General features: G+C 38.1%; 2 protein-coding genes and 1 pseudogene across 2 annotated transcripts; 2 read left to right on the top strand and 1 right to left on the bottom strand.

The window, feature by feature from the left end:
• The first annotated feature begins 34,653 nt into the window (after positions 1–34,653).
• Positions 34,654–36,124, top strand: LOC141489598 (5'-nucleotidase domain-containing protein 3 pseudogene; annotated as a pseudogene).
• A 4,525-nt stretch (positions 36,125–40,649) lies between these two features.
• Positions 40,650–45,934, top strand: LOC141523434 (H-2 class II histocompatibility antigen, A-R alpha chain-like). Its single transcript, XM_074236613.1, has 5 exons — positions 40,650–40,790; positions 41,825–42,073; positions 42,484–42,765; positions 43,205–43,355; positions 43,529–45,934. The coding sequence occupies exons 1-5, from the start codon at positions 40,706–40,708 to the stop codon at positions 43,530–43,532; spliced, it is 771 nt and encodes a 256-aa protein (XP_074092714.1). The 5' UTR covers positions 40,650–40,705; the 3' UTR covers positions 43,533–45,934.
• Positions 45,935–62,301: 16,367 nt separating this feature from the next.
• Positions 62,302–67,584, bottom strand: LOC141523432 (DLA class II histocompatibility antigen, DR-1 beta chain-like). The gene is made up of 6 exons (XM_074236612.1): positions 67,400–67,584; positions 65,028–65,297; positions 64,398–64,673; positions 63,711–63,821; positions 63,072–63,095; positions 62,302–62,627 (listed from the first exon to the last, which is right to left on the bottom strand). The coding sequence occupies exons 1-6, from the start codon at positions 67,491–67,493 to the stop codon at positions 62,614–62,616; spliced, it is 789 nt and encodes a 262-aa protein (XP_074092713.1). The 5' UTR covers positions 67,494–67,584; the 3' UTR covers positions 62,302–62,613.
• Positions 67,585–72,089: the final 4,505 nt, after the last annotated feature.

The raw sequence follows: 72,089 nt of genomic DNA, 5'->3' as shown, positions 1-72,089 counted from the left end.
TTAGCAGAAAAACAAAAACACTGGACACCCTAAGAGCAACATGGGGGTGATGATCAACCTTGATGGACTGCTCATTGCATCAGTGCAAAAATCAGGGACAATTTTGGGCTATCTGCAATGGAAACTACCATCTGTATCCAAAGAAAGAATTATGGAGTTTGAACAAAGATCAAAGACTATTACCTTCAATTTAGAAAAAAAAATGTTATTTTATATATAATTTTGCTCTTACACTTAATTTTTCTTCCTTAAGGATATGATTCTTCTCTCATCACATTCAACTAAGATCAATGTATACCATAGAAACAATGTAAAGACTAACAGACTACCTTCTGTGGAGGGTGGGAAGCAAGAATAAGGGGAAAATTATAAAACTCAAAATAAATAAAATCTTTCTTTAAAAAAAGCTGAAATCAAAAAGAAAAAAGAAAATCTAAATTGAATCATTTGTGCATCTCTCATTTATATCAAAATGCCTGAGAACAATTTAAATTGATCAGATAAGTAATACCAAGAGAAATTATTTGCCTTAATAATGAATTTCAGTATCATTTGGGAAATAACTATGCTTTGGAGAAATAAGTTTTATGGTTTGTGATCTGTTTAACCTTGGAACCAGGACAAATAATCCTTATAACTTGTTTACACATGAATTCTTCTCTGAATTCTAATAACTTATGCATTTTTGGTTGTTTTGAATTTTTCTCTCATATGCAACATAATAGGTGAATAAAAGAGTGAATTAAAAATAAAAAATAAAAAGATAAAAAGCACAGAACAAGAATAAAGACTTGACCATTCTTTGAATTCTATTTTGTAGCCAACGATAAATTTCAAATAAGTAGATATAAGTATATGGTTTAGTCATGCACATAGCTCCTGACATCATCATAAGAATAAATTATTTATTAGGTATATTAAATAAACTATTAGACTCATTGTCAATTCCTGGGCTAGCTGATAAGGAGAAAAAAAGATTAATGTGAAAATAATCTTTGTTTTCTATAGATAGATAGTATAATCCTAGGTTATCAGTTGAGGAAAATAAGTCTAGAAGGAGCAATAATTTGCAAACAGCTAGTCTGCAGCAGAGTTCAAATTTGAACCAAGATCCTCTCACTCCAAATTTGTTGCTTTTTCCACTATACAGATACCTCTAATCTAAATACAGACATATATGCTCTAGTTGGGGAAGTTTGGGGAGGAAGTTCTGTTCTCTTGCTTCACTAGCCACAGCTTTCCTAGGACTCAAAATTTTTTTTGGAGGAATTAACAGAAGGGAGAAGTACTTAAGGAGTCCTTCAAGTAACATTTTCACTTGGTAACTGATGAGGCTACACATCTCTGGTTACTGATTGGTCAATATGGTTCTGCACCATTAGCAACTGGAAAGTCCCTAATAAGAGAAACTGTAAAACCACAGCAAAGATTCTGTCTGTAGTTAGCACTTCCCTTCATTATTTTATATTTACCTTAAATAGATTTTATAATGGCTTGTTTGTGTGCATGTTGAACCCACTCCCACTCCTGTATCTTTGTGCCATGTCAGAATATAGTGGGGCATATATTTCCACCTAATAAGTACATGTTATTAAAAACAAAATATCAGTCATGTTTGAAGGTTATTTATTAGTAACCTGACTTTCTCTTTTGCTCCATTTTTTTTCTGGATGTTTCTTGTCTACTCCTTTATAATGAGGACACATACTTTTGAGAATGAGAAACCTACAGATATGTCTTCATAATGTTCCTTGAACTTCAGCCTCAGTTCCTGTAATCCTTCTCCAACTCATCTTCTCAAGTTCTTTGACATGATGGGGATGGAGAGTGAAAAGAAAAGTGATTCATAATTTGAGTATAAAGGAACATGGATTTTAGAATCTTTGAAAGTTTAACATGGTATCAACCTCTGAGTTTGTGTTGTTTATGTGGGATTACAAGGTTAGATAGAAGAAATGAAGTCATTTTTTTAATTAAAAGAGAAAATAAATTTTAGGAGAAAAAGTGAAAAAAAGAGGATAAATAGCAGAAATCAAAATATAGAATTCTTACATAAGTAGTGGGCTACATAACAAGCAGGAGAAAAGAAAAATATTAGAAGAAAGTCAAAAGATTGAAAAATAGAAGAAAATGGTAAGTATCAACTATCAAAACTAACTGACAGGGAATATAGATAGAGAAGAGATAATTTAAGAATAAAAACTATTCCTTGAAATTCATAAATAATTTAAAAATGAATCAAAGAAAACTGTTTATATTAGAATCATGGAACAAAATAAAAATATGAAGAATTCAATAATTACCTCCTGAATTAACCTCAAACTGAAAATAAGGGGTGGGATATAGTGGGGGAGGGGCTGGAATCATAATAGTAGAAAGGGATTTGAAGCATTTCTAATGAAAAGACAAGAACTGGGGTGGGGGGGGGGACTTTGAAAAGCAAATACTAGAGTCAAAAGAAACCCAGGAAGTTAAAAAACATCTGAGTAATAGGGAAAAAGCTAAATGATGAAGTGTACTTATAAATAAGATTAAAGTCTTTCTGGGGCAGAGAGTTATACAATGAATAGAGTTCTGGGTCTGGGGTCAGGAAGATATCAGTTCAAATCTGGCTTCAGATTTTTACTAGCTGGGCAAGTCACTTAACTGTTTACCTCAGTTGCCCCATTTATAAAGTGGGCTGGAAAAGGAAATGGCAAACTTCTCTGGTATCTCTGCTAGGAAAACCCCAAATAGGGTCATGAAAAGTCAATCACAACTGAACAACAACAATTTCCCAAGAACTTCCTAGGACACTTCAGGTCATAACAGAGAACCTTCCAAAACTAATCCAGGAGACTGATAATTATCCTTCATTATGAATTATGTGGAAGAAATTATATCATCAGACAAATCCCCACAAAAAAATTGCCAAAAATTATTAAATCCATGGAGGGGGGTTACAAAAAAATGAAAACCTATCTCTATTCCTGATTTAAAGTAGAAAATAGCAAGAGAAAATTCAAATGGCTCACTAAGAAGATGCTATATGATAATGATATTTGAATTTTAGTACCTTAGTTTAAAATAGAGGAATGACAGATTCTTTCCTAATGATAGAGTGCAACCAAAACTAACAATAATCAGGGTGGCTAGGTGGCGCAGTGAATAGAGCATCGGCCCTGGAGTCAGGAGGAACTTTTAATGAACCAGGGGAATTTGAAATGTTCCTGTTGAAACAACCAGAGCCTAACAGAAAGTTTGACCTTCAAATACAGGACTCAGGTGAAGCCTAGAGAGTGGAGAAGAGTAAAATATGAGGGACTTGATGAACTGCATGTATTCCTGCATAAAAAAATGATACTGATAATACTCCTATGAAATCTCTTATTCAATAGAGTAGGTAGAAGAAGCTTATATAGATGAAACACAGGAGAGAGCTGAATTGGAAGATATAATACAGTGTAAAAATGGAGTCAATGGCTAAAAGGGAAATGTACTAAGAGAAAGGAGAGGTGGAATAGGCTAAGTTATCATATAAAAGATTTTTTTAAATTTTATTGCAATGAGCTATTGCAATGATATGGAAGAGGAAAAGTTGAGGAAGAATGAGGGAACTTTCACTCTCATCAGAAATGGCTCAGAGAGGAAACAGCATGTACACTCAATAAGGTATAGACACCTAGAGTAAAGAGGAAAGAAGGGGGAAAGGGGGAAGGGAAGGATATGGGTGATAGAGGAGATGGTAGATCTTAGGAGAGAATAGTCAGATATAACACATTTTCTTTTTTACTTCTTGCAAGGGGCTGGGATTGGGTGGCCTATCCAGGACCATGGAGCCAGGTGGTTGTTGGGTCTCAGGGGTGGTATGTGGGCTTGGAGTCTCTTGGCCCCAGGACCAACAAGCAGTCCACTGCACCACTCAGCTATCCTACAGCACATTTTAGAAGAGGGACAGAGTGAAAGGAGAGAGAAGATATAATATAATAGTGGGGAAGTATGGTGGAGGGAATTACAATCATCAACAACAATAGTGGAAAAATATGGAAGTAACTTTTGTGATGGACTTATAAAGAATGTGATCCACCTGAGACAGAGCTGATACTATCAGAACACAGACTGAAACACATTTTTTTCTCTTTCTTTTACTTTATTTCTTATGAGGCTCTATACTTTTTGGAGGGAGGGGGTATTATGTTTACTCTTTAGCAAGAACATTTTAGTAATATATAAAAAAAATCACTTGTACAAAAATAATAAAATAATAAAAAAACTTTCAGGCTATATGACAATGGGCAAGTCTCTTGATAACTCTGAGCCTCAGGTTTAATACCTTTAAAATTGGGATAATAATAGAGGATATCCCAAAGTGCTTTAAGCTGATTATAGTAAATAGTACTCTATATGTGGTGCTTATCTCAATGTATTATAGTCTCAGCCAATCTAACCAGGCACTTTGCTAAGCCCTGGATATTAAAAAGGAGCAAAATATATTCCCTGTCTTTAAGGAGATCATAATCTAATTGAAGAGACAAAAAGAAAAGAAGCTATCAATAGGAATTTTGCCTATATATATATATATATATATATATATATATATATATATATGTTTATACACACACACGTGTGTGCGTTTGTGTGAATGTGTATATACTTATTTATTTGAATTATTCTTCAATGTCTATTAAAACAGGGTTGAGTGAGGAGAGTTTGAGTGGGATGACCTTTTAATCAAGTCAATTTAGCAATTAGAGATTAGCAATTAGAGAAAACTCCCTTAATTGTAAATAGAATGAAGGCTTGTTTTCAAGTCTTTTAGGATAAACCATTCCTTTTAATGGAATGCCAGTTCCCTCATAACATCCTGAGTTCTCCCCCTGCCTCTTCCTGCCCTGCCTCCACTTTATTCTGGGCTGGGGGCCATACCCTTCTTTGACTGAATGAGTTGGAGGTGACATTTCAGATCATGCCTTCTGTTGGTCAAGGATATTTGAAACTGACAGGCCTCCTTTGGGGGAGTCTGGGTCTCCAGCTAGACCCTTCACACATACACAGACACACAAATACACAAGCCTGTGTAATTTTCATCTTAGAGAAATATCAATAAATGTGAATGTTAACCTAGATCTCATTTTGGGGGATATTTACAAGAACTATTCACAAATTGGTTATCTTCAGGTTAAGTAGAAAAGAATTAAGGGGGGTAGCACTAGAATTAAGAGAGGTTGAGAAAGACTTCCTATAAGAGATGGAATTTTAGTTGTGACTTAAATGAAGTCAGGAGAGCTAGTAGATGAAGATGAGGAAGGAGAGCATTCCAGGCATGGAGGACATCAGAGAAAATGCTCAGAACCAAGAGGCCGATATGTGGTGGAGAATAAGATGCAAAAGGATTGAAATGATAGAAGGGGCTAGGTTAGAAAGGTCTTTGAATATCAAAAAGAACTTTTTGTTCCTAGAGGCAACTGGGAGTCGGTGAAGTTTTATGAGTGAGGAGAGGGAGACATGGTTAGACTTGCATTTTAGAAAAATCAGCTTGGTGTCTAAATGGAGGATAGAGTAGAGTAGGGGTAAATGTGAGGAAGGGAGATCCATCAGCAGATTAGTTTTTGAGTGTAAGTTTTTATTTTTCAAAAATTATTAATTTATTTTTTTTTTAGGTTTTTGCAAGGCAAATGGGGTTAAGTGGCTTGCCCAAGGCCACACAGCTAGGTAATTATTAAGTGTCTGAGACTGGATTTGAACCCAGGTACTCCTGACTCCAGGGCTGGTGCTTTATCCACTGTGCCACCTAGCTACCCTGTTATTTATTTTTAACATTAATTTTTTAAAAAATTTAATTCAATTTTTTCAATTGCATGCAAAGACACTTTACAATATTCATCTATTTGCAAGTTTATGAGCTCCACAATTTTTCTTCCACACTCCTCAGTGGCCCCCCACCACATAGCAGTGAATGACCTAGTAAAAGTCAACATTCATTTCTTTTTTTTGTAAGGCAATGGGGTTAAGTGCCTTGCCCAGAGTCACTCAACTAGGTAATTATTAAGTATCTGAGACCATATTTGAACTCAGGTCCTCCTGATTCCAAGACCCATACTCTATCCACTGCACCACCTAACTGTCTGGCAACATAAATTTTTTTTTTAATTTCAAGTTCCAAATTCTCTCCCTCCCACTGCCCCTACCCCATCCATTGAGAAGTAAAGCAATGTGATATCACTAATATATGTGAAAAATGCAAAACATATATAATATTAGTCACCTTATAAAAAAGGAAAATAAGAAAAATAAAGAAAATGAAAGTGAAAAATTATACTTCAATCTGTGGTCAGATTTCAACAGAATTCAAACCTGGGATTTAGTTCTGGAAGAATACTATTTATTCAAAAGTAAAAGATTAGTTGGAGCAACTTGGTAGTGCAGTAGGCCTGGAGTAAAGAGAACTCATCTTTCTGAGTTCAAATGTGACCTCAGTTCTCATTCTGGAGGTAGGAAGCATTTTTCATCATGAGTCCTTCAGAATTATAAGTGAGTCTTTGTACTACTGATCAGAGGAGTCTTCTTTCACTAGTGATCGTCACTGCTAATTGTTCTTATGTAGAGTGTTCTGCTATTTCCTTTTATTTTACAGTTCATTTAGGTCTTTCCAGGTTTTCTGCAATCATTCTCTTCATTATTTCTTATACTACAATACTATACCATCATAATCATATCCAAGAACTTGTTCAACTGTTCCTTCAATTTTCATTTCTGTGTCACCACAAAAAGAGTTGCCATAAATATTTATTGCATATGCATCCTTTTTCTTTGACCTCTTTGAGATATAGACTCGATGGTCTTTTCCAAGTCCATTTCCACTTCAGGATTTTCTCATCTTCTACCACATTCCAAGGGTTTGGAATTCCATTTTTAAAAACTCAAATCTGAAGTGGAAGATGAACTGAACTTGAACAGGTCCTCAAAAAGATGAACAGAAGAACAAGTCCTCAAAAAGAAAAAGTTATAAGAGTCTGGCTGAATCCTTTTGAAGCCAAGCTTTCTATATGAGCAGAAGAGAAAAATTTCCAAAGGAAGAAAATGACCTAGATTTCTTTGTCTGGCAAGTCCTTCTCATGTCTGACTGCATTCTTACTGAGATAATAACCCATTCCTCAGAACACTCTCTTGGTTTGTCCTAGTATCTGTTCTCTGAACTAAGGGTGAAGGACAATAACTAGGAGCAAAGAAAGGATCATTGATTGAATATTCTGGGAGAAAAGGTTTTATGGATCCTCCATGCTCTTCTTAAAAGACTCTATCAACCATTAGAGAAGAGGTAGGAAGCAGGGTCATTTGTCTACAGCAGGCAGAGCTGATGGGAATGTTTTCCTGGTCAGTTTAGTCATAAAACAGTTAAAAGGAACTCTGATTCATAAAACTCGACTATCTCAAGGAGTTGGCCTGGTATAGAAAAAGTGCTGTTAAAACCCACATGGGAACTCCACCTTCATTACTTAATGATCTGATTTTTCTCACCTGTAATAAAGAGATAATCATGCCTCTGTCATCAACATTAAAGAGCTGTTCTGAAGAGAGACTAAGATGATTTAGCTAAAGCATCCTATAAGCATATTATGCAAATGAATTCTATTATTTTTGTGACTGGAGTAAGCATCAACAACTAATGAGTCAGTCAAGAAAAATTTATAAAAAATATCAGATACTGTGCCAGGAGATTCAATGAAAAGCAAAAGACAGTCCTTTCCCTCAAGGAACTCTCAGTTTAGTGGGAGAGATAACATGCAAACAACTATGTCTACATAAATTATAAGCAGAATAATTTGGAAATAATTAAGAGAGGGTAGGTCCAAGAATCAAGTGGATTCCTGGAATGAGAATCTCTGAGTACAAGACTCTTAGCTTTCGCTATTTCTGTGAAACTTATGCTGATGCTAAGGAGTCTATGTTGGCTAAAGTATACCACATGACTTGTGGAAAGGGAAAAACAGAGGAAACCTCCTGCCTAGACCTTTTCATCAACCACAATCTTCTTTAATGAAATAGCCCTATCAATGCTCTTGAATGAGGTAAGTAGAGAAGTGAGGAAATCAAATTAAGTAAAGAGCATCTAGTACAAGTCACCATCAATGCCACAGAAGTACAAACTTCACTAAACTTTGAAGATGAATATGACTATATCTATACATTTTTTTTTTTCAGTGAGGCAATCCAGGTTAAAGTAGCTTGTTTGGGGTCACAGGGCTAGTAAGTATCAATTGTCTGAAGTCAAATTTGAACTCAGGTCCTCCTGATTCTAAAGCTGGTGTTCTTATCTATTGCTCCACCTATCTATCCCTTCCTGTGTAATTCTATTCCTTATCTCATTCCACTCCTTGAAAGTCCTCTGAATACTGTGTCCCAGACAGCAATGTACCTAGCCTTGTCAGGGATAAAGGTACAGAGCAGCTATTTTTCAGTTGCAAGAAGGAGCTTCTGAGTTTCCAAATGGGAAAAAAATATTAGATTACAGAATACGTTTTGGGGAAATTGTGGATAAATTATCTAATCATACTTTGTAGATTTTACTCTGCAGCCAATGAGAAATTCAGGAATGATTAACATCATCTGTCTCCAGCAGATGGAACCTCTGAGCCTTTCCAAGCATCATTTCTGGCCTTGGGGGTTGGAAAAGACAAGGGAGGAACAAAGCGCTTGGGCCAGATGACTTGGGTAGAGAGATGAAGAGGGAAAACAGGGGAGTCTAAAAAGCACTGGGCTGGTCTGTGAGGGATCTGGAGGTGAGAAAAATCAGGAGCTCCATACATGTGTTTAGAGATAACCTATACAGGGAGCTAGGGAGAGGGGAAACTGGGTCTAGGATATCTAGATTCCACTGGAAGAACCCTGGCTAGGGTCCAAGGAAAGGATGTGGTAGTAACCCTTCCACCTTCCTTTTGACCAGTTGCCAGGGTTTGTGGTTGAGAGATGAGAACTGAAAGGAGTCGTTCCTGTTCAGACCTGCTCCAGTCACTAAAGTGATGGGGCTCAGCGTCAACACCAGAATCAGCGTCAGCATAAGCATCAAACATTTACTTAGTGAGAGGTTTCAGTTTTTCAGTCAAGGCCATTTGTCATCTTGAGGACTGTGGTGGAAGAAGAGAAAATCCTGAAGTGGACTTGGAAACAGGAAAATTAATCAGGGTGATGAGATCATTTCTCAGTGATGTATCTAGTGCATAACATGCCTCAGTAATAGCTTGCTCAGGGGAATGGTACTAGTGGAAACTTTAGATTCACCCCGAGTAGAGTCAAGAAAAGAGTATATTGGTAAATTTTAACAACCAGCTCACTGGAAAAAATTTTTTTTAATTACATGACATACTTGTGATTTTAATGTGCATTATTAGCATGTTCTTCATTACTTTCTTAAGTCTACACAATCAAGAAAGCTATGATTTGTAATATTTGTCACTTTCCAAGTTGTAAACACTCACACTGAAAATTTAACAATGGACTTGAGAACAAGTCTGAAGTGAAATTAGCACACCCTAGGTTGCAGTCATCTTGCTCTAATTTTCCCTCATTTTCATTTTACTCCATCTGTTTGTAAGAAAAGCCCTTTTTTAATACCAAAACCTAAATCCTTATTTCTCTACACATTTAGATCCCCATGCTTTTCAAGACTCCAATTCTATATTCACCCTGTCTGCATCCATCCATCCTATGTCCTGTACCCATTATCTGCAATAATTGGGTTTTTTTAGAAGGGAGGGGGGCACTTCTTCGGCTGGTGAACTTTTCTTATCCCTTCCATTTAGTCAACAACCAAAAATTAAGTCCTTACTATGTGCAAGGTTCTATGGAAGCAAAAGTAGGATAAACAAATAAACAAAAAAAAATAGATCTTATCCTTAAGAATTAATATTCTGGGGTGGCTATGTAGTGTACGGAATAGAGCACCACCAGCCCTGGAGTCAGGAGTACCTGAATTCAAGTCCAACCTCAGTCACTTAATAATTACCTAGCTGTGTAGCCTTGGGCAAGCCACTTAACCCCATTTGCCTTGCAAAAACCTAAAAAAAAAAAGAATTAATATTCTGTTGGAGAAATCACACATATATATATATGTATGTATGTATGTATGTATTACACAAACAGTGAGTACAAGATAATTTAAGGATGGAGAGACCACCAAGCAGAGGACACAAAAAAGGATTTCCTTGAAATTTGGCACCTGAGCTGAACCTTGAAGGAAGCTATAATGATTCTAAGGGGGAGAAATGTATTTCAAACATGGGAATGGCATATGCAATGGCTTAGAGATAGCAGATAAAAATGCCAACTCTGAGAAATAGCAAGGTCAGTTTTCTAGAAAATAAAATTGGTAAAGAGGAGAGTATTCGAAATAAGTCTGGGAAATATCCTCCAGCCAGACTGTGAAGGGTTTTCTATAACAAAATTTGTATTTTTGTCTTACAAGCAATAAGAAGTCTAGATTCTTCCATTAATTAGCTTTATGACTTTGGATGTCAGTTTCCTTCTCTGAGCCTGTTTCTTCTAAGTAAAATGGTCATAATAACACTAATTCTTACCAACTTCATAGAAAATAGTATTTAGAGAATGAAATCATGTGAGAAAAGCATTTTGCAAACTGCAAAGCACTATAAAGGGGTAAAGTATCATTCCACTCATTCTAACTGCCTCTCTTTAAGGATCTAACTTCTTTATAAACTTTATAAACCAAAGCCAAGGTTTCAACTGGTTAGAAGTTGAGTATATCAGAAACTGAGGAGGAAGGAATGTTAACACTTAATAATGCAGTTTTCTAAGTCGGGGAGAAAATAATGCAATTTTCTTAGTTGGGGAGAAGAAACAGCTAAAGGTTCTTTCAATCATTCTTTCACCTAGTTATTAATTAGGTATGGAGTTTCTCACTGAGATAAGTCAATGAAGACCCACCATCAATAAGAGATGGAAAAACTGACTATCAATAGGAGTGATATTGGGAAGTTTAGAACTTATGACAAATAAATGAAAGGGTGATAATTCAAGATAATCCTAAGAATTTCTTCCTAGTCTTTCCTTCTTCATGTTGTGGTTTTCCTATCTGTTTCCTACACTAGTGACTTAGTCCTCTGTTAGATAGGATTGTTCCTCTTTGGAATCTCCCACATCAAGTCACCCTAAACTCCAGTTCTGGTTCTGTCTTCACTGAACCCCCAATGAAGGGGTATTACCAACTTCATAGAAAATAGTATTTCAGGGGCAGCTAGGTGGCGTAGTGGATAGATAAAGCACTGGCCCTGGAATCAGGAGTACCTGGGTTCAAATCCGGTCTCAGACACTTAATAATTACCTAGCTGTGTGGCCTTGGGCAAGCCACTTAACCCCATTTGCCTTGCAAAAAAACCGAAAAAAAGAAAAAAAAAGAAAATAGTATTTAGAGAATGAAATCATGTGAGAAAAGCATTTTGTGAATTGTAAAGCACTATAAAGGGGTAAAGTATCATTCTACTCATTCTAACTGCCTCTCTTTAAGGATCTAACTTCTAACCCCTTTGGAGTAAAGCTCACCTCCTCCCTCCTCTGGGAAGATCCTTGTCCTTCTCATTCTTCTATTCTCTAGAAAGGGAATATTAATGTGATTTTAGTCTTCATCTAGGTTATCATTAAAATTGATAATGAAGCTGAATAAAGTTTTTTATAAAATGAGAGATGTAAACAATATAGAGATATCTACAAATATGTATATGTATATGTATCTATGTTTATATATGCAAGTATATATTATATGTAAATGTCTCTCTATATGGATATTTATGAGTGTTTATGTGTATATAAGTATGTGTTAGTAAATATATATATAAGTATACACACATGAATACATATATATATATTTATATACATATAAATATATGTATATAAATTTATAAAACTACCTTGGGGGAAGGTAGGAGAGTCTAAATAAATAAATAAATAAAATAGGCAGTGCACAGCAGTGAACAGAAGAAAATCTATAAGAAAGCTTGACAATTTTGAACACAATGTGTAATATTTATTATATAGACTTTCTTGTATTCAAAATTTATTGCTTTATATTATGAATCCTCTCATGTTTTGCTACAAACATTATGTTGATCTTTTAAAATTAAAAAATATATTGAACATTACAGGACCAAGGTCAGATTCCTAGGTTACAATATTAGATCCCTCCAAGTTGTCAAATGTCTGGTTCTTTCTTTGCTACCAGACTGCTTCATCCCGCTTACTGTCTTCTATTTGTTCTCTCTGGTTTCAATTTTACTACAACTTCTTCAAGTTAAGCTTTTTTTAAAAACTATCTCTAAGATCAATTATAATTGGAACACTCCATCCAATTCAACATTTATTCAGTACCTGCTGTGTAGGTACCTGAGAGGACTACCTTCTGGACTTTAGTAGATGACTGGCACATACACAATAAACCATAAGACAAAAATGATGCATTATAATGTATTTAAGTTGTACCAATAAAGTGCTGTATTAGTTTTAAATGGGAAAAAATCAGGGAAAATTTCCTGGAAGAAGTGACATTTAAACTGGGTTTTGAAGAATGAACAGAAGGGGCAGCTAGGTGGTGCAGTGGATAGAGCACTGGCCCTGCAGTCAGGAGTACCTGGGTTCAAATCCGGCCTCAGGCACTTAATAATTAACTAGCTGTGTGGCCTTGGGCAAGCCACTTAACCCCATTTGCCTTGCAAACATCTGAAAAAAAAAGAAGAATGAACAGAGCTGAAGATCAACTATGATTGACTTAGTTCTTCTAAGCAATGTAATGATCCAAGAAAATTCCAAGACTCTTGATGGGAAATATTATCCACATCAAGAGAATAGACTCTGAATGAAGATTGAAGCATATTATTTTCATGGTTTTCTCTTTTTGTTCTGTTTCTTCTTTCACATCAGCATTAATGTGGAAATATGTTTTCTACCATTGCAAAAATATAATCAATATTAGATTGCTTACTATCTTGGGGAGGGGAGAAGGAAAGATTTAGGGTGAAAAATTTGGAATGGAAATGAATTCAACATGTATATGGGCAAAGGGAATATGAGATAAATTGTGGAGAATCAAACTCATTTCATTTATGTGGGAGACAGAATGTATGTATGTATGTATATAATGACCATATAGTTCATAAAATCTTTCTTTCTCCTGTTCTTTTTTCATTCCATATTCCTTCCTTGACTTATTCCTAGTTTGTCCATCTCCTTCAGAGAATCTTGTCTTCATATAACTCAATTTCTCACCTTCAGAAATTTGCTTTTTGTCTTGTGATCCTGAAAAATTAATCAACCTCTCTAGGCCTCAGTTTTTGAATGTTTGATATGTAGATATTAACGCTTCTACTAATTCTTGTAAAGTTATTTTAAATGTGAATCTTCCCAATCAACTAAGTATTTGAGGCTTAATTCATTTGATTAACTAATACCACAGTTCTTCCTCATTTCAGCATCTCAACTCTTCATATACTTCATAACAATAGTAGTATTTTTTGTTGTTCACTTATTTCCAATTCTTCATGATGCTTCTTGGACTTTTCTTGGCACAGATACTGGAATGGTTTCCTTCTCTAACTCATTTTACAGATGAGGCAACTGAGGCAAACAGTTAATCAACTTGCCCAGGGTTACCAGCTGTCTGAGGTCAAACTTAAACTCAGATTTTTCTGACTGCATGTCTAGTGCTCCATCTTCCATGCCACATAGCTGACTCCAATAGGTATCATGCTTTATAAATATTACTTCATTTTATACTCATAGCAACCTTGAGAAGTAGTTGCTATTATTATTCTGACTTTGAACAGATGAGAAAACTGAGGAAGACAAAGGATAAGGGACTTGCCAAGGGTCACACTGCTACTAAGGGTCCGAAGCGAAATCTGAACACTGGTTTACCTGAGGATAGTGACCAGAGCTGTGTCCACTGTGTCACCTGGCTACCTCATCATCTAGTAATCCATTCTAGACTCCTTTCCTATCACCCTATCCTGACCTCCTCATTCCAGACTCTCCTTTTGCTTTGTCCTGGACATTTTCTTTCTCCTAGCTCTGTCCAGGGTGCTCTCGGGTACTTTTCTGGTTTTGTTCAGACACCAGACTCAAGAGTCCAACCGATTTTTAACAATCACAACCCCTTCACCTCTATGTCACTACTTCTCAATCAAGTTTTCTCTCTTGTCTGCAAATTTTCCTTCAGATAATGCCGCACTCTTCTTGGAAAGCTGCATCTTCTGTCTTAGACAGAACCTTTTCAAATAATGGTTTCCTTGGCAACTGGTGATGTCACAATTTTCTAGAAGCCAATTGGACAGAATGTGTCTTGGTGTTAAAGACTGGAAAGTCCCTACTGAGATCTAATTAGGGAAGTTCCAAGTGACTAGGGGAAGTGAAGAAAGTAAAACATGTTTTCTGGAATCCCACACCCAGCTGTGTACTGCAGTAAGCTCCAGCTATTTGTGAAAATTTCAGTCTGAACATTTACACCTCAGAAATCTGAAAATGTCATGAAATCGGGGTTTGATTTATTGTTTTCTGATTGTTTAGGCTTAAGAGAAAAAGAACAAAGTATTAATAATGCAGATTAAATTTAAGGTTAGGTGGTGTGAACGTTAGTTGTTTCACATTTATCAGTCTCCCAAACCTCCTCCTCCAGCTTCATCCCTTCCGTATTGTTTGAATTCATCTCCAACTGCAGTCCTGATTTCTGAGCTCTGTCCCATCTGTCCTTAGCTCTTTTTCCACTCTATTCCATCCTGGTGGCTCAGATGGCTTAGAGCCTAGTTTAGGGCATCAGGAAGTTGGGATGGGTATTTGAGATCAACACTGTGAGAAGAAAAGTGAGAAAGGAGGAGGGATGCAGGACTTCAGTTACCCTAGGTCTAATGGAGCTCTTCTGTGTAGGACCTAGGACCATATGGGGTAGAAATAGCTGTTTTGGGGAGACTGGTACAGGAGAAAAAGTACCAAATTTGAGGTCAGAAGACTTCATCTCCACCTCCACCTCTCCATCTCCATCTCTACCACTCACAAGCTATGGAACCTTGAACAAACCATTTCAGTTTACTTGTCTATAAAAATAGAGAGGATAGCCCTACTCAGCATGTCTTGGAGTCTTTCTCCCATGCCATACTGAAGGAGCTATCTTGACATTACTTCTATATGAAAGCAATCTGCCTGATAACTTCATACTGACTAAGAAAACAATACTTGAGGTCTCTATTATAATCACAAGACTAGATAGGTAGGAGGAACTACTACTGATAATCAACCAAGATTCTTGCCCTGGAACCTGTATGTGCGACTCACTTGGTGGTTTCCTCACCTCAGAATATCTTGCCCAGTGAGGGGCTATCACCAACTCCATCCTGCTTAAATGAATCATCTGAGAAAAAGCTATGATGCCTAGGCTTTCTAAACAGTATTTAGATATTAGAGCTCTTGCCTACAAGTTTTCTTCAGAATGAGTGAAGATAGGTGAAAGGAGGGGGCTTACAAGACTGATGGGGATTCAGTTATCAGTGAAGAAATCACAAGGTTCTCTGACTCAGAGAAAATGTAAGAAAATATTATAATTATGTCATAATTATAATATAAATATTAAGTTCATAAATTTTAATTCACAAGCTACTGCAAAAAAAAATCCAAATTAACTAAGTGGCAAAGTAAGGGGCAGCTAGGTAGTGCAGTGGATAGAGCACTGGCCCTGGAGTCAGGAAGACCTGAGTTCAAATTTGACCTCAGGCACTCAATAATTACCTAGCGATGTGACCTTGGGCAAGTCACTTAACCCCATTGCCTTAAATAAAATTTAAAAAAAAATCTAACCAAAGAAGTGACAAAGTAAAGAAAAGCAAGTTTCAATAGAGGCGGTGAAGTTAAGGAAAGAAGGAACAACAACAACAGCAATAGTTAAGAGTAGCAGAAAGGAGGTGGAGACATGAAGAAGAGAGCAGCTGAGGTTAGTAATTTGGGGAGGAAAAAAGGGATTCTTGGGGAAGATGTCCTGTGGAGTTAGGGGAGAGTTGGGAAGGGGTTAGGACAGTTCCAGAAGTGGCTTAATGCAGGACAAAAGATTGTGATCCTGCATTTTGTACAAATTTGGCTGGGAGTTAGGGTCTTTGTTAACACAAGTTAGTGATGCTTTTCCTGGTGAGATAACTTGGAGATGCTAGTTTAGATTTAACATTTTTAAAGACTGACTTTTAACAGAGTGCCTATTTGTTAGATACATGTCTTGCTAATAGGAGGTCCACCATAAGTACAATACCATTACAGAGAGGAGAGTATTATAACAATGCAGAATACAGAAAAAAAAAGAAAAAATACTATGTCTCTAGCTACCCAGAGTTCCCCTGCTTCACCAGGACCTCATTCACCAGAACTGATAAGGAACCTAGTCCTTTATCACAATTCAGATATGTCTGGGTGTGTGTCATCCTCTGCCATCTAGGAATAAAAACAAAGAAATTTATATAAGTATAGGTTTATTCATATAACTATGGAAATTGATCACCAGAGATATAGTAATGGTTTTTCCTATGAGTTCAGGCCTTTCATCTCTGGGTTTGGGGACTGATATTACTACCCTTGATCATCTCCAGATAGTGAGGGATGAGAATCCCAGGCAAATGGTACTTTTCAAGTTCTAAGTTTTACCTTTGTGGAGCCAGAAGACCAGCTGGTCAGTATTCAAGTTTGAATTACTGAATACTAATAGTCACTTTTAGGAAAGACTAGCAAGGTAGAGATGTTTATTAAGGATTCACAGAATGAAGTAAAAAATTTAAGGATAGGTCTATTCAACATAGCATTTTCCCAGCTCCAGAGATTATGTTGTGGGAGAAATGATATCAAATATGCATGATGACAGGAAGGATAGTTCCCCAACCAGTTCACACCTTCACTCCTAAGGGAAGCTTTTATTCACAAATGAAGGAACAAAAGAAAAATACTAGTTGTCCTATCAAGACATATTTAGGGTTTATGCAAGGTACTTTAGTGGGAGGCAGGAGGACTAGGAAAAAGTTAAGACATGAGAATACTGAATGATTTTGTCTCTGGAATCAGCCTGCAAGAGCTTAGAATATTATTTCACTTGATTCTCACAACTCTGTGAGGTAGGTGCTATTGTTATCCCAAGATAATATAGATGAGGAAACTGAGACAATGAGTCTGACACAAGAGGATTTATAGACTCAGACCTTCCAAGTTGCATTGATACTAAATTTCTATAGCCCTTCAAAATAATCCTTATGTGATTCAGTCATTATTGGCTCAAATGAAAATCTATCCCTGGAGTCATTTCTTATCTCTTCAGCCCTCTCCATCTCCTGTCCCTGTCCTCTTCTGCTCTACTCTTCTATATGATCCTGTGGAGCTCCATCATATTATTATATACTTCATTTATTTCTAGATCAATTCCTTTCACAATTATCCTATCATTGAAACCTGGGTGCTTCCAGAAGATAGGATCTGTCTCCTGCTCTCTAGTACTAGAAAGTGCCTTCTAGAGGTACAATGCATCAGGTCAGAAGAGGAATGGATAAGTATGGTCTTGGTTTTTCTCACCCATTTCCAGTCCCTTTATCTGCTGCCATAACTTTTTTCACTTTTGAGGATTATGCCATCACTCTTACCTAAGCCAAGTTTCTTTTGCATTTAACTACTAACCTCCAAATCACATCTTTCTGTAACAGCTTTAGTATTTGACTCATTCTTCCTTTCTGCCCAACTCCTGTAATATTTAACAACTTCAATATCCCTATTAATGAACTCTTGACAAAAAACACTTTGACCTCCCAGGTCAAAGATTCTTCAACTCTAGTGTTCTATGTCTTCATTTCAGTTTAGCCACCCATAGAGATTTTATTGTCCTACTGAATCATGTCATTTTCATGATGTATTCTGATGAATGAATGAAAAATCAATTATTAGCACTTACTATGCATAAAGCACTAGAAATGCTAATACACTGGATAGAGTGCTGGACCTGGAGAAAGGAAAAATCTGAGTTCAAATCCTGCTTCAGATACTTCCTAGACATGTGACCCTGAGCAAGTCACTTTACCGCTATTTGCCTCAGTTTCCTCATCTGAATTATCTAGTGATAATAATAGTAGCTCCCTCCCAGAGTTGTTGTGAGGATCAAGTGAGAAGGCACTTAGCACAGTGCTTGTCACATAATAAGCACACTTTTTATTATTGCTAGTACTATTGTTAATTATAAATCATTATCATATATTTTATGTGATATAAAACATATATTAAATTTTAGAGGATATATTATTTAACTATTATTATTATTATTATTATTATTAGTAATAATAATAATAATCCTTGTTCTCTCCTTGAGAGCATTCCAATGGAAAAAGGCAATGAACATGGGAGGTTTTAACTACAAGATAGATGGAAAGGTCCCATGGTTCTTAGGGTAATACATCTTCTTATTGTCATCTCCATTAATAAAATCATGTACGTTTCTGATATTGAGTCACTTGACAATTCTGAGAACTTTGATGGTAACAATATCTTTTTCTTGGTAGTTGCTTGGTGGTTATGGAGAGCACAGTAAGCTGCAGCATTTGCAGATGCACTTCCCAATGGAAATCTCCTTAGATCTTATTCTTTTCAAAGATGACAGCAATAGATGGATTGGGTCAATGATACAGGGTTAGATGGGACGCTCAGCTTTTTCCAATGTTCCGGCAGTGTGCTAGAGCCAGTTCCAACTTGCTATGGAAAATTGTTTATTAAATTTTCAATGTGTTCATTTACACTTAAAAAATCAGCAAATGCCACAAATTGGGGCTTAAGAGATTGTTTTGGTGATTGGACTCAACAAAGCAATAGAGAAAATGACATTTCAGTGGATTAAACTTAAAAGTATTTCTTATATACATTTTTTCCCCAGAGAGTTTGTTGTGGAACATTTATTAGCACACCTTTGATTCTTGAGCTTACCTGCCCATAAGATAAAAAGATATAATATAATAATATATAATAATAATAATATATTCTTATTCTTTTATCTTTCCCTCTGCCTCACTTCTCTAGACCCATTATTCCTTTCCTTCAGTCCCTCCATACCTGTTCTCTAGTCTATGCTGCTCTGGCTTCCATTGCTTCCCTTCTGTCTCTGAATTTCTTACCCCCTTGTTCTGTTGCTGCTCACACCTTGCCAGGTGTGAACCACCTTCTGCCTTCTTCATTTTCATACCCATGGTCCTGAATAGCAATGAAGAATGTCACAAGTTGAACTGATTGAGAAAATTTCACCTCAGGTTGTAATTGTGGCTGGGCCTACATTGACACATAGAAATACTTTCATTTTCCCAATAAACTATCATTTTCCCCATAAAGGCTTTCTAAATATTCTCTTCTCTTCCCCTAATGTCACATCATTTCTTCTTTCTCAAGAGGAGGACATAACTTTCTATTTATTATTATTATTTTTATTATTATTGTTATTATTATTATTATTATTTACAGTATACTATCTCCCTTGGGTTATCTCTATGGGGACAGATGCTTCATGTGGTCCCCACTGATCTGACCTTCCTTTGGGGTGAAATTTTCAGGCCCATAAACCAGAAAGCAGATTAATGAAAATACTGAGCTAAGGGGAAATTCTCTCCTCCCCTCTCCCTTTTATAACTTGATTTTAAAGCTTTCTGCTTTAATTACTGCTCATAATTAAAGTAGCCCAAGTTCTTATACCAGATTCTAGTCAGCCTCCCTGCCTGAAAGGTGATGGACATCATCAGAAAATGAAATATTATTGAACAAATCTATGCCAAGCTCACATTCCAAAAAGTGATTTTCACAGACCAAAGTGCCCTGGTCTGTGTCTTCTGGTTGATAGAAAACAAAACTGCCCATGTAGAGGCTACTTGTACTAAAAGACCAGAAGATCACAATCCGTCACTCCAGAACACTGGGGCAACGGCAAGACTGAAACATAGAAGACCAGACCTTGATCTAGATTTTTTTTCTCTTGACTTTCAGGATCTGAGGGAGTGAAAAGAGTAGCAGGACTGAAGAAGAAAGTGAAAGATGCAACAGTAAATCATTCCTATAAATTCCTGTAAATTCGAGATAAGAAATGATTCTAAAAGAGCTGAAAAGATGTACCTCACTCCCTTCTATGGAAAGGTGAAGGACTGTGAGTATAGCATTGTCAGAAAAAGTTGATGAGTTAGATGATTTTGCTGAACTGCTTTTTCCCACATTTTGGATAGAGAAAGGGAAGGTATATAACCAGAATTGAAGGTAGTATAAAAATAAAATTGAGGAGATGAATAAAATGGTAGACAACTCACAAAGAATTCTGGAATACAGTCATATTAGATGAACTTAAAGTTCTGGATATCACTCATTTCTAGTGTAGTACCTATTCCTTCTGAAGGAAAAAAAACCCAAAACAACAATAATCTTTCCACCCGGGAATGAAGGAAGTAAGAAAGGAAAAAAGGAAGAAAGAAAGAAAATGCAATTAACTAAGAATCAAACAATTGTACTAAGGAGAGAGGATACAAATAGGAAAAGAGGCAAAGAGTCATGTTTCTAGATTTCAAGCTTTTACTGGGGAAGAAAACACATGAAAGTTCACCTACTGGGCAAATTGTAAGGTTTAAAAATCCTGAGGGTATAGTGGGTGTATGGATGGCAAGGTGAATAGGTAAAAAGACAGTGCTAAGCGATTGGAAGGGCACAGAAATAGGGTGAGTTGCAAGGTCTAGAGGATTTTAGAAAATAGTATCAGATTATATCTCAAGGTTTAGTGATCTTCCAATAGTGAGTTAGGACTTTTTTGAATGATTTAAATAAATAGCATTGATAATCTCATCTGAAAACTGTTCATGGCTTTTGATCATTTATCAGTTGGGGAATGGTTCTTTTTTTTTATAAATTTGACTTTCTGTTTGAGAAATGAAGTATTTATAAGAGAAACTTGTTTCAATATTTTTTCCCACAGGTACAATTGCTAATCTCCTTCTTTCTATTCCTCCCACCCCAATTATTCTATTCTCTCTCTCCTTTCACCCATTCCTTCCTCAAAACTGTTTTGCATCTGATTACACCTTCCCACAATCTCCCCTCCCTACATCCTTTTCCCCATCCCTTTCCTCTCCTACTTTCCTCAAGGGGAATATAGATTTCTGTGCCCAATTGAGTCTGTATGTTACCCTCTTTGAGTCAGTTTCAATGAGAGTAAAGCTCACTCACTCTCCCTTATTTCCCCTCTCTTCCACTGCTCTGCAAAATTTTTTGCTTACTTCTTTTATTTGAAATAATTTATCCCATTCTACTTCCCCTTTCCCTTGTCCCAGTACATTCTTCTTTCACTCATTAACTCTATCTTTTTAATATATTAAATTCAAATTCAAAATTCAACTTCAACTCTCCTCTGTTCCTTGCCTATATATACTTCTTCTAAATGCCCTAATAAATGAGAATGTTCACTTGAGTTGCCATAGCATCTTCCCATGCAGGAATATAAGCAGTTAAACATCATCATTAAGTCCCTTATGATTTGCTTTTCCCATTTAACTTTTTGTGCTTTACTTGAGTCTTGTATATGAAAATCACATTTTCTGTTCAACTCTGATTCTTTCATTAGGAGAGTTTGAAAGTCCATTATTTCATTAAATATCTACCTTTTCCCTCTAAAAGAATGTATTCAATTGTTCTGAATACTTGATTCTTGGTTGTAATCCAAGCTCTTTTGCCTTCTGGAACATCATATTCCAAGCCTTACAATCTCTTTTTTTTTTTTTTAGTTTTTGTAAGGCAATGGGGTTAAGTGGCTTACCCAAGGCTACACAGCTAGGTAATTATTAAGTGTCTGAAGTCAGATTTGAACCCAGTTACTCCTGACTCCAGGGTCGGTGCTCTATCTACTGTGCCACCTAGCTGCCCCCCCCACAATCTCTTAATGCAGTGCTAATGTAATGTAATGCTAAATCTTGTGTTATTCTGACTGTGACTCTATGATAATTGCATTGTTTCTTTCTAGCTGCTCACGATATTTTCTCCTTCACTTGAGAACTCTATTATTTAGCTATAATATTCCTGGATTCTTTTGATTTCTATTTTACCCTCTGCTTCTACAATATCAGGGTAGTTTTCTTTGATAATTTCTTGGAAAAATGATAGCTAGACTCTTTCTTTGGTCATGGCATTCAGGTACTCCAGTAATTTTTAAATTTGCTCTCCTGGATCTATTTTCCAGGTCATTGTTTTCCAATGAGATATTTTACATTTTCTTCTAGTTTTTTTATTCTTTTAGTTTTGTTTTATTGTTTTTTTAAATTTGTGACAAAGTCATCATTATTTTCTTAAGTGAGTTTCTGGATCTCCTTTTCCATCTGATCAGTTCTGCTTGTTAAGGTATTCTCCTCATTGAATTTTTGAGCCACTCATTTGGTTTTGGCCCATTCTGGTTTTTTAATATGCTATTTTCTTCAGTATTTTTGTATCTCCTTCACCAAACTACTGACTCAGTTTTCATGATTTTTCTGCATTCTTCTCAGTTCTCTTGCAAATTTTACCCCTACCCCCCCACTTGATTTTCCAAATCCTTTTTGAGCTCATCCATAGCCTGAGCCCAATTCATATTTTTCTTGGAGGCTTTGACTTTTCTGTCTTTACCTGAGTTAGTATTTTGAACTTCCATATGACCATGGTAGCTATCTATAGTCAGATTTTTTTCTTCAGTTACTTGTTCATTTCCCCAGTTTATGACATGTTTTTAACTCTTTATTAAGATGGGACTCTGCTTCCAGGGCTGAAGATGCACTGTCCCAAACTCAAAATTTTTTTTTTTTTATTTAAGGCAATGGGGTTAAATGACTTGCCAAGATCACACAGCTAGGCAATTATTAAGCATCTTAGGCTGGATTTGAATTCAGGTCCTCCTGACTCCAGGCTGGTGCTCTATCCACTGTGCAACCTAGCTGCCCCTGCCCCAAACTTTTGAGGGTTTGCAGCTGCTTTCAGAGATACTTCTGGGTATAGGTTAGCTTTCAATTCTTCCAGGGTCTTATGAAAGGTTATGACTATTCTCCTAGTCTGTGCTCTGGTCTGTGGGTAACCACAAGTACTCCTTTCTGCCTTGAACCTGTGAGGCAAATCCCTGTTCCACTGCAGACAGTAAGCTCTGTTGTACTTCAACTCCTCTTCCTGGAACTGGGGCCTCAGGCTAGGACACAGATCTGTGTATGGGCAAAGCAACAGGGCCTTGCCTCAATGATAGCAAAAAGAATTTTGCTAGACTCCTTACCATTCATGGACTCTCAAAAGAGCTGGGACTGCTGATTCAGGATTCAGTGACCTGAGGCCTGCTCCTGTTCTGTTGGAGTCTGGGCTGGGCTGCTGATGCCTGAGCTGCTGAGGCCTGAGCTGGACTGTGTTCCAATCTGACCTTGATGTGTCAGAGTTTTCCTGCTTACTTTCCAAGTTGTCCTTGACAAAACTACCACAAGCTGCCACTGATCCATGGAAATTATTTCAACTGTTCATTTCCTACATTGTTATAGGATAGTTCATTCTGATGGGGGGTTAACACTGTTCGGCACTCTTCTCTCACCCCAGGGCAGCAGATCCAACCCCAGATCCTTCAAATTGTCTTTGACTGGAAAATTATTTTACTCAATCTTTTTGTGGGTTCTGCCACTTTATAGTTGGTTTCATTATTTCAAGGTGTTTGAGTGAGAACTTGGGGGGAGTCCCTGTCATTACTCCACCATCTTGGCTTCACAACTCTGTCATTAGTTTTACTTTATTTACTTGGATGTCCATTTCCACAGATTATATTATCCTTCCTTCCTCTCATTTGCCTATGCTTATCCTAGTCGGATTCTACTTGAATTTTCAATTTTTTAATTTAGTTACATATTTCTGGCACATATACCCACTCAGTATTTTCATTCAAATAAACTTTATTAACTTCAGATAAAATTTTTCTTTGAGTTGTTCTCTTTAATATTCCCCTTCCTTATAATCTATAATTATAATATATATTATACTATATATACTATAATAACTCTAATCTATAATTATTTATAATTGATATCTATACTTTTATCTAGATACCCTAGGTATAAATCTATGTATATAGATATTTCTACTATATAATCTACTATAATGACAGAAATACAATAATGTAATTATAATTAATAATTACATATATAAATCTAATATATTTTTAGATTTATGGGTTATCCCTATTTGATCCTTTTTTATTCTATCTACATTCCCTTTTCTAGACAATTTCAGTGCTATTGTCTTTACAGATATTGTCTCCCCTTTTTTTCCTGCTGTATTTTGACCTTAGAATTATCAGTTAATGAGATACAATCTCACAGAAAAGCACCTGATTGTTGAAATTATCCAGCAAACCTTCCCTACCTCTCCCCTCACTGTGATCACTCTCTTTTTCCAAATCTGTGGCATCTCACCTCCAGCTCTATGTCTTCCCCTTCAAATACACATGCATACCAATGTGAGTGCCAGCTGTCCTTACTAAATCATGTTCTCTTGTCCATGGAGGAACATCAGTCTTCCTTTTCCAGTGTGAAAGGAAATAACATTTTAGTCCCTGTAGGTTTTACTGAGCAGAAAGAATGACACAAGCTTCCCAATGGTCTGGAAAACTTCCACATTAGAACATACAGTTAGATCTGGAATGGATCTTAAAAGTGATCTAACCCAACCTCTAAATTTTACACATGAGTTGGCTGAATCCAAGTCACATAGGTTGGAAGAAGCAAAACTTTTAAACCAAATCTAGTGCTAAATCTCTTGTTCTTTCTGAAGTACCAAACTGTTTATCTGTCTTCCTTGCCTTCTGTTTCTTCTTTCTGATCCCCATTTTACTCCAACTTCTTCAAGATAAGCCTTTTAAAAGTATTTCTATAATCTATCTATCTAAAACACTCCATCCAATTCAATTATTTATTAAGCACCTACTATGTGCAAAAGACTGCCTTCTGAAGTTTTGTAAATGATTGTGGCACATATACAAATAAAACTTGAACAAAATGATGCATAATAATGTATTCATAAAGTTCTATGAGTTCTAAATATGAGTTCTAAATCTTTTGATCAGAAAAGGTTTCCTGGAGGAGGTGAAATTTGAATTGGTTTTGATCAACTATAATTGACATAACTTTTCTCAGCAACACAATGAACCAAGATAAGTCCAAAAGACTCATGATGAAAAACGTTATCCACTTCCAGAGAAGGAGCTGATTGAGCCTGAAGCATTGAAGACTGAAGCATACTCTTTTCACTTTTTGTAGGCTTTTTTCATGTTTTTCCCCCTTTTGTTCTGTTCCTTCTTTCATAACATAACTAATATGGAGATTTGTTCTACATTATTGCACATGTGCAAACAATATTAGATTGCTTAATGCCTTGGGGAGGGGAGAGAAATTTGGAACTTAAAATCTTTCAAAAATAAAAGTTGAAAATTGTCTTTATATAATTGGAAAATATAAAATACTATTAAAATTTTAAATGGATAAGAATTCAACAAGTGTATGGAAGAAGAGGATGTGGGAAAAATTGTGGAGTCAAAGTTATTTCAGGCATAGGAAACAGAAAAGTGCATATGTATAGTAACCATGTCAAAAAAAATCATTCTTTCTCCTGTTCTCCTTTCATCTTTCTTCCTTGACCTATTCCTGATTTGTCCATTTCCCTCTTCAAGGAATCGCCTCTTCATATAACTTATTTTCTCATTTCCAGAAACTTACTAGCTGTCTTAGGATCCTGGAAAGTGAATCGGCCTCTCTGGGACTCAGTTTTCTGATGTTTGAACCAGGATGTTAATTTTTGTACTAATTCTTATAAATTTCTTTTTAAATGTCAGTGCTTGATTCTTTCTTCATTCAATTAACCAATCCACTAGTTCTTCATTTCAACATCTCAGTTCCTCATGTTTCCTCAGATCAATAGCTAACATTTTTTATTCCATCTTGTTCAACTCTTCATGATGCCTTTCCGGGTTTTCTTGACAAAAAACACCAACTCATTTTATAGATGATGGACCTGAGGAAAACAGGGTTAAGTGACTTGCCCAGTGTTCACACAGATTACTAAGTGTCTGAAGCTAAATTTGAACTTTGGTCTTTCTGCCTCTAGGACAATTGTTATATCCCCTAGACACCTCCCTATCTAGTAATGTAATCTGTACTCTCATCCTATTGTTCTGTCCTGACCTCCTCATTTCAGACTCTCCGTTAACTGTCTCCTGGTCATTTCCTAGATATGTGAAATGTTCTCTGCAACATTTTCCCTGGCCCCGATAATTTTATCTAGACTCCGATTCTACAGTAACTGTCCATCCTAACAAACACATTCCTTGACCTCTATCCTCACTATATCTCAATCAAATTTTTTTCTCTTGTCTGAGAACTTAACCTTAGATAATGTCATGCCCTTTTGGGACAAAACCTTTTCAAATAATGGCTTCACCTGGCAACTGGTGATGTCATAAGTTTTTAGCAGCTAATTGGACAGAACTGTTTTCTGATGCTTAAGACTGGAAAGTTCCTGATGAGATCTAATTGGAGAACCTAAAAGTGAAGAGGGAAGAGAGATAAGTAATCCTTGGTTTCTGGAATTCCACACCCAGCAATGTGCTGCTGTAAGCTCCAGCTATTTGTAAAATTTCAATGTGACATTTACACCCTGGGAATCCACAAATTCTATGAAATCAGGATTTGACTTATTGTTTGTTGACTGTTTAGACTTAAAGAGATGGAGAAAGTATTAATAAGGAGGATTAAATTTAAAAGTGCATTGTGTGCACATTATTTTTTGAAGAATTAGTTGTTTCAAATTTACCAACCCACCCACACCTCCTCATGCCCCTTCTTCCCTTAGTCATTTCTGATCTATTCCATATATTTGGAATTCACTCTTATAAAACCCTGATTTCTGAGCTCTGCTCCTTCTTCTGTCCTTGCCCCCTTTCCCACTCTACTCTACCCTGATGGCAGGTCTGACCCTGGAATTTAGGGCATCAGGAAATGGGGGAGATCAGTGATGTTGTAGGAAAGTTCATTGATTCTTGTGATAGGCTCAGGATTCTGACCCCAAGAGTGTAGTTGTAAAAAGAAAACAGGGATTTATTAAGAAGTCATCACAACACAAAGAGAGATAGAGATAGTTAAAAGTTCTTTAAAAGTCACCTGGATTTGGGGACCCAGTTTAACCAGGCAGGCCAACTACTGATTAATTTTGACCTAGGAGATCAGAGAGACCCCAACACAAGCCAGATTCTCCTTAAATGTCCCCTCAGAGTCCTTGGGAGGGGCAGTATTGGTTGTAATTGGTTCCTGAAAGAGAAAATAAGAATACTTGAGGTCTCTATTACCACCCTGAGGCCAGGTAGGTAGCTGTTGATACCACAAGGCTCCTGCCCTGGAACTCCAGACCCATCTCTGATGGGAACTACACTCAGAGGCTTTCTCATCCTAGACTATCCTGCCCTGTGAGGGGTTATCTCCAACTCCATCCTGTTCAAATGAACTACTTGAGAAAAAACAGTGCTGAATTGACCTTCTCTAAAGAAGTATAACTCAGATATTAAGCCACTTGCCTTCAGGATCCCGCCCAGAACCAAAGCCCCATTCACCAGGCTTGATCAGAAGGCTAGTCCTGTGCCATATTTTAGGTGTGTTTTGGCTGGTTATCCTCTGCCATCTTGGAATGAGGCAAAGAAATTCATACTGAATATGGGAGATATACTGGACCAGATGCTTCATGTGTTTTTCCTACTATTTCAGACCCTTCTTCATGTTTTTGAACTAAAAATAAACTGATACTCTCACTGTTGATTATCCCCAGACACTGAAGGGTGGGGAATCTCAGGAACTGGTCCTTTCCCAGTCCTGTGACTTGCCTTTGTTGAGCCAATAGATTAGTTGTTCAGTTCTCAGGTTTGAATTACTAGATACTACCAGTCACTTACAGGAGAGTCTAGCAAGACTAGAGCTGTTTATTGAAGGATTCATAGAATTAAGTAGAAATCCACTTAGATTAGTCCTGTTCAACATAGTTCCACAAATATGCTACAGGCACAAATGATTTAAAATATATATGATTACAGGAAGGACAATTACCCAACACTAAACCAGTCCATACTACCTTCCAAAGGGAGGTTTTTATTTACGAAAGAAGGAATAAAAAAATTAGTTGTTCTCATCATTAGTAGGAGACAGGAGAAATGGGGGGGGGGGGGGATTAAGACATGAGGTTATTGAATGGCTTTTCATCTCTGAAATAAACCTCTAAGAGCCAAGAATGACTGGTAAGTGACTGACACAAGAGGGCTTATAGACTCAAGTCTTCAAAGTTCCATTAGTACTAAATATCTATACATACCTTTAAAGTAAAAATCCTCACCTTGTCCTTATGTGATTCAGGACATTATCAGCTCAGTTGAAAATCTTTCCCTAAAACCGCTCTTCATCATTTTAACCTTCTCCCTTTCCTTTCCCTATTCTCTTCTGGTCTCCTCTTCCATATGGCCCTATGAACTCCATCATATTATTAAAGCACGTCTTTTCTTCCTACATGCTTTCCTTTCACAATTATCCTGTCATGAAACCTGGGTGCTTCCAAAAGGCAGCATCTGTCTACATTCTCTCCAGTACCAGATATTACCATTTATAAGCATAATGCATTATACCAGAAGAGGAATGGGTAAGTATTTTTTGTTTTGTTTTTCAGATCCATTCCTTCCTTCTGCTTCCATTGCTTAATCTTAGCCTCTCCTTCTGTAGCTATAATGTTCCTTTGAAGATTATGACACCAATCTCTTACCACATGCAAGATGCTGGAATTTCTTTCAGGAGGTAACTGGTGGATTCTTTCAATTTCTATTTTACCCTCTGTTTCTAGAATATCAGAGTAGCTTTCCTTGATAATTTCTTGAAAAAATATGACTAGGATATCTTTTTGATCATGACTTTCAGGTAGTCAATAATTTTTAAATTATCTCTTCTGGATTTGTTTTCCAGGTCAGGTGTTTTTCCAATGAGATATTTCACATTTTTCTAGTATTTCATCCTTTTGATTATGATTTATTGTTTTTTGATTGCTCACAAAGTCATCAACTTCTTTTTGCTCCATTATATATTTTAAGGAATTATTTTCTTTAGTGAGCTTCTGGATCTCCTTTTCCATTTGACCTAGACTGTTTTATAAGACATTCTTTTCCTCATTGTAATTTTGTAAATATTCATCCATTTACTTAGATTGTCAAATTTATTGACATATAGCTCTGAAAAATAATTTCAAATTATTACTTTAATATCCTCCTCATTGGTGGTGAGTTCACCTTTTTCATTTATAATACTAGCAATTTAGTTTTCTTCTTTCTTTTTTTAATCAAATTGACCAGAGTTTTATCAATTTTATTACTTTTTTCATAAAACAAACTCTTGATTTTATTTACTAATTCAATAGTTTTTTTGCTTTCAATTTAATTAAATTATCCTTTTATTTTTAGAATTTCTAATTTGATATTTCATTGGAGATTTTTAATTTTTCTTTCTCTAATTTTTTTAGTTGCATATTTAGTTCATTGATTTCTTCTTTCTCTTATTTATTCAAGTAAGAATTTAAAGATATAATATATCCCCTGACAGCCACTTTGAGTGAATCCCATAGGTTTTGGTATATTGTTTCATTATTGTCATTATCTAGGATAAAATAATTAATTATTTCTCTAATTTGTTGTTTGATCCACTCTTCTTTAAAATGAGGTTGTTCAATTTCCAATTAGTTCTGGGTCAGTATCTCCCTGGCCCAATATTGCATATGATTTTTATTGTATTATGATCTGAGAGAGATGCATTCACTATTTCTGCCTTTCTGCAATTAATTATTAGGTTTTTATGCCCTAGTACATGGTCAATTTTTGTGTAAGTGTATATGCTGCAGAAAAAAAGGTATATTCTTTTTTTATCCCCATTCAGTTTCCTCATAAGTTTATCATATCTAGGTTTTCTAACAACCTTTTATCTCCTTAACTTCTTTCTTGAATTTTTAAGATTAGATTCATCCAAATCTGAGAGTGGGAGGTTGAAGTCTCCCATTAGTAGAGTTTTGCTGTCTGTGTCTTCCTGTAGTTCTTTCAGCTTCTCCTCTAGGAATTTGACTGCTATTCCATTGGGTAAATACATGTTCAGTATTGAAATCACTTTATTGTCTATGTGACTTGCCTTTGTTGAGCCAATAGATCAGTTGTTCAGTTCTCAGGTTTGAATTACTAGATACTACCAGTCACTTACAGGAGAGTCTAGCAAGACTAGAGCTGTTTATTAGACTAGAGCTTTTAGGAGAATATATTTTCTTCCTTATTTCTTTTAACACTATCTATTTTTGCAGCTGCTTTGTCTGAGATAAGGATTGCTATCCCTGCTTTTTTCACTTCAGCTGAAACAAAATATATTTTGCTCCAACCTTTTACCTTTACTTTATATGTATCTCTCTGCTTCAAATGACTTTCTTGTAAGCAACATATTGTAGGATTCTGTTTTTTTTTAATTCACTCTGCTATTCGTTTACATTTTAAGGTAGTGTTCATCCCATTCACATTCAAAGTTATAATTACTAACTCTTGATTGCCCTCTATGCTATCTTCCTTCTGTTTGTATTTCCCCCCTTTTTTCCTTTATCCCCAGTATTTCGTTTCTGAATACTGCCCCCTTCAATGTGTTTGCCCTCATATATCCACCCCTCCCCTTTCTTTCCCCTTTTCCCTTCCCTTCCTTCTGTTAGTTCCCCTTTTTAATCTCTCCCTTCTTGTTTCCATTCTCACCTCCCCTTTTTCCCTTTTAATGCTTGAAAGGTAAGTTGTTTTTTAAGTTAAATGAGTGTGTGTGTAAAGTTAACTTTAAGCCAAGTCTCATGAGAGGAAGATTCAGGTGTGTCTCATCTCCTACCTTGTTCCTCTCTATTACAATAGGTCTTTCATACCTCTTAATGTAATGTGATTTACCCCATTCAATCCCCTCTCTCCTCCTATCTCCTTCCTGTCCCCATTTTTAAGGAGGAAGTGTTTTTAAATCATTCTATTTGAGTTATAGAAAATCCTGAATATCCATCACTTCTGGCTAAGTATGTTCTCTCTAACAGAGTTACAATTCTTGAGAGTTATTAGCTTCTTTCTCCCAACTAGTGATATAGCCAGTTTCATCCCATTGGGTAGCAGTCTCATGGATAAGCCATGAATGCCCATCACTTCTGGCTAAGAATTTTATCTCTGATAGAGTTACAATTGTCAAGTGTTATGAGAGTCTTTTTTTCCCATGCTGGGATATAGCTAGTTTCATCTTATTAGATAGCAGGTTTTTTTTTCCTTTACTCTTTTTTTTTAACCTTTTCATATGTCTTTTGAACCTCCTATTTGATGTCCAAATTTTCGATTTAGCTCTGTTTTTTTCATCAGAAATTTTTGGAAGTCTTCCATTTTATTAAATGTCTATTTTTTTGCCCTGGAAGACAAGGCTCAGCTTTGCCGGATAGTGGATTCTTTGCAGCAAGCATTCCAAGCTCCCTTGCTCCTCAGAATATTTTGTCCCAGGCCCTTCCATCTTTTAGTGTTGATGTAGCTAGGTCCTGTGTAATCCTTACTGTGGCTGCTTGGTATTTAAATTGTTTCTTTCAGGCTGCTTGCACGATTTTCACTTTTATCTGATAGTTCTGGAATTTGGCCACAACATTCCTTGGTGTTTTCATTTTAAGATCCCTTTCTGGGGGGGGTGGAGGATCGATGTATTTTTTCAATAACTATTTTGCCCTCTGGTTCCATGGTATCAGGGAAATTTTCCATGACTAAATCCTGCAATATTAACTCTAGGCTTTTTTTCCTCTTCTATGTTTTCAGGAAGACCTATAATTCTCAGGTTGTCCCTTCTTTATCTACTCTTGAGGTCAGTGGTTTTGCTGATGAGGTATTTTACATTTTCTTCTATTTTTTCTTTATTTTGGTTTTCTTTAATAGGCTCTTGCTGTCTCATGAAGTCATTAGTTTCCACAGACTCCAATATTTTTTTTTATATAAGAATTTTTTTATTTACCTTTTGCAACTCCTTTTCCATTTGATCAGTTCTATTTTTGAAAGAGTTTTACATTTGACCAATTGCGGTTTTAAGAGAATTATTTTCTTTTTTGCATTTGTCCAGTTGTATTTTCCAATGATTTGTTTTCTTGTTGCAAGTTGTTAATCTTCTCTTGGGTTTCTTTTACCAAATTTCCCAATTGATTTTTAAACTCCTTCCTTATTTCTTGAAGGAGGTCTTTCTGTGTTGGAGACCAGATCATATTCTCCTCAGAGGTTCTAGGTCTCTCTGAGTTAGTGTCTTTTCCTTCCAAGAATTTTTCTATGGGCCCTCCTTTTACTGGCCTTTCTTCATGATCCTAAGACCTTGTGTTGGGGAGGAGCTGGTTCACAGAGGTTTGGTGTTGGGATCCCTGGAGACTTTACTCACTGAGTGTAATATCCCCAGCTGGCCAGTAGGAGGTATTAGAGGATTTGCTCACTGAGTGTAATATCTCCAGCTGCCCCATACTGGGTGCTGATTGCTTTCTCTGCAGTGTCTGTGACCTTGATTGAGTCCCTCTCACTTGGTCTAAAGGGAGTGGGTCAAGCTGTTAAGTACTTTTGTCTTTGATCAATGAAGGGCTATACCCTGGGATGAGGTGATCACTCTTCCTATTGTCAGATGAGGTGGTTCTGCTGCTCACACTCCTGCTCCTAGGGCAGAAGTAGTCTGTAATTGTGTTTGTTCTGGGAAGAGGCTTCAGCTGAAATGGAGGTGTGGACTCCAGGTTCCTCCAGACCAAAGGTGCCCAGAGATCACGGTCTGCAACTCTCCTGCTCAGGAACTCTCCCTCCAGCCCTGCTGGCAAGCTCCAGGTAGCCAGTGCCACCACCAATGCCTCCGCCCCCTAGTTGACCCAATACCCCCAGGTCAACCAGGCTCTAGCCCCACCGCTGATCAAGCCTGTCTGGTTGTCAGACCCTCAGGCTCCAGGGCTCCAGCCCCACAGTCAATCAGGCCAATTCATGGCCAATCCAAGCTCCTGAACTTTCACTGGTCCCATGCTCTTGGCAGAGTCCACCCTCTGCACCTGGATTCACCCACCCACAATTGCGGAAGACAAATCCCTCAGGATGTAAATGTTCTTCTCCTGGTTTTTCTTTCTGAATTTTATTGATCAGATTTCTGTTAAGAGATTTGTTTCATATTTTTTATGAGGGAAGATCAGGAAACTTTAGAACTGTGCCTGTCTTCTCTCCACCATCTTGGCCAGAAGTGATTTACTTTTCCCTTCTAATCTATTAAAATTTTATAATAAATATTTATATTCTATATCTAGATATATATCTACATATATCCAAATATATTTCTATATATCTATAATCCATATCTCTTATAATCTGGTATATTTGAATAATTACAATTATATAATTATAATTAATAGATAGGTTAGACTTATTTTTTCCTTTTTTATTCTAATTTTCTCTTCTGGACAACGTTCTCCTTCAGAAATATACATCATCCCATATGGGAGTATGCTTCATTCTCATGGGACCCCAACTCAACCCTGGAACAGGACCCACTTCCAATCCCACAGATGAAATTTCTCTCCTCTAACTAACTCTCCCATTCTCTCATAAGTTTGCCTCTTGTAGAGAGATTGCAAGAATTGTTTTCACCAATGGTTTTGATAGGAGTACTTCACTTGTATTTGTATTTTCCCTCTTCCTCTCTCACCATTAATGAAGCTTACAATTTTGCAACTTGAACTTAATGAAGAGATTGATTGTCCTGCAAGTAGTCAGAGGCTGAGTTAAGTTCTTCCCTCTGCACATCTGTTTTTTTTTCTTTAAATCCACATTGTTTCCGATTTTTTCATTTTCCCCATATTTTATCTCTTGATAATCCCCTTTCTTTATTTCTTTTCCTTTAATGAGGCAGTTTTTCTCCATATTTAAAACATAAGTTCCAAATATGAAATAATTAAACTAATCCTTTCTCCATAAGTATATTTTATTTGCTTTTTTGCATTGTTATTTCAGGGTATTTGGTTACTTGGGTTTGATTCTGCCTATGAGGAATCATTATTCAGACTGGGAAAGCATGGGTGGAAATAAAACAAAAATTTATTTTAAAAATGTTACAAGACAGAGGAAGGGAGAGAGAGAGAGAGAGAGAGAGAGAGAGAGAGAGAGAGAGAGAGAGAAAAGAACAGCCAAGCAATCTTGACTGGGCAATGGTCAGAGAAGACTAAGCAGGCCCTGAGTTTCTGTCCAACCCAGGTTTTTATGTCTTGCCTCTCATCCAGAAAGCAAAAGGTAAAGAATTCCCTTTCTCTTCCTAGTCCAGGAATTAGGTAGAGGGTAAAACCTAAGGAGATCAGCATTCAAATTTTTCATTAAACAATGAATCAATGATACAATAAGAATGGGGAGAGGCTGACATGCAGCCCCAGAAGCAACCAGCAGCATGGCAGCGGCGGCTGTGGCCTGGCAAGGCAGCTGGGCTCTGGAGGTGGCACGGGGCACCTGACATGAAGCACAGTCTGTGGGAGCACTACCTGGAGGCCAAAAGAAGCACGGGTGATCTGGTCCCTTCAATTATGAGCAACTTGTTGAATCCAGATGCAATTTTCTCCAACAATGAAATGATCCTGTCAGACATTGAAATCTATGGCTTTGATTATGACTATATTATTCTAAGCACCTCTACACTCTCATCTTCAATGCTGCTGGAGATCTTCTCATTAATGAGCATCAGTATCCTGCAGAGATAAGGAACTATGAATATGACCCAAATTTCTCCATCCCATGGTCTCCATTATGATGTACACCAGGCCATATTGATGAAGATTGATGCTTTTCATTATATCCAGCTGGGAACTGTGTACAGAGGGCTCAGTGTCGTTCCTGATGAAGAAGTAATTGAGCTGTATGAAGGTTCTCATGTCCCCCTGGAACAAATGAGTGACTTCTATGGAAAGAGTTCTCATGGAAACACAATGAAGCAGTTTATGGACATCTCCTTACCAGAGATGACTTTCCTTTCTTGTGTCGATGAGTATTTTCTGAAGAATAGTCTTGATTATGAGCCTGTTTATCTCTACAAGGATGTAAAGGATGCCATCAGAGATGTCCACATCAAAGGGATCATGTACAGGGCCATCAAAGCAGATATCAAAAAGTATATCTGCTACGCTGAGCAGACCCAAGCGGTGCTGGCCAAGTTGGCAGATCATGACAAGGAGATGTTCCTGATCACCATCAGCCCCAGCAGCTTCACGGACAAAGGAATGCAGTACATCTTTGGGAAGGACTGGTGAGATCTGTTTGATGGGGTCATCGTGCAGGCTGAGAAGCCCAACTTCTTCAATGATTGGTGAAGACCATTCCGTAAGGTGACCAAAAGAAGTGTGCTACTCTGGGATAAAATCCACAAGCTGGAGAAAGGCCAGATTTATACACAGGGTGATTTATATGAGTTTTTGAAGCTCACCGGATGGAGGGGGTCCAAACTGCTATATTTTGGAGACCACATATACAGCAAACTGGTTGATCTGACCCTAAAACATGGTTGGCAGACAGGAGCTGTTATTCCTGAACTGAGATCAGAGATCAAGATCATGAACACAGAGCAATACATTCAGACCATGACTTGGCTTCAGACCAGGACTGGTCTTTCCCAGTCAGCAATCTCTCCCAGTCAGACTGGACTATTGGAACAGATGCAGATTCACAGAGATGATACATCACAGATGATTTTTGCAAGAGTGGAAAAAGGAAAGAAAGGAAATGAGAGAAATGACCAAAAATTTCTTCAACTCCCAGTTTGGAAGCCTGTTTCAAACAGACCAGAACCCCACGTACTTCCTGAGGTGTTTGTCTCGCTTTGCTGATATCTATATGGCTTCTCTGAGCTGCCTCCTCAGCTATGATCTCAGTCACACTTCTACCCCAGGAGGACTCCCTTGCAACATGAACTGCCAGCCTGGTCCCACAGGCCCCCAGGGGACAACTTCAGGATCCCCTTTATACAAGGGGTGGCCCAGGCCAAGTAACCAAATAAACCACTCAAGGTGGGTGGACAATTGAGACAGTCATACTAATGAGAGTATAAACTTTGGTTTTTAAGCAAGTATGAATAATGTATTATACTATTTATATGGTTTTATCTGGTGAATAAATGTACTCATTTTGATAGACTATGAATTTTAAATTCATTGGTCTGACCCTCTTCTGCTCTGTATTTCCTGTTTGTGATGATGGAAATTATGGACACTCAGAGGAGGGGGAAAGTAGATCCCTGAAGTTTCTGTTGGCTAAAAGATGAACTTCATATTGAAAGTCTAATTCTATTCAGCCTTTCAGTTTACAAAGGTCCTGGAGCTTAAGTTTTTCTGGGATAGAGAAGGGCCTTTTCTCACTAGTTCTAGAGTCTTGTACTTGGTCTTGTTTCCACAGTCTTGAAATGACTGTGTTTTGGGATCCTTCATTCAGCATCTCCTTACTGGATATCTTGATTGTGCATGCTGTCCTAGGAAATACAGAGATGGCTCTCTCTTCATCTTTGTCTGGTTACAAATGAGAGGCAGCATATTATAGAGGAAAGAGTAGAAGACTTGAGTTTGAATTCCACTTCGGGTACTTGCTAGCTTGTGACCATGAACAGATCGTTTGATTAAACTCCCTGAGTTTCAGTTTTCTTATCTGTAAAATGGGGATTAATAGTCCTTGTAGTAAGAGTAGGCATGGTAGAATGGGTCAGGAAATAACCTCAAAGCCATTGTCTGAGCCCAAGAACCGTCTCTGGCACAAACGGGTTTTGTGAACCTAGATAAGTGACTAGATAAGTTGCCCATAGACAACTCTCTTGGACTATATTATGAAGGACAGAGAAGGCACCAAGCTGAAGGAGTTTGCTAAATCAGTGAAATCACAAGTCTGATTCCTAGCCCCATCTAAATCCTTGTAGTTCCCACCTCATAGAATTGTTGTTGGGCTCAAATGGGATAATATAGTGTCCCCCAAAGTCCACCATACTAAGCCTTTTAAGACACCCTCGATTCCCTCTCCCTTATATACAGTCAATGCTTTGTACGAATGTCTGCTGTTGTTATCATTGTAATTATAATTTAGCCAAGTTAATTGCTTAGATAATTGCTGCAAACCTTTGGTAATGCAGACATACCCTGTATCCTGGGAATTCCCAACATGTCAAAGAAAGTGAAATCTTGCTCCTGGGAGGACTGTCCCTTATCCTCATTCAATTCCTTACCCAGACAGAGAATCACTGAATAGGCATTACCTCAGTCAAACTGAGACCTGTTAAAACCTTAGCTTAAAAGGCCAAGGTCTTCCCCTGCATCTGGGATCATCTCCAGGCATCCTGATCTTTATCTGACCACTGGACCTGGATAGCTATGGAGAAGAGAGTGAGACTGGGGACTTTGTACAGTCCCCCTCCCCCATTTAAATCCAGTTCACTTGCATAATGGCTTTACCACCCTCATGTTGTGGTCTTCTTCAAGAACAAAGTACAAATAATACCAGGGCCAGATGAGGACTATAATGAGTGACAGAGGAGAGTTTTTTCCCCCTGACAAAGGCAGAGAGAACTGTTTTGCGTAAATAATAGTCCCAGACTACCAAGGAGAATTTGGGATTGGAGGTTCCCATTTCAGAAAGGTTATTTGCTTCATGTGCAAAATTAGACAGTGGAGCATGGGCCTTTTGGACCACAGCTTCAGTCAACTGGGATCAGTCTCACGGCTTGCTTCTAAAGGTGGGATGAATGTAGAACTTTTTGTAACAAACTTAGGCAATTCTACCACCTACCCATAGTTTTGCTATAGGTAAATCTTATTAAAAAGAGTGTCCAATTAGCAAACCTAATCCTAGTCCACAAAGCTCAGGGAGACAGCAGACTAGAATGAAAGGAACGTTGGGGGACTCTGGCTGAAAAGAGAGGGTGGTGTTGCTCCGCATCATCTCAGACCCTTTCCTTTGAGATCTTTCTGTGTATTTTCTTAGTGAATGATTTGAAAGTTTAAGTAACTCCTGGTTTTTTGGTTGAGGAGTGCAGGGTCCAGGTGAGGGATTTAGGGGGTTCTAACCTTTTTTGTGTCATGGACTCTGATGAATCTCCTGGAGTCCTTCTTGAATAATTTTTTTAATGCATGAAATAAAATGTAGAAGACTGTAAAAGCGAATAATTATATTGGCATATAGCTATTAACATTAAAAAAAAGTGCATCTCTGGTTAAGAACCTTTAGGTTAGAATATAAACTGCTTTTGAGTAGGGATTGTTTTGTGTTTTTATCTTTGTATCTCTAGCACCTGAGACAGCATCTTACATGTAGTAAGTGTTTAATAAGTATTTGGTGATTGATTTGATTGATTGAAAAAAAGTTTAAATAACAACTCCCATTTAGTGGCTTAGCTCCTTCTTCCTGCCTACAATATAAATGGTATCCATCTAGGGTCTTTCTCCAAAAGAATGATGGATATATATGGCTGAGGATCACAGAAAATACGATATTATTGCTGTATACTATTATGGTAGAGAGGTACATAAGTGGGCTTGGAGTGAGAAGATGAGTTCAAATCCTTCCTCAGACACTTGCTGGCTGGGTGACCCCAGGCACTTTGCTTAAACTCTGTCTCACTTTCCTCTTTTATAATATGAAGATAATAATGGCACCTACCTACCTCTTAGGGTTGTTGTGAGGTTAACTGAGATAATATATGTAGACCTTGAAGGAATATATATATATATAAATTATTATTGTTATTATTATTAATTATTCCTTGCAAAAAATTCTTTATAACATGGGTTCATAAATGTGCATGGGAATGCTGTAATTTGTCAAATGCTATTCTCTTAAATCAGGAACACTTCAAAGATGTTAGACTATTCTTAGCAAATGGGTAAATGGTGACCTCTTCCGAACCAAAACATTGCAATTAAATCAATAAACATTTCTCAAGCAAAAAAAAAAAAAAAAAAAAAAGAATGGGGAGGTCTCCATCCCAAGCAGCTTTTAAGATTACAATTGTTTCAGTTACAATCACAGTTCTCTACTTCAAGTCAATTTACATCTCCACCCAAATTCATTCTGTTACATTCAAATTCTCTTCATCTTCTCCTGCATCAGTAAATTGAATATTTTTTTGATTCAGCCAGAAATAGCTCATCAAATCTAAGTTGAATATCCACCTTTTTTTTCCACTTACAGTTTTAAGCTCAGGATTGAAAAAAATATTATTTTGGGTTGCAGCTTTAACTTATTTTTAGGTATACTATTTCATTCTTTCCCAGAGATTTTACTTGGCAGCAGAATAATTTTTCATCATTCAAATTTTCTTCAAGTAGCAAAGTCTTTTCACAGGTCTCTTGAAAAATTTCCTTGTTCATTACTGAAGTTTGCATTTTAATCACTATATATCTTGAAATTTAACAAGTTAGGTTTGGTTTGTTTGTTTGCTAGTAGGGATTTTTGAATTCTTTTGATTGATTCTGTTGTCTATATTAAGAAATTGAAAAAAATTTCCTGAATTAATTTTCTTCCAGTATGTGAGGAATATGGGACTGTTTGGTTTCCACAAGAATGTGAAGGGAGAACTGTTAGTTTACTAAAGACTGGGGTCTGTCTATTTTGTTGCCTAGGGGCAAGTACTGAGATAAAGACAAAAGACCTGGCCTCAAGCAGATCAAAAACTAAGATTAGGCCAGGTTCTTCCCACCTGTTTTTAAATTAACCTAGGGTTTTGACCTTTTTGCATGCTCAAGAAGATAGCTGTTCTTCCTCATTAGTATAATGAGCAGAGAGGAGAAAATGTATGGGGACCAATGTATCCATTAGATTGTGACTCCAGCCTATGGGGTCACATGAAGGGGAAGGAACAAGGTCTTTCAAAGTGCAAAAAAAGACCTAACATTTTTGCATTTTCTCCCCCTCTCCCACCTTGAGAGAGGTGTGCCATTTATTGAGAAATCTTAATTAAAAAAAAAACATTTTGATCACTCTGTACTAAGTATTCATGAGCCATTTATAATACTTATTCATGTTTTATATTCATTGTGTTTTTATGGGAGATCTATGATTCTTATGGTTTCTGTAAGTATACTGTCTTCAAGACTGGTCTTTTTAATTCGTACAAAATAGAAATGATATGTAGTTTCTTCAGGAGAGTTACCAGGTGCTTGTCTACAACAGCTGTTTCCCGGGATGATGTGTAAGAGCACTGTCCCCACTCAACAAATTACCTTGCATTTACTTTGTAAATATAATTTTACATATTTGTGTTGTTTCTCCTTCAATAGAATATAAACTCCTAGAAGTTAAGAACTGTGTGACTTCAGTCTCTGTGCCTCCAGTGCCTGGCAATATAGTAGGCACTTAATACATATAATTGGTTGGAAGACTGATGGATTAGGGCTTCACAAAGTGAAGCTCTACAGGTCTCTTCCCAGGACCTTTTTCCCCAGCAACAGATAGGTCAGTGGAAGAGATTGTTCTAATTGGCTGCTTTTTGACTCCTCCCTGTGAGGTCTGGTCCTCCTTCTCTTCTGCCTAATAGCTGCCTGCTTGCTTTGTCTCCCATTACTTAAGAGTCTTAGCAACAGATGAGCCCCTGACAGAATGGCCATCAACAGAGTCCTGATCCTAGGGACCCTCTCACTGGCCGTGCTGCTGAGTCCCCCAGGAGCTTGCGAGTCCATTGAAGGTAAGTTTGTGACACAAGTGACTGGTGGGGAGGGGAAGGAAGGAGATAGAGGGATGGGGAAGGAGAGGTGAAATATGTTGATAGAGAAGAGATGAGAGACAGAGACTCCCTCCAGATTCTCCCTCTGGATCCTGGGGTTCCTTAGTGTTTAGGGATTTATGGTATCTTATTTCTTCAGGGGAGACCAGGGCTGTGTCAGAACCATCTCCCACATTCTTAAACAGCAGATTGATTTCAAGTAAGTCCTTAAATGGCCTTAAATTCTCCACCAGTCCTGAAGGGGCTATCCAACAAAGAAGCAGTTGGACAGGAGCACGACTTACATTCAGTCTCCTACTTCTTCTTTTTAGGTTTCAGTTTCAGTCATTTCATGCCTCACTCTAACCATTCTCCATTAATGGGTCATGTCCCTCTACTGGACTCTTAAGTTCCATTCATTCTTCCATAATGATCAGCTCAATACACAGTGAATGTGAAAGACAGATTTGTTGAGAATTAGATGCCTTATTTCTTACTTTACTGCTCCTTTATCTTCCTCTGACTTGCTCTGTACTGAGACCTATCATCTAAATAAGCTAGAAAAGGATATCATGGAATGGAAAGAAAGGAGATACATGAGATACAGCAGTGATGGATGTAGGACAAAATCGGAAAGGGAAGAATAAGTATTTCCGCAACGCCCACCTACATTGTACTTTTGCCAGTATTATCTCATTTGATCCTCACAACAGTCCAAGGAGGTTATCTTATTGTCATCCCCATTTTACAGCTGAAAAACTGAATCAAACAGATTTATGACTTGTTGAGAATCACAGTTTATGTCTGAGGCTGGATTTGAATTCAGGTCTTCCTGACTCTTACCAACTGCCTGAGGTCACTGGGACATGGTTTGGGCCTTTCCCCTGGTTTCTTATCATCTACTCCTCTGGGGTTCAGGTACCTGGTGTCCTTATCCTAGAACTTGGATCCTTGATGTATTTTGACCACAAGTGTAAACATATTTTTCCTCTTTTCCTTGTGTTCTTATCCCTCAGCTGACCATATAGGAATCTATGGCACAACTCTGTACCAGGATTATGGGCCCTCAGGCCAGTATACACAAGAGTTTGATGGTGATGAGCTCTTTTATGTGGACCTACAGAAGAAAGAGACTGTATGGCGACTTGAAGAGTTTAGCCATTTTAGTAGCTTTGATCCTCAGGGAGGGTTGACAAACATAGCCACAGCAAAGCACAACCTGGACATCTTGATGAAACGCTCCAACAGAACCAGGGCCCTCAGTGGTATTGTCTCTTTCTTTACTTTTCCCCTACCCTTCCTGTGGTTCCTCAGACTTCAGACCACTCTGCCCCCATGGTTAACACCAGAAGGCTCCAGGTCATCCCAGAGCCTCCTCTCCCCATTTTCCTCTCATCAAGTCACCCCAGCCATTAGTCAACCGGACACATTCCCAGCCTCTCATAGATAGTCTGCCCCAGTATTCACACTCAATGTCTCCATAGGCCTTTCCTGGACACAGCATCACTAGAAAGGGGTGGGGAAACAGGGCAGGGGGGTTACAAAATAAAGACTTTAAATGAAGCTTTCCAGATGATCTGAGCTGATTGAGCTTTTAGGATTCAGTCCTATGTAAAGGTTTCAGAGGGGTAGATATGGAAACCCTTATATGAGTGCCTCACCTTTCTGTTCTCAGTGCCCCCCGAGGTAACTGTGTTCTCAGAGAGCCCTGTAGAGGTGGACCAGCCAAATGTCCTCATCTGCTTGGTGGACAACATCTTTCCCCCAGTGGTCAACATCACATGGCTTCGTAATGGGCAGTTGGTCACCACAGGTGTGTCTGAGACAGACTTCTACACTCGGCCTGACAACAGATTCCGCAAGTTCTACTACCTTACTTTTCTCCCCAACACAGAAGATATCTATGACTGCAAAGTGGAGCATTGGGGCCTGGAGCAGCCAATCCTCAAGCACTGGGGTATGAGCTTTTGTCCTAATAAAGTAGAAACATTCCTGGACTAGGAATCAAAGGAGCTGAGTTCTGATCTTCTTCCTTCCACCAACCAACTATATGATCTTAAGCAAGACTTTTAATTTTTCTGAATCTAAGATTCTTCTTCTCTAAAATAGAGATGATATCTACAGATCTTCAAAGGGTCTTTGGGAATGCTAATGATAAAATTCTTCCTATAGATATATTACTATAGCTCCTCTTTTTCTTATCTCTCCCTTTGTCCCTACTTTCCTCCAAGGACTCACTAATCTCATCAATAGTTTTCCTCCCCCAAATAGTCTTTCTTAAATGAATAAAGCATCTCAAGTTCCCAATACTACATCACTCCAAAAATTTGAATTCCTATATTCTCTACATCTCAAAGATAACTCTCTTCTTCCTCCTTTTTCCTATTTCTCCTCAGAACCCCAGGTTCCATCCCCACTGCCGGAGACAACAGAAACAGTGGTCTGTGCCCTTGGTCTGGCTGTAGGCCTGGTGGGCATCATTGTGGGCACCATCCTCATTATAAGAAACATGCGTTCTAGCAGTAGGATCCAACATCAAGGGCCTCTGTGAGTCTACTGGTGGAAATGGAACTAAAAAGACCTGGCAGTAAGAGTAAAATAACCAATACTGTGCTGATGGGGACAGTAAGGATTACACACAAGAGAAATTGTGTAGGAGGGGTTGAAAGAATTACTGGGGGCACAGATGTTATCATCTTATAAATCATCTCTTACTGCAGGTAAGCTTTCTAAATGAAGAGGAGCACAAAGAAGAGCTGAGTTCCCTGTCCCTGATTTTGGTCTGGTTGAAGAAACTGCCTGCTGTTATATGAAAACTTGCCTGGACTTGATCCACCTCTATCTTCTCTTTGTTGATTTTCCCTTAATCTCATCACATTACATAGCAGACAGTCTAGTCTGATCTCTAATTTTTCTCTAGAATCTTTAGGGTTGACTCACTTATGGGGCTCCCCTTCTGCCTCCTTAGGTGAGTAAATTTAGTGATCTCATTGACTACCATGTGTTCAACTATTATCTCTATATGGATACATTCATCCATTCCTAGGCTCTTGCCTGAACTGCCACATCATCAGCTGCCTATTGGACATTCCTACAGGGTATTCCAAATCATTTCAACTGGACATGTCCAAAATCAGTTCATGTTTTCCTGTCTAGAATACTCCTCTTTTCCCTAACATATTTTTGCTAAGGGTACTAGCATTTTTCCTTTCACCCTGATTCACAATTCCAATCAGCTTTTACTCTTCTTTCCTCTCCATTCTTCACAATCAGTTGCCAAGTCTTGTTGATTCTATCTCCACAATAAATGTTGTTTTAATCCCCTTCTCCCCACTTACATGGTCAGAACACCTATTCAGGCCCTTATCCTCACTAACCTGAATGATTACAATAGATGACTGCATTAAATCACTGCCTTTCTTTAATCCATCTTCCACATAGTTGTCAAGTTTTCCTAAACCACAAGTATGATTGCATTCTTTTCCCATTTCAAGAAACTTTAGTACCTGCCACCTCTAGAATACAATATAAACTCTTCTGGTTTTAAAAGTCCCTCACAATTGTCACTACATAAGTTTTAAATTGTAGCCAAAAGGTCTTTTTGCTCTTCTTTGTGTGAGGCATTTAATCTCAAATTGTCCTTTCATATCCAGTCTCCATGTCTGCCCTTGTGCCTAGATTGCCTTCCTCTTCCCTTTTGTCTCATAGAATTCTAATGTCCTTCATAGTTCAGATCATGTCCCTTCCTAAGAAAAACCTATCCTCATAACTAGGGCTCTTGCTCCTGATTATTTCTTTGTATATCTTTAAATTTCATTTCTGTTATTCCTCATCCCTGATCCCTCAACCTCCAATATCATAAGATCTTTTAGGACAGAAACTGTTTTGAGGTTTTGCTTTTATTACTTTCATATCACCAGAGCTTAGCACGATGCCTGATATATAAATAAATTCTTAAAAAATTGAGTACCTTCCCTATTTGATTGCAGTTTCATTCATGTAGCTTTGGGGATTCTTCTTAGTAGGATAGGATGAGCTTATTCATTGGTTTACCATGGCTTAAAGAGGAGGAGCTTTGAATCTTAAAGAGTTAAATTCATTTCCTAGTTACTAGGAAATGAGGGCTGGCAACTAGTCTTATCTTTCCCTTGGGTCAGTCTTACCCCCAGAAACAGTAGCAGAATCCATCCTCTCATAGCATTGCTTGAACCAGTGACAGTGAAGGGACCTGGGGAAAGGATTATATGCTGATCATTGATGGATTGATATTGGCATCTAGAATCCTGGCAGAGAGGTAATTGGAAAGAGGAAGGAAAGAAGAATTTAGGGTTCAGAAATAATAACAACAAATAAACTCATCCTATCTTTCCAATTCAATCAATATAAGCATTCTTAATATGCAATCAATAATCTAATTACACTATGCTTAACTGTCATTGCATTCCTATTTGCCATTTTATCAAGTCTAATCTGAATGCCTCCCCCCTCATAATCTTATCTCCCCAACCAAATCATTGCTCCCTGGTACCTCTCTGTTTCAGTTAGGCTTCTCTCAATCTCATCCATGTCCAACTCCTTGTTCTAATTCCTCTCTTGGTACTTTTGAGCATGGTGTCCCCTTGCCTGGAATTTCCCTTCCCTGTTATTCCACTTATCCTACCCATCCCTCTCTAGGCCCATGTACAATTCCACTTGTTTAATGAAGCCTCTCCTGACTACTCTAGCTCCTCATTAAACTTTGGAATTCCACAACTTTAAAACTATGCATCATGATTTAATAATTAATGATATTTTGTGTTGTTTTATTTGCTGTTGTTTCATCTTGGTTCTCCTAAGAGTGAAAGCTGTTTGAGGGTGAAATCGTGCTTCAGACTTCCATTTTCCCCATGGCACCTAGAATAGAATGAAAAATTAATTAAAAGACATCGAAATCTGGTTGATTTGTGAATCTGCACAAGAGTACCTAAACCAACAAATATAAAAAAAGATTAATACCTGAGACTAGGGAGAAGAGAACCTTGTTTCTACATTTATTCTGTAATTGACTGTACATTTTGTGCCTTATATTCTTACTTTTGTAATAAAGTTCTTTTTAAAATTCAACTCAATATAACTGGCTTATAACAGTATATTTCTCTGTAAGAACTTACCCTAAGAAAGGGAGAAGGGTTATAATCCAAGGTCCACAGAAATAGGAAAAAAACCTTCAACTCTTTGTGAGTAGCACTGAAGACTGGGAAGAATCTCCATTTGTGTAAGAATTTGATAATGATAAGGATTCAGGTAGAGGAAGCAGGAATAAGGATCTTAGACAAGGGATATAAAAAAGAGAGAAGAATGAGGGGAACATAAAAAAGAAAAATAAGGAAGCAATAGGTTTGAAGAAGGGGGGAAGTAATATCTTAACAAGAGGGATACCACTTACTTGCTCATTTTTGGTGACATTTCATGGATTTGTACAGAGCATTAGATATTCTCTGCCTGCCTTTGATGGAAGATGTGGAGCTCTGAATGGTCTCTAAATTGACTGCTTAGCTGGAAGAATTGATATCTCAGTGGTGTCACACTTAATAAAAGAAGAGGTATTTTCTAGTCGATGATTTCCAGAGAGCAAGATATGACTACAGTGAGATAGGGAGAGGACAAGGTCTTTTTCTAATCTAATTCATAGTTATCTGTCCATATGGCAGTGAGTGTTTTGGCAGATAGTGAATAAGGGGAGAGATGGTGACATAATTAGGGAACTAAGGTTGCCTTTGCTTGCCTTCTGTGTTTCTTTCCCTTAACAGGAAACACAATTATCCCCAAAAGTCAGGAGATTGAGGAATAATGGCACCAGATTTATGAATAATCCCCTGAGGAGATGCCATTGCAGAATAGTAAGAGTATTCTGGACAAGGAACAACATGTACAGGAGCAGTTCAGTTATTGCAATAGCAGCAGAAAGTAGGTGGCCAGGAAAACTTTTGTATTAGAACAGTCACCTGCTAGGCCAGGGCCCAAGACAGAGTTGCTGAGATAATACAGGAGATGAAATGTAACAAGTCAGATCAGTGATATTGTCCCAATTAGCCTTCCAGTTAATTGTACTAATAATTACAAGTTAGATTACTGAATCTTATTTAAATCATTCCCTGGGACACATGATGTGATGCTTTTCAGTGTTATCTTGACTGAGTATACATGTATAAAAGATTGGTTATCAAGCATTTATAATTAAACACTTATTATGTCCAGGCACTATCCTTCACTTACTTCATATTATGCTTTAGTGCCTCTTTTACTTTCCTCTTTTCCTATATTATAGCCAAAAGTAACATCATCACTAGGATTCTGAAGCTTTGTTAGCAAGAACCTGAATGTTAAAATGAGAAGCTCAAATATCCTATTTAGAGGTCAGGGTTGCTCAGCAATGTACTCATCAAACTTCAAGCCTGGGGATAGGACAGTTGGATTGGCAAAGTATCCAGAAGGCCATTGTTGAGTCCAAGTAGCAGCTGGCTCCCTAGTGGATGCTTTCCCTCTTTTTTTGAATTTGTGGGGTTTTGTGTTTTTATTTTTTTAATTTATGTTTTTTAATGAAAAAAAATTTTTCTTCTCACTGGTTTTGCTTATAAAATTAATTCATACCTATCACAGATACAATTTTATTTCATGCAATTTTGCTGAAGTTTTTTAAAGTTTAATTATAGGTGACTTTATTTTTTGCAAGGCAATGGAGTTAAGTGGCTTGCCCAAGGCCACACAGCTAGGTAATTATTAAGTGTCTGAGGCCATATTTGAACTCAGGTACTCCTCTATAGGTGACTTTCTAGGGCTCTCTAAAAAATTTTATCAACTGGAAAAATAATGATAATGATAATAATGATAATAATAATAATAAATAACTAGAATTTATTTTGTACTTATTTTATGACAGCTGCTGTGCTAAGCATCTCATTAATCCTTATAACAGCCCTTGGATGTAGGTTTTATTATGCTCATTTTACAGCTGAGAAAAACTGAGACAAATAGAGATTGACTTGCCTAAGATCACACATCTGGTGTCTTCTTATTTTTACTCAGGTCTTCCTGACTCCAGGGCTGCACCTGATAATTTTGACACTGATACTACCTTTCTTTTCTCTCTCTCTCTCTCTCTCTCTCTCTCTCTCTCTCTCTCTCTCTCTCTCTCTCTCTCTCTCTCCCTCCCTCCCTCCCTCCCTCCCTCCTCCCTCCCTCCCTTCTTTCCTTCCTTCCTCTTCTTCCTCTTCTTTTTCTTTTTCTCTTTCTTCTCTTTCTTTTTCTTTTTCTTTCTCTTTCTTTCTTTCTTTCTTCCTTCCTTTCTTTCTTCCTTTCTTTCTTTCTTCCTTCCTTTCTTTCTTTCTTTCTTTCTTTATTTCTTTCTTTCTTTCTTTTTTTTCTTTCTTTCCTTCCTTCCTTCCTTCCTTCCTTCCTTCCTTCCTTCCTTCCTTCCTTCCTTCCTTTCTTTCTTTCTTTCTTGCATAGTTAGTATTTTTAACAATGAATTTCTTTTACTGATAGTAAATAAACTTTGTATTTTATATGTAACCCTGACTTCTAACCTAGATCATTTACATAAGATTCTTCTTCTTGATAGAAAGAATAATGACTTGATGCAATATGCTTCTGTGATGGGAATTGTTGGTACAGCTGTATTAGAGAGAAATGACACTTTTCATTCATTATTCAAGAATAGACACAAGCAGTTCCAAATACTCTCTGTAGAGTATTTTTTTTTATCATTTAAGATAATTCAAGAAGTTCTAAGGACCTTTAACATTAACAATATTTTTTGTAATTGGTGCCCTGAAAGGAAAAATATGATATTCAATCTGATGGAAGGGCTATTTACAGAAACAGTACTAGTACACTGGAGAGAGAGAGAGAGAGAGAGAGAGAGAGAGAGAGAGAGAGAGAGAGAGAGAGAGAGAGAGAATAGACTTTGGAAAAAACCTATGGGGAATACTAATTCTGTGGCATGTTCCTGATTTCCAGATTGTCTTCCTAGAAACTTTGGAAAATTTCCCTTGGCTGAAATTGAAATCTTACTTACTTTAATCCCCTTCTAATTTCCTTTAGTCTCCATATTTTGCTATATTCTAACTTGTATAATTTCTCTGATTTGTTTTATCTGCTTTCATAGATGATTTTACTCTCTATTCACAAATTGTAATGATTTTTGATACCTAGTTATTGGTGAAAAGGAACCAATCTGAAGATACAAGATTGACTTTTGTCATTCCTCTCTAAGAGTTAGCATTCTAATCAATAGGGAATAGTAAGAGAGGATGTATCTCTGGTAGTGGTAGGTGTTTCCAAAAGGGTTCTGGAATATCTTTGGATTTGGGGGTTCAGAAGGTGAGATGAATAAAAATGTTTTCATTTCAAAGTTTCTGCTTGGTTTTGTAATTTTCATCAGAAATGCCTAAAAATACTTAATTTTATTAATTATCATTTCCATATGATACTCAATTTTATAGGATAAACTATCTTTAGGGGGCAGGCTTTTGATTTTTGAAATATAATTTTCTGAGATTTTCTGTCTTTTAGTGTAGTTGCTGTTGCGGGAGAGGGAGGAAAAAAGCATGTATCTCCTATTCACCAGTAACTGTGATAAGTATTTTAAAAATGTTATCTCATTTGATTCCCTACAATAAAACTTGGAGGTTAGTGATATTATGATCTTCATTTTATAATTGAGAAAACTGACTTGCCCAGGGTTTTATGACTAGTAAATGTTGGAGACCTGATTTTAATTCAAGTATTCTTGAGTCCATGTCTGGTATTCTTCTTATACCCCCACTGTTTCCTACAGATGCATAACATAGTAGGTGCTTAGTAAATGTTTATTGACCAACTGATCCTTTATTAAATGAATATTTTAAATCAGGCACTGTCCTTGGTAGTACAGAAATTTTGTATAAGGAGGTGAGATACCAAAATAATGACATAAATTTGAGTTTATATTTTAATAAGGAAAGACAATATAAATTAAGAGAAGGATGAGGTGAGACAGATATTTTGCTTTAAGCTATTCTTTAAGAGCATGCTAAGAGATCACATAGCAGAAATGGCAATGAAATTGATTGTGCCAATTCTAAACAGACCACTTATAGCTCTTTAATGCTATTTCTACAAAATGAATGAATTGTGCTGTTTACCAGGAAGGAGGAAGGGAGAAAGCCTCCACCTTGTCTAACCTCTAAGGAAAAAGAGGCAGGTATTATAAGCACTCTAGATGGCTACAAACTCCATAAAGGCAGATATCTTTGTGACCTTTGAAATCCAGAATAAGAATAGATGCTCAAGTGGTGATTTTGTTGCTATAGGGCACACCTGGATGAGAAAACTTGGCCACTTAGAATGTTGCCTAGTAAAGGTGCCAAACATAAAGTCCATAGGCTTGCAACTAAAACCACATTAAACCACATTAAAATGGAATTAAAACATAGAAAATATTAAAATTTTAAAAGTAAGTCATTATGCCGGACAGGCATTCTTATGTATGAATTGGTGGTTTGTTTCTACTTGAGTTTCACACCCCTGGTGTAGAGCACTAATAAGTCAAGTGCCTTGCCAAGAATCACATAGACATATGGTAGGACTTGAACCCAGGTCTTCCTAAAACCAAGACTTTGAGGCCCAGCTTCCATAGAAGTGAGGACACAGATGTCCTTGGAGCTAAAATCACCGAGGAAAAGCATATATTCTTGTTCATTTAACAGATTGGCTCACCAATGAGTCCTGACCTAAACATCTGGAGTGTTAGAAGTGTATGGGAAACCTTCTGATAAGGAAGCTCAAAGACTTCAAAGGATAAATATCATAAATGTAACCAGGGAAGCCATGCATCTGGGTTCCGTCTGGCTTGTCATGTCTGAGATAAGTTTTGTTATAAGAGTTTGGATATTCAGTCATAAAGTTGAGAGATGGTTTCACAACATTACATGTTGGTGGCCTCTCTTCAACCTGGTTCTCATCAGTGCTGGTACACACACACCTGAGTTGTGCCAGAAAACTTAAGACCAGCTCTCTCTCCTCTGTAACTAGTTCTGAAAGCTCACTGAATTTTATATTATATAGCTTCATCATAATATTAAATAAATATCCACTGAATTGCGAATGAATGATTGCCTGGTGGGGAGGAGAGAGGCGCAAAAACATTATTTTCTAGTAGTAATTTCCTTTGGTAACTGATGATCTTTCAGAACTTTGGTAGTTAATTGGCTGACAAAGTACTGCTAACTTCGCAAGTCCCTGCTGACATCAGTTTAGGAAATAGGAGTAAACACCTATCCAACCTGTTAGGAAGGGTTCAGGGATGGGAACTGAACTTCCAAGAATCCTTAAGAAAGTCATTGTCCAACAGAGTTTCCCCTCCCATGAGAGACTAGCCATCAATTTCCTTTTGACAGTAGTATAGTCATCTGATAAATGAATCTCTTCTGTCAGGTGACAGATATAATCAATGCTGTATAATAGAAAGAAAATCGAATGACATCAGGAAGGTGATATCTAGTCTAGCAAATGAATTGGATTTAAGTGAGACTGAGTTATGCAAAGTCATCAGTCTCACTCTCTAGTCCTAAGTCATCCATTAAGAAGAGAAATACTATTTCATCAAATATTCATTCTGCTCTCTAGTCTTGGGCATTCATTCCTTCAGCTCTCAGCAATTGTAGACCCTGAACTGCTTCTGATTAAGAGAGAACTCCAAACTGAGGCCAAACCCTAATGACAATGAAAGTCTGACTCATTCCTCAAAGTTTAACAACCTCCCCCCATATATTCTTTAACTCTCTGATTCTGAACCCCCAGTTATCATCATTCAAATCCCATTCTCAGTCCCCCATGATCTGGTCCCTTATTCCTATTCCCCTCAGTCAGGGATGTACTGGAACCAACTCTTATGAAATCATGAGAACTAATTGTTAAATTTTCAAAATTCTCAAAATCAGGTCCTGATTTATTTTGTTGGCTGTTTAAACTTTAAAAAGTGATGTAGAAGATGTTAATAAAGAAAATTAAACTTAAAAGTTTATGTTAAACATTTATCAGTACAACTCAATTCAGTACCCTAAACTTCCTACCCTAATGTGACTTATGGAATACATGTTCCAAGGTAACAAATTTGCTTTCCCCTGAGATGGAAGAGTTAGTTCTCCCCATTGCAACCTTCAGGTTCTCCATTTATCATTATCCTTTCAACCTTTGAAGTTCACTCAATCCATATCCACTAATCAAAGTCTATTAGCTTTTGTCTGCCAACCTCTAAGAATATATTCCTTTTGTCCTCAGTGAATTCAATATTTGGTTCAGCATTTCTCTCTTCAATTCTTTCCTTATTTAGGGGAGGTGGAAAAGAGTGGGAACTTCAACATACATTCCCTCAAGTACCCTAACCTATAGTTATTTTTTTTAGCATTTTAACATGAATTTCTTTTTTTTAAGATTTTATTTATTTTGAGTTTTACAATTTTTCCCCTAATCTAACTTCCCTCCCCCCACCCCCCCCACAGAAGGAAATTTGACAGTCTTTACATTGTTTCCATGGTATACATTGATCAACATTGAATGTGATGAGAAAGAAATCATATCCTTAAGGAAGAAACATAAAGTATAAGAGATAGCAAGATCAGATAAGATATCAGGTTTTTTTTTTCTAAATTAAAGGTAATAGTCCTTGGTCTTTGTTCAAACTCCACATTTGTTTCTCTGGATACAGATGGTATTCTCCATTGCAGAGAGCCCCAAATTGTCCCTGATTGTTGCACTGATGGAATGAGTGAGTCCATCAAGGTTGATCATTGCCCCCGTGTTGCTGTTAGGATGTACAGTGTTTTTCTGGTTCTGTTCATCTCACTCAGCATCAGTTCATGCAAATCCCTCCAGGCTTCCCTAAATTCCCATCTCTCCTTCTAACCTATAGTTACCCAACAAAATAATTTCACATATCTACTCTTCCACCCACCCTAGCCACATACAAAGATCATCCTGATGCTGCAAGTGATTACTCATTCCAACCCATCTTTTTTTAGCAGAGAGTCTTCTCTCTCAATTCCATTCTCTCCAATATCTTCAATCTTTTTGTCAACTGACTAAATTCTTATGGCCTACAAACTTGCTCATGTATCTTCCATCCTCAAAAAAAACCACAATAAATTCTTACTGGATCTATCCATCACTATTAGCTGAAATTATATATCACTTCTTCCTTTCAGGGATAAACTCATTAAGAAAGTCATCTACAGGGGCAGCTAATAGGTGGTATAGAGGATAGTGCACCAGCCCTGGAGTCATGAGAAACTGAGTTCAAATCTGACCTCAGATACTTAATAATTACCTAGCTGTGTGACCTTGGGCAAGTCACTTAACCCCATTGCTTTGCAAGAAACAAATAAAAATAAGATAAACCAAAAGTCATCTACATAGGAACCTTTACTTCCTTTCTTTTTATTCAGTCCTTAATCCTCAACAATATCAACATTTAACCAAAACTGCCCTCTTCAAAATTCAATCTCTCAAATTCCAAATCTAATGTTATTTTCTCAATCTTAATCCTTCCTGATCTCTCTGTAATCTCTGACACTGCCAGTCACCCTGTTCTTGAAATTTTCTTCCAAATTTTTATACCACTATCTCCTGTGGTTCTACTTATACAGATGTGATTACCTATTCTTTCTTGTTGTTGGTTCTTTATTCAAATCATGATTGCTTACTGTACTTTTCTTAGAGAACAGTCCTGGACCCTCTTTTTTCCTTTCATCAGCTCTCATAGATTCAATTACATCCATGCTGAAATTCTCAATCTTGCCTTAAATTCTCTGCTAATCTCTAATCTCATATGTCAAATTGACTTTCAAATATCTCAAACTGAATATCCAATAGACATATTCTGTATGTCTAAAACTGAACTCTCTTTCCTCCTAAATCTTCCCCAATTCCTTCACTATTACTATAGTGGATTGTTGTTGGTGTTGTTTGTCCTTCATTCTCAAAGAAAACCATGACATCAGGGAAGTGATGCCATGACAAGCACCTGAATTGGATTTGAGAGGGGGTGCTGTGTTAAGTCACCAGCCACACTTTTTTCTCTGGAACCATCCAAGTCCAATGGCCAGATACAAATCAGGACAACTGGAGATGACCCTAGATATGAGGCAATCAAGGTTAAGAGACTTGTCCTAAAGGTCACACAGCTAGTAAGAGATAGGTGTCTGAGGCTGGATTCAAATTCCCATCCTCCTGACTCCAGGACCAGTACTCTAAGAGCACTGGTCCTTGGAGTCATGAGGACCAGCTTCAGAAACTTGTAGAGGGCTTCACCATTCTCCTAGTCCCTCTCACTCCTGTACTCAATTTGTTGCCAAGACCTGTCAATTTTCATCTTTACACCATCTCTTAAATGTGTCCCCTTTTGTCCTCTACCATTACCATCATTATAGTAGAGGTTCCCATTCCCCCATGCCTGGACTACTGAAATAGCCTGCTGGTGGGTCTGTCTGCCTTAAGTTTATCTTCACCCTGATCTATTCTACTTTCAGTCACCAAAGTGATTTTCCTAAAGCTCATATCTGACCATGTCATTACCCTGCCTCCACCAATAACCCACTCAGACAATTGCAGTGACTTTTTGTTGTCTCTAGGAGCAAATAAAAAAATCCCATGTTTGACATTCAAACCTCTTTATAATGAAGCCTCACCTACCTTTCCAGTTGTTTTTTTTTCAACTTGTTCCCCCCAATTCTATTATCAAATGACACTGGCCTCCTTACCACTTCCTAAAATAAGACACTCCCATCTCTCACCCTGACCATTTTTATTAGTTGAACACACATGAGCTATTTCTACATCCTGACTTCTTTGACTTCCATTGTTTCAAAAAACATCTACAGGAAGCTTTTTTTTCATCCCCCTTAACTCTAGTGCTTTCACTTATAATTTTTAAATTACCTAAAATATTTTTTTTATTTGTCCTCTCCATTAGACTCTAATATCCTTCAGATTGGGGACTGTATTTTCATCAGGCACAAGCTACTTTCTACTCTTCTTGACCCCATGGACTTTGTCCTTAGAGTTTTCTTGGTAAATATAAAAAATGGATTGCTATTTTTCTCCTTTGTGTCCCCATTTTAAAGATGAATAACTGAGATGAAAATGGATTAAGTGATTTGATCACACAAATAATAATTGTCTGAGATTGGATTTGATTTCAGATCTTCCTTACTCCAGATATCAAAAAGGCACACACATATATACTCTAACCTCTCATACAGAGGCTACCATTAGCTTCTTGAGATGGAGATTAAATGGGGTCCACTGGGGAATTGATCTACCATATGGATTAGGGTTCAGAGAAGAGCCTCAAAGCATTTTTACAGGCATAAGGATATATGCATCATATTAGACTACATGAGATGAATTTTTTTTACCCATTCAGATGTAGGAGTTTAGCATATTCAAAATAAAAAGAGAATTGTTTTTCCAGACAGCTCCTTGATAACTAATTCTTTCTTTTCATTGATTTCATTTTCAGAGCAGTTTTTAAATTGGATAACTTATCAAAAATTTATTCTCTAAAATTCATATTTCTATCTTTTTTTGGTAAATGGAAGTATTTCATCATCCTGAATCTTTGTCTCAGTTGGAAGACCTTGCACCGATTTATTTGGAATAATCTATTCATTTGAGAAAGTCACCAAATAAAGAAAATTTAGGAGGATATTTTTGTCATAAACGAATTTGCTCAATGAGTTGCATTATTACTAAGGAAAATGCCTTTTTTCCCTTTGATCTGGATGAAACATTTTGGCACTAGGAAGTCAGTATGTATTGAAATAATACAGAGGTGCCCTCTGTTCTCTCCCTAGATTATCACATAACTTTTCTATTTTGGAAAATGAATTTTGCTATTTTAATAACAATTTTAAATCTATAGGTGACTTCTAATATTTACGACTGTCAGTGAAACATGTAATAAGTTTTTATTGCATGAGTAGATCACACACAAAAAAATGATAGCTGTTTTGTTTATTTATTGTTTTAAAATTTTCACTTGTTAACCATAATTTCTTAAGCTAAAAATGAAATGATAAAGTTAGTTTTTTTTTAAAAAATGAAGCTTTAGTCACTAAGATTTTATCAAAAACCCATGGGTAGATGGCATCCTTACAAATGCCATCCCAGAATTAAATGAAAAATCATATTTATAGAATTTAAACAAAGAACCATAAAATTTTGGCAATCAGCCAATCTGGTCACACATTTGTGCATAAATGTGTCATTTTTTTTTATGATTCTCTAACCCATCCATTAGGTATGTTCTATGTCAGAACTGCCAAAGATTCAATTAGCCATAGGACTACTCTCTCCTCTTCTGACTTGATATTTTATGTTGTGATGGGTCTGATATAGACATATAAAACAATGGAATCTCTTCCTTTCCAAATGTCATAAGTATAAGAATTTATTCAGGTTCTTGTCTAGAAAACCAGAGCAGCTTCCTACCTTCTCAGGACGGTCTTGACTGATTATTTACAAAACTTGAAAGTAAAACTTGTAGGTACAATTAGAGGGGGATTAAACTGTTTCAGGTAGATGGAGCCTGCCTTCAGATTTGTAATAGTAGAGAAAGACCTTGAAGAGGGCAGAAGCCAACATTCCAAATTTACATCCTCAGCTAGAGACTGAGAGAACAATTTTTGATCAGAAATATTAATTTCACATCAAAGAATATCAGATTTAGACACGTTTTACATATATAATTCCATTTGTTTTTGCTACTTTGTATTTTGCAGATGAGGAAGGAAACTGAGGTTGATTATTTAATTGATAAATTCTTATTAAATAGCCTAGGAATAAATCAATCAGAATATAAAATTCCAATGAAATGCATAGGTAGGGGTGAGGGGTGGGGGGCAATGGAGACTGGCTTGGCTCTGTCAAAAAGCTCCAATTCATATGCCCCAAAACTGGGCATATTCTTTGATTCAGCAATACTACTATTAGGTTTGAACCCAAAGAGATCACAAAAAAGGGTAAAAAACAGACCTGCACAAAAATACATATTTTTGTTGCAAGTCAAATGGGGTTAAATGGCTTGCCCAAGGCCACACAGCTAGGTAATTATTAAACGTCTGAGGCCGGATTTGAACTCAGGTACTCCTGACTCCAGGCTGGTGCCCTATCTACTGTGCCACCTAGCCACCCCTCACAAAAATATTTTAAGCTGCTCTTTTCATAGTGGCAAAAAATTGGAAATTGATGGGATGCCCATCGTATGGGAAATGGCTAAACAAATTGTGAAATATAAATAATGAGAGATGAGACTTCAGAAATCTCAAATCTTACCAAAAATGGATTATTCAAAACTATCTTTGCATGTAGTTAGAAAAATAAATTTTAAAATATTTTTTAAAAAACTCCAATTCAGAAATAAAGTCACAGAGATGAACAAATCAAAGAAAAATTTGATTAGTGTAAAATTTGGCTGCAAATCTATAGATTCCCCTAAATGGAAGGGAACTAAAACAGTCATAAGCAGTTGACAGAAGAAAAAAAGAAAAAAAAAAAAGGAGTTTCCATAAGTACTACAACATTTCTCAGAAGAAATGAAGGAACCCATTAAGAATAAAATAAAATCAGGGGCGGCTAGGTGGCGCAGTGGATAAAGCACCGGCCCTGGAGTCAGTAGTACCTGTGTTCAAATCCCATCTCAGACACTTAATAATTACCTGGCTGTGTGGCCTTGGGCAAGCCACTTAACCCCATTGCCAAGCAAAAACCTTAAAAAAAAAAAGAATAAAATAAAATCCATGCAGGAAAAAATTGAAAGGTGAATAAGGAACTATGAAAAGAAATGAGTAAATCATACTCAAAAAAGGACTCTCTAAAATTTATGGTCCAAACAAAACTAAATGATTTGAAAAAGAAAAATATTTAAAAATAAATGAAATTCACATTTTCATAGAGAACTATCTTTTTATGTCATTTGATATGGATGGAAATTTCTTTCTTTTTGTTAATGAACTATAAATTTTTAAAAATATAACATTCAAAAATATATTGGGAGTGATTTAGAGTGTTTTCCTTTGGAGCACATGCAGAATACTTCAAGGTCAAAATCATGATGCGAATTGAGCAAGTTCAGGTATTCTGTAATTAATCACAATCTGCTAACTGTTTGGTGGTGAGGAGGCTTTATGACTGGCTGGATATTAGAAAGTGAAGTGCATTGAAGTCCCTAGTCATCCAGGGTCTATACTGTCCTGTATCTATCTTCCCTTCTTTCTTTTCTTGCAATTTTTCCAAGGAGAAACAACAATCAGGGTCAGAGTGGAGTTTGGGACCTTTCCCAACCAAGATGCTGTGTGACACATTGGATACTCAGCTTGTTTCTTAGCCTGTGTGTTTCTTCTTTTGTGTTTTAAATGATGGACATTGAAGAAGAATATGACCTTGTGGACTTCAAAAGATCAAGAGAAAGAGTCATCAGAGTCCAGGACATAGAATCTATGCTAGGATTTGTGTGCCAGTCAGAATATCAAGAGTTACGAAGAAACACCTTTGGGAATAAACCCAGAAGTAGAAGATCTGGAGATTCATCCATCCACCAATCCAGACAAATTTGGAAGCAAACTTAATGTGCATGTGTGTGTGTTGAGGGGTATTATTTGTACTTCTTGCAATTCCCTGTAATGTAAATATCCTTTTCAAAAAGCTAACTAACTGATAAAAAGCAACAGGGGGTACTAATTATGGTAGAAATGGAAAACATTGAGAAAAAAATCAATGAAATTATATTACTTTTAATTTCCATATAATCACTCTTCAACTTCAAATTGTCCAGTTCTCTTTCAGACGCAACTAGAAATACATAATATACCTCAGAGGAATTACAAACTTAACCTGAGTTAAGTTGACTTTGAACAATTGTACCAAATAATGTTTTAATATACACCAACTCAATTTTCACCAAATTGTGGAATAATGTATTAAATAATCATTAACTGGAGTAAATAATTATTAATTGGAGTAAGTGTTGTATCAATTTTGATTCTAATGAATTTTATTTGAATATCATTTGCAAAAATTAAAGTGATGAGTAAGATATTTATATGGGAATTATAAATGAAATATGCTAAAATGTTGATCCCTGTTTAATTACCCCAACCTCTATATTATAGATCTCATACTTTATTTGTTTTTTTAGGTTTTTGCAAGGCAATGGGGTTAAGTGGCTTGTCCAAGGTCACACAGCCAGGTAATCATTAAGTGTCTGAAGGCAGATTTGAACTCAGGTCCTCCTGACTACAGGACCAGTGCTCTATCCACTGTGCCACTTAGCTGCCCTTAGATCTCATACTTTAAAGTGGAAGAAAGTCCTCCAGTTTGGAAAACTCATTTTAACCTTAATTCAAAACTCTGCTCAAGATCTTGTCTTAAATTAAGCTTTTCAGATATGCCTAGCTACGGTGCCTCCCACCTACTGAAATTGCCCTGTATTTCTTTTGTAAATTTTTTCATGTAATTGGTATCTGATTGTCATGGTTAGCAATCAAAAATCCCCTTTAATGCACTTTAGTTAAAGTACTCCCCTATTTATAGAAGAATGGAACTGAGCTGGGCCTAACTGGCCAGTGAAAGGGAGATATATTCAACACTGAAGGATTTTACAGTGATATATCCATCTCCTTAATGTCATCAGAGGGACAGACTTCCTCAAAGAAGATTGACCACTGAGCCAGGATGAACAGCCTACTCAGTAGAATGTGAAGAAAGGATTGTACTTTCTGACATTCTCACTTTCCATTAGGCAACATGTAGGAACTCCTTTAAGGTGGTATGGAAGTCTGCTTTTCCCCTTAACATCCCTCCTAGGATGGCTGCTTTCACATATTAGAAAATACATGAACTTCCTTGGGGGAAGGAATTGAATGGTGTGTGGGTCTCCTGGAAACCTCTGCTCTCATGTTTCTTTGTCTAAGCAGAGGCAAGATGTACTTTTGTGGATGGAAATCCTGCTACAGAAATGAGCAGAGCTACTAATGAATAGCTGCTTATCAACATGAATTTTAAACATGTTTAGAAGTTTGAATATAAAACAACAAAAGTCATGTCTACATCTTTCTAAAATAAAACTGGTTATGTTCAAATGTCATGTTAGTTAGAAAATAGTATAAAACTACTCTGATTGCACTTTAAGATGTCTGACCAGTCTTGGAACTCTAACAAAGGCCATGGTGATCATGCCCTCTTACTCCAGGACCTGCTGCCATTGGAGGCCAGCTCCCAGATTTCTCAGTCTGCCTTTTCTAGTATCAGCAGGATCAGGTTGTGTGTCTGCCTTTCCTCATTTAATCTCCTTTGTTATTGACACTTTGGCTTTTACCAATAATCTCCATTTCATTTCCAAACATAAAATAGAAGCAAATCTGTGACCTCAGTCAGACTGGATCTGTTATGTCACTTCTGTCTGTACCTTTGACAGAGCTTCTGAAAAGTCCAACCTTTCTTGGATAAACTGAACACTCATTCTTGAGATGAGTGGTCAAATCCTGGTGGGGCTTGCCTGGTGACATGGGCCTTGGTTGTGTAATTAGGAATGTTTATTTTGTAATCATTTATTTTGTGGAAAGGAAACCATTTCATGACCTGCAGCACATAAATGTTATACATACTTTCTAGTCTTTTAGGAGACCCTTGCCTTATATAAAACTATGTTTGAAGTGATTTTCCTTGGGTTCCATAATAGAGCTTAGAGCCAGTGATCCTTCATTTGAGGTCATACTCCCCCAAGGATATATCCAGTATCTGAGGCAGCCCAGAACTGAGGGGACCCTTCCAGGGAAAAGGCATCCCTAGACCTCTTCTTCTGCTTGGGTCTGTGGTTATCAGATTATGTTGCTTTCCCAGATAGATTAGAAATTTCTTCTGAGAAGGAATTGCTTGATTTTTGACTTTTTTATCTGTAGCATCTAACACAAGATGTAGGACACAGCATATATTTCATAAATGTTTTTTGATTAACTTATGCTTTGATTACTATGCAAATGTATATCTTTTCACAAGTGAAAGAAATGAGGTCACAGGGAGCCCAGGACTGAGCGAAAGACTCATTGCAATGACTTTATGGAAGGCCTTACAGAAGTAAGTTCTCATAATTTTGTTGAAATGAATTCATTGCCATAATTGTCAATAAAGTATTAACCATTCAAGTAGATAAGAATTGAGGCATAAACAGCAGTCCTAGTCAAAATATAAAATGTGTCTCCTGCACTTTGTCACCTTAGGTGGGGATATTTTGTTTAATTAAGTTTAATTAAAGATGGGTTAAAATAAGAAATAGTGATTTCTAGTTACTATTACAAATTTAATTAATTAATTAATTAATTAATTGATGTACAAATTAAAAGTTGACTCTTGACAGTCAAGGCCTCAACATTATAGTCTCAAGAACTTGATCATATACCACTTGATCTCAGTATCTTGATCATATACCACTTTTCCAAATTCTGAATGCTAGACAAACAAGAAAACTTTAATCCCCCATTCTTGTCCTATCCATACCGAGGGTCATGTCAATATTTACACTTCTCTTCTACTTGGAATAGATATCGCCTATCCCTTTCTCTGCTTCTTCTGCACCAGTACAACATATTCCCAAACCCATCCCTCTTCCTTCAAAGTTCTACCTCAGACACTTCATCCTCCATGAGAATCTCAAAGTCCTTCCTAAGCTTGGTCTTTTTTTTTTTTGCAAGGCAAATGGGCTTAAGTGGCTTGCCCAAGGCCACGCAGCTAGGCAATTATTAAGTGTCTGAGACCAGATTTGAACCCAGGTACTCCTGACTCCAAGGCCGGTGCTTTATCCACTAAGCCACAAAGCCGCCCCCTTTTTTTAAATTTTTTTTATTTTTTTTCTAAGCTTGGTCTTAATAAATGATGCTCCATATTTACTAGATTTGAACAAATTCTATCAGTAGAAACAAAAGGCCTCAGATGAGGGAATTGAGGAATGAATGGGCATGAAAATGAGAGAAATTGAGCTAACTGGTAAGAGAGAGGTAGCTCACCAGTTTTACATAAGAAATTCCCTCAGTCCTAGGAGAATAGTTAAGGAGAGACTAATATTGGGACAGTGATCCATCCCCAGTAGAAAGAAAATATTTTAAACTAACTTGGCTTAACTCAGTCCTCCTCATATGTGACAGACCCTCAATTCCACAGAGCATCAAGGGTAATGTGGACAGACACAGCAAATTCCTTTCATTCAACTAAGAAGTCTTTGGTACTGACAAAGCATGGACCATGCAAGATACAAAGGACCAAGGCATAGCCAATGGAAGCTTGTGACACTTGACAAAGGTGAAGTCTCAGTCCTAGGCTCCTTTTATCCTATGTCTCTTCCTTTTCCTTGCATAGAACAGGACCCTCTCCTAGGCCCTCCTCCTTATTCTGTCAATATGACTCATCCAGCAGTCCCAAGACATAACGAATGATATACATGATATTTTATTTATTAAAGAAGACTACAAAAAAAAGATGGGGTTAATGCAGAAAGGATGGCAATCAGGATGGGAACAGTAAGAGCAGACTCCCTTTGAGTGGAGAAAACATCTATAACAGAAGGTGGAAGCTACAGGGTCTTTGGGGAGAAGGAGGTTGGCAAACAGCCTCCAGGCATGGGAGAATGTAGGTTCCAGGACAATGTCTCAGCTGCTCCTCCCTCCTGAATGACTGGGACCCTGGACAGGAAAGCAGGGATGGGAGGCACTTTCTTTGAAGAATATAATATTAGGGTTCACCTCAGCAGGCCTGCAGAGGAAAAGAGAGTCACTTCAGGTGATAGGTTCTCCAAGAAGCATCTCTTCCCTAAGGGAGACAGGGCCCATGATGATGCCTTGAGTAGAGTCTTCTATGCCCTCAAATCACCACCAAAAGAGATTGAACCACTTTTCTTATTAAATAATAGATTTTTCCCCTTTTTCCTGCTTCCTGCAATCTCTCTAAAAATTATGAGCCTAAAGGGAAGGATATTGCAGAAATTTTGCTAAATAATGGACTATTTGAAGAGAGTTCTGGAAACTTCTTGTATCAATTGAGTAAAATATCACCCATTCTACCATTCCTTCACTCATCAATGAAGTCATTGATGCCTCAATTAGAGAGTCAAAGAGGCTAGTAAGTGAGAGCAAAGCCAAAATCATAGCCAGGGATGGAGAATTATGATACTTGACCACAAAGGAAAAGGGATATTACCTGCAGGCTGAGGCCCAGTGTGTCCTGAGGAGGCAGTGGAAGAAAGAGAAAGATATAGGTTACAAACAGTCAGATTCTTAAAATGGGGAGAATTTTGACCTTAGAGTCAGAACGCTAATCTATTCCCCCCAACATGAGGAATCCTAAACTTTAATCCCATATTGTCTGAGGAAGTCTCATCATTTAAAAGAAAAAAGGAGAAAAATCTCAGAGGCTCTAAATGACTGAGATGTCTCCTCTCTGTCAGAATCAGCATTTTATTCTCACTACATTCTTTTTTTTTTATTTTTATTTTTTTAGTTTTTGCAAGGCAATGGGGTTAAGTGAGTTGCCCAAGGCCACACCACAGCTAGTTAATTATTAAGTGTCTAAGGTCTCCAGGGCCAGTGCTCTATCCACTGTGCCACCTAGCTGCCCCCTCACTACATTCGTTAGTCATTGATTCCTCCTATTCCACATTGGCTTTGGTTTGGGAAATATTGATCCTAGACCTTGGCTTTACATCTGACTTCCTAGGCTAAAGTTCCCTCTATGGGGTAAGTGGTAGGTCAAAGCAAAAGCCACTGTGGAGATGGATCTCCCCCATCCCCCTTGGCCTGAGTTCTATGGAACCAAACCCTCTTCCTTCTTGCTCCTCACCTTTCTGGTTCTTCAAGTGTACGATCAGTCCTACACTGAGGAAGATGAGCCCTAGGACAAAGCCTCCAACTCCACTCAGCAATTTGCTCTGGGCAGTTTCAGACTGTGGCCCTGTAGGAAAGATCACTTATCAGTCCCCTCCATCCTAGCCTCAATCAATGATCTAAAACCAGGCCCAGTCTGGTTTAGGGATGGGGGGGGTGGTCACTCAGAAATTAAGAGGTAAGCAGGGACTGAAACTTGTATTTCTGTTCCAACTCCATCTGAGTGAGAAATGGTGGGCAAAAGGTCAAGGCCAAGGGGGTTCAGGTTTGGGGACAAGGAGGAGGATGCTTTTCTGAGGACATTTCCCAAACCTTGATTCTAGAAACATAAAAAGCTGAATCCCCAGAGGTATCTCCTCAGCTAAGAAACAGTCAAGGAAGCTTGGATCCCCAGGAGAGGATAGAATTCTGCAAGTTCCTCCTGTGGAGGAGTGTCTCTAGAAAGCACCAAGGCTCTTTGGATGGAAGCTCAATGCTACAGACCGTGAGCTTTGCTGGGAGGGGGAGGGAGTAGAATGCATATCATCAAGGACATAGGAAGGGGACCTATAGGAACATTCACTGAAGGACTCCAGAGCTCTAGGCCTTCCTGTCCAGGGGCCTTGGGGGGGTCTGGGCACAGAGGAAGGGAGTTGGCTCTCACTCCACTCCACAGTGATGGGGCTCTGCAGGCTGGCATGCTCCACACTGCAGGTGTAGACATCTCTGCTCTGGGGAACCATTTCCAACATGACCAGGATCTGGTAGGTCCAGTCTCCATGCTGCATCACACCCGTGGACACAATCCCAGCTGTCTCCTCCTGCCCATTCTTGAACCAGGTGACCTGGATCTTGCTTGGATAGAAGCCGGTGACAGAGCAGACCAGCAGGTGCTGCAGGGCCTCTGTCTTGGAGGGGGAGATGGTCACTCTGGGCTGGGCTGGGGGGAGGGGGGCAAAGTGTGAGGAGACGGTGCTGCTCCCCCCAGAAACAGACCCTTCCGGAATGAGGGTCCCCCCACTGTCAGGTCCTGCGGGCCTCCCCCAGGGGTGGCCAGCACAGGCTCAGAGATGCTGGGGAGGGTCTCAGACCCCCTTCGGCCCCAAGGGGGCCTGCCAGGGTCTGCACAGGGTCCCCTCAGCCCGTGGGCGGTCCGTCGGCGGTCCGTCGGCGGATCGGGGACAGGAGGGAGTTTTTAGGGGGTCCGCTCAGGACACGAGCGGGGGCTGGGGCGGGGGCCGCCCTCCCGGGTCTCGGCTACGGAGGTCAGGGAGTGGGGGTCGCGGTCACTCACCTCTTCTCTCCACCGTGAAGGCTTTGCCTGCCTCGTAGTTGTGTCTGCACACCGTGTCCACGTAGGCTCGATGTTCCTCCAGGATGTCCTGCTGACTGTTGTAATACTCAGCGTCCCGCCGCCCCAGCTCCGTGACCGCCGCGAACACCCCCACGTCGCTGTCGAAGCGGACATAATCTTGGTCGTTGTAGATGTATCTGACCACAAGCCGCACCCGCTCCGTGCCGTTGGTGAAGTAGCACTCCCCCTTATGCTGGAACATGAAATCCTCTGCGGAGGGACCCGAGCCTGTCAGCCGCGGGCCCCGCTGCCGGGGATGCCGCCCCGGCCCGCCCGGCCCCGCCCCGGCCCGCCCCGGCCCGCCCGGCCCCGCCCCGGCCCCGCCCCGGCCCGCCCCGCCCCGCCCCGCCCCGCCCCGGCCCCGCCCTCCTCTGCCCTGGGGTCTGGCGGCCCAGAGAGGCGGCGACCCCCCCAAAGACCTCCCTCCAAACTTGTGGGAGCTCGGGGCTGCCGACTTCCGGCCCCCCAAACAGAGGCACGAACCTTGGGGGGCCAGGCCTCCCCTGCGCCGGCGCACACACCACGGCAGGGACACCGCCCTCGCATAGGGGTACTCACAGCCCCTCACCCGCGCACCGTGTATGCCAGCCGGAGGGGAAGGGGAGAGGCCGGAGACGGGCTTCTCCTTCTGGGAATGCCCTCAGGGTCGTCCTCCCGCTGCCCCCGCCCCAGAGCTGGCCCCCAGTCTTCCAAGACCTTCCTCCTGCCTCAGAACCCTCCCTGCCTCCCAGGACCCGCCACCACAAGCCCTTCATGCCGACTGCCCTAGCCCACCTGTTTCTGCCCCACCTGAAAACATGCCGTCTTGTCAGCCCTACCTGCCAGCCCCCACTTATGCACCGGAAGGCCCTGCGGAGCCTACTTCAACACCCTCGGCTCCTAAGCTCACAGCTGGCGCTGCAGCATCCTCCACGGCCATCTCCCCCCACCCCCAAACCGCTTTGCTTAATAACTTCCAGTTATCAATGGTAGAAGAATCAGCGAAGGATTAAAAAAAAAAGAATCAGCGAAATTCAAGGAATCTCATGCTCAATGAGCAAGCAGTGGAATTCAAGGGGGACAACAAAAGTCTAGAGTGAGATCATGAAGCCCCTACTATGTGCAAACATTTAGGCCTTGGAAATAAAAATTAGCCAGCAGAACCTGTTCATTTTATCATTACAATCCCAAAGGCTGACAGACACCTCGATAACAAATATATAGGAAAATAAGGAATGCAGGCAAAGCCAACAAATGGATTATAAGAAAAATTTCAGAAAGTTGAGATTTGGGGGGATAGAGTGGGATGGGCTGAAATATTTGGAAGAGGAGTCAAAGATTGACTGGAAACCAGGAACCTTGGAGAAATTCCCTAGGCCCAACTGCACAGGTCTGCTCCTTTCTCTATTCATCCTAGTTTCTTTTCAAAGTCCCTATATCTCACTTAAATCAGATTTATGTCAAGACTGATCACTTAAGGTGAAGAACTAGACGTAGAGAGGGAGCAAGGGGGTCTTCACATTCATCTTTGGTTTTCTCTAATCTGGTAATATCCAGGTATTCAAGGATAATAATTATAGAGTGATTCCGCATTAGATGTATTCAAAATATGTGGGAATCTAAGGAATATAACCTGGAGAAATCAAGAAAGTTTTCATGAAACAAGAGGCATTTGAGTTATTCCTTGGAGGAAGTCAAGGCCCAGAATTCAGAGGCGAAAAGGGAGTACATTCTAAGGATGAGGAGTAATTTTTGTAAATACTTGGAGCAGAGAGATGATGATTAAATTCTTGGAAAAAGCTGGTTGAATTGAAATGAAGAAAGTTCAAACGAGAGCAAAATGAACTAGAGAATTAGACTGGGTTTTAAATATCAGAGTGAGGAATTGGGAATTGATCCTAGAGACAAAAGGGAGATACAGAAGATTTATGAGAAGGTCGGGAAGATTATTTGACATTAGTGCCGTGGAATGGGGAGAAAGTAGCAGAACAGGATAGACCTGAACAGTGAGAAAGCTACAGACAATGTAGTGCAGGTGAAAGAGAAATTTTCTCAAGGGAACCTCCTCAGTTCTCAAATAATCCACTCAGTTTCACTACCCTGTTCATGGCTACAGAAAAACATATTGTTGCCACACTAGCCTGAGCATGGTCATAGTGTCTTTGAGACTCAGCTACACCATCTATCACAAATGACCACCTTGTTTTTCTATGGAAGAAGTCCTCCCCAGTCTCTCCAGTGGCCTTTATTCAATTGAAGAGATTTTCCTGCCACTTCTTAGGAGCCCAAGGACCCCATGCTGGTGTGAAAGGCTCAGGGATTACTGTACTTACCTGGGATGTCTCTGGCCCACGATACAGATGGACTTAATACCATCAATGTCATTACCATCCAGCGTAGCCAAATATCAACCATATCAGAGAACATTAGGAATCAAAGGAAGGAACAAACAGCCCCTTCTCAATAGGACTTAGTACCTCACTTGTTGGAGAAAAAAACCTAAAAGATCTAAATCTGGTTAACACTGCACAGTGACTAAAAGAATAACCAATAAGTTTTAAGGCTAAGCTCTGTCATCTGTCTCCAGGCAGCAGGTTGTTGTAAAGGGACTCTTAGAGCACATTTTGGCAGAAGAAACAAGTTCCCTAGATTCAAATCTTTATAGCTTCCTAAATGAACTTGCTTCCTCATTCATCCTGTACTTTGTTCATATCTTCATCCTTTGATCTTTTGTCTTAAACTGGAATCCCTTTAGAAACCAAATTCTCTGGGAGGTCAGTTGTATCTTCAATTGTTAACAAAAAGGTTTTCACATAGTAAGAGGTTACTAGTTTCTGTATTCAAATTCTTTCAAAAATACAAAGATGTACAATAATAACGTTTACATACACTTAATACTTTCAGATTACAAGGTGCTAACCACACAACAATTCAATGGTGCTGTTATATCAATATTTTCCATAGGAGAGCTTAAAATTCTTCCTCAAGCTCCAACAACTGTGTAAGCACCCACCAAGGAGTTCAAATTCAAGAAATTTTACAAAACCAGACAGCTTCCAAATCACTAAGAATTCATTCTTTAATCTTGCTGCTAATTCTAGTTGCTTCTAGCTCTATGCCCAGCTTCACAAATGAGTGGTATACAGCCACTGGTTCATTCCCTGGAGTAATTCTCTCACTTACTGACTACAATCTAGCTCATAACTACAAGAAAATACCAAAAATCTTGTCCCAGAAATTCTCAAACACCAGTTAGTTATCTTTGGCCTTTTCTTCAATCACTTTGGTATCCTATCTTCAGAACTCTTTAGCGCATTTGAAAACCTTCCACAAAACCTCTCCCTTAGAAGTCTTCCCTAAGTCCATTCAAGATGAAGTATTACAGTGCTTCCCTGATTCTCCATATTTCTGTTTAATGAAACTTTTCTTCTTCATTATTGTCAAGAGAATTCCATTTCTCTTGGTCTTTGATTCCCTGCCGTTCTTTTTTTCTGGAGTAAACTTCTTTCATAACTTCAACAGTCATTTCTCTATGAGATTTTCAGAAATGGATTTTTATCCTCAATTTCTTACCAAATTGTGGCTCCGTATTTATGATTGACTATAGTATATGTGCACTTGAATAGACCTTGACCCTTCTAAATGAACTTGGCTGTGGTGTTCATTATTATTTATGGGGTTTGGTTTTGGAAATGCTATCCTATAAATGCTTCCAGGAATTATGACTATAGGTCAGAGAGGTGTCATAGGAAGAAGGTACACTCCACTTCCTCACTTCCCTATGCTATGGTTGTTATAATTCAAGTTCAGTAAGTATATTTGAAAATCCTGGGTCATCTAAATGTATTATTCATTCTGACAATCTTAGAGTACTTAGAGAATAGTTACAATAGTGTCTTAATAGTTACTTCCAGGAGCTGATATTTCTTCTTTCCTTCAGGTAAAGTATTATCATTATTATTTGGGATATCTTTCTGGAATGTCAGCTATCTCTAACATACTGCTCACATGAAAACATTTTCTGAATCAGCCTCCATTCCAGACCATAGCTCTGAAGCCTCTACTTTTTCTTAACTGGGAAAAAAAAAAAACCCAAAGCAACAGAAGACATCCATTCAAAGCAAAAGAAGTACAAGTGAACAGCAAAGCAAAATTAGAATGAGTTAAGGGTTCCTCATTCACACAAGAGTATATACTTGTATATGTACATACATATGTATATATGTTTATGCTCTCCCACAGCACACTTTCTCCAGAATAGCAGTCACATGAAAGCAATACACATAGCGAAATCCAATAACTTGAAGACAAATGTGATCAAGGCACACAGGTGCACACACCTGGTGCAACTCACATATTCCAGACTGCACAGCTCAATGGCCTCTGTGAATATCATTAGGAGCAGGATTCTACAATAATGTCATCAGGTGAACTGCTTTCTCCTTTAATCTTCAGTAGCTGCTTTTGGAATACAATGCTCTCTGCTTCCCTCTGCTGGTGATGGTTGGCCATGAAGTCTTTGGTCCACTAGTTGTACTGTTTTGAGGGGACATTGTGGCCTTTCATTTGCCCAGAAAAGGGTTTAAACTTCTTCTGCAGTACCCTAAGATTATTGCAACCATGTGTTGTCAGGAAATCAGCATAATCTTCAGATAGATGTTTGCAGGTCTCTATGACTACTACTTTGAATTCCTTCTTTTCTGATAACCATTCTCTAAACTCTTATTCGAACAATGGTTTAATATTGCTTAGAATCCTAACCTTGATCATTATTCTGAGTCTCTTTTCAAATCTTTCCAATGGATTTATTTAGAAAAATTACTAAGGAGCTGGAAATAGAATAAGGAGAAAATTAGTTTCAATAATGCCTCTGGTTTTTGTGGAAATCAACTCATGAAGACCAAAAAGACTCTGGTCTTCAGGTCTTGATACTACTTGCTTTCTTCTTAAATTTTTAATATTTTCATTACCATCATTTTCAATAGTTCATAGTTTCAACCATTATCCATCCTCCTACTATAATACTAGCTTGTATAAAATGTGATCATTTTAAACAGAAGAAAGAAAAAGGGAAATAAGCACAATTATTAATATTTAGAAATATAAACAATATTCTATACTTGTAAACCTTCACTTTTGCAAAAAGTGTATTCCTTTTATGTTGTAATTTGTGGAGCTCCTCAAATTCTACTTGCTATGTTCTTAGATAAATGGGCTTACTCACTCTTCACTATTTTAAATATAATTTTTTTTGGTAATTATTTTTATGGGAAAGCAGTGAGCTGAGAAATGAAAAATAATGTTTACTCTACCTCATAAGAGTGACAAAGAAAGTAGCACTCTTCCCAAAACTTTAACCATCATAACATTAGGCCAAAGATATTTGAAGATCTCTCTCTCTCTCTCTCTCTCTCTCTCTCTCTCTCTCTCTTATGTATGTGTGTGTGTGTGTGTGTGTGTGTGTGTGTGTGTGTGTGTGTATGTGTTTCTGTTTCAATATTGCCCTTGAGACTAGGAGGATGGGAGAAGGCAACATCCCATCACTTTTAGAACCTGGATGCTTCTCCAATCCTCTTCAGTCCCAGCTAGTCTGCTGATGGCAAAGGGATAGATAGTCCTTATATCCCTTCTCTTTAGTGATGGAACAGATTCTAGAAATATTATTCATGCTAACCACAATTTAGGCCTAATAACTGATATAAGCCAGGTAGATAAACAAAAATATTCTACTTGTAGACAAGAAAACTAACACTTGAGGATAAAGGGAACATCACAAAGATAATGAAGATAATCACAAACTGAACCTATGACTTCAGAGTGAAGCGAAATTCAGGAACAATTTAGTTCAATTTGTTCATTTTTTAAAATTATATAAATATTTTATTTGTCTTCTCAATTCCATACAATGGAAGTTTCTACCAATTATTTTTTTTCCAGGTTTTAAGCTTCACAATTTTTCTCCCTCCCTCCCTCCCTTCCCCCTTCTCTTACTAGAAGGCAATCTGATATAGGCTTTGCATTTGTAACCATGATAAATATAGATAAAAATTGATTAGAAGAATCAGATCCAAAAGAAGGATTTCTGATCAAGATGACAGAAGTCAGGCCCTGTGCTAAGGTATCCTGATCTTCCCTCATATATAATATGAAACAAACCTCTTAATGGAAATCTGATACACAAAACCCAGAAAGAGAAGCTAGGAGAATACCTACCTCAAGGTCTGTCTTCCAGGGATCATGGGTTTACCAAGAGGAGAGCATCAACAGCCAGTGGAGGCAGGGTGAGAGCCAGACTAGCCTAATATCAGCCCCAGAGGCATTTCCTCCAAGAAAAAACCAGAGAGTGGAGGTGTGGCCATGCTGACAGTCTGGGACTTACTGGAAGGGCAAGAGGGTAAGTTCCAGACTTTACACCTACTACTGTCCAGGAGGAGATATTACACTCAGGGAGCAAAGCCTCTAGCAGCCCCTACTGGCCAGCTGGAGATATTACACTCAGGGAGCAAAGTCTCTAGTGCCCCCTACTGGCCAGTTGAAGACATTACACTCAGTGAGTAAATCCTCTAGCTCACCCTATGGGCCAGCTCACATATAGTTACTAAACCCAGTGAGTAAAGCTTCTAGGGATCCCAACTCCCAACCTCTGTGAACTACCACCTCCCCCAACACAAGATCTTAGGAAAATGAAGAAAGGCCAGTGAAAGGGGGCTCCATAGACAAATTCCTAGAAGGAAAAGACCTTAACTCAGAGACACATAGAACCTCTGAGAATATGATTTGGTCTCCGGCACAGAAAGATTTCCTTGAAGAAATCAGGAAGGAGTTTAAAAATCAATTGGAAAATTTGGAAATTTTGGGAAAAGATACCCAAGAGAAGGTTAACACTTTGCAACAAGAATGCAAATCTGTAGAAAATACAACTGGAAAAATGCAAAAGGAAAATAATTCTCTTTAAATCTCAGTTGGTCAAATGGACAACTCTTACAAAAATAAAATTGACCAACTGGGAAAGGAGTTGCACAA

This window comes from Macrotis lagotis, chromosome 5 (genome assembly GCF_037893015.1).
Source record: "Macrotis lagotis isolate mMagLag1 chromosome 5, bilby.v1.9.chrom.fasta, whole genome shotgun sequence".
Lineage (NCBI taxonomy): Eukaryota > Metazoa > Chordata > Mammalia > Peramelemorphia > Peramelidae > Macrotis > Macrotis lagotis.
This window is presented reverse-complemented; position numbering and strand designations above follow the sequence as displayed.

Coding starts and splice junctions, on each gene's coding strand:
- LOC141523432 (XM_074236612.1), bottom strand. CDS start 67,493: ATGTTCTCTGATATGGTTGATATTTGGCTACGCTGGATGGTAATGACA. Junction 64,674..65,027: donor CTTCACGGTGGAGAGAAGAG/GTGAGTGACCGC, acceptor CCCTCCCCCCAG/CCCAGCCCAGAGTGACCATC. Junction 63,096..63,710: donor ACACTTGAAGAACCAGAAAG/GTGAGGAGCAAG, acceptor CTGCCTCCTCAG/GACACACTGGGCCTCAGCCT.
- LOC141523434 (XM_074236613.1), top strand. CDS start 40,706: ATGGCCATCAACAGAGTCCTGATCCTAGGGACCCTCTCACTGGCCGTG. Junction 40,791..41,824: donor AGCTTGCGAGTCCATTGAAG/GTAAGTTTGTGA, acceptor CTTATCCCTCAG/CTGACCATATAGGAATCTAT. Junction 42,766..43,204: donor GCCAATCCTCAAGCACTGGG/GTATGAGCTTTT, acceptor ATTTCTCCTCAG/AACCCCAGGTTCCATCCCCA.